The sequence below is a fragment of the Emydura macquarii genome, unplaced genomic scaffold, assembly GCF_026122565.2.
Source record: "Emydura macquarii macquarii isolate MOO-44397 ecotype Brisbane River unplaced genomic scaffold, CSIRO-AGI_Emac_v2 contig_2406, whole genome shotgun sequence".
NCBI lineage: Eukaryota > Metazoa > Chordata > Testudines > Chelidae > Emydura > Emydura macquarii.
In genome coordinates, this window is record NW_027132543.1 from 1,678,876 (window position 1) to 1,750,964 (window position 72,089).

The following is a 72,089-nucleotide window of genomic DNA, read 5'->3' on the forward strand; positions in this document are numbered from 1 at the left end:
TAGAAATTTGAAGTAAAACTCTTTTCTCCTTCTCTTCTTGCATTCTAAAGAAGCAATTGTTTTTGCCTGTGAAACAGCAGGTACATGAAGAGATATGGAGCCTGTGCTTGAATCAAAACCAGAAGATTAAATTTAAAAATTTCTAATTAAGCTCCAAGCCTACAAGGAAAGAATCTTTTAACTAGTTTTGAAAGAGGCTTTGAGATACCAAAAAGATCTCTGGAAGTAGGATAATGAGCTCTCTGAATTTGAGTAGGCACTTTTATAAATAAACTTTTCAGTTTTGAAGAATATTTTTTCAGACACATTTCAATGTAGGAGATATTTTAATAAACACTCTTCTTTTGGAAGAGAGACAGATTTACAAGCAACCTGTCACATAGGGGTATAATAGTGAGGAAAGAGATCAAAAGTGAATTGCTAAAGACAGAGAATTTTAATTAAAACTAAAAATTATATATTAAATATTAAAATTATTAAGTTATTAGTATTAAAGCTAGAATTTAAAATGATATAAATATATAATAAATAGTTCTTGCTTCAAATGTAATATGAACAAAGGAGTCTACCCACTCTCCAATGAACTGATCACAATTTTTTACATATATATACAGTAAAATATGGCTGACTTTTTGGCAATGCTAATGGTGTCTTGTACTTTTTCTCCCTCATCTTTGGGAGATGTTTAAATTTTGGCCCAGTTAGTTTTACTGCTTTTGAATGAAGTATCACAGTTGCTGCACAGGATGTTAATGAAGTCGTTGTTTCTTCACCCTCATTAAAGTCTAGATTGTGGCCCTGATATGACTGCCAAAAAGAATAAGACACCACACACACACTCCTCACGTACATGCTGCATCCATCTCAGTTCCAGGCATGAAGATGAAAAGCAAGCTCCCTACAGGCACTATTTCTCTTCAGAAGCAAGTGGATGGGGAGACAGTGAATGACGTTGTAGAGGATTGTAGAATGAGAAGAGCTTGACTTCTCCGTCCTTTTCAACAATGCAATAGCCAGTGGGTCTGATGGTGCATAAGGGGTAAAGTAATCTTTTCACGTTCGTTTGCTCTCCCTGGAACAAGATTAGAGAAGGGAAGGAATTGCAGCTTTCTGAATCCTAATTTCTTCCTTGGGCTCTTCTGTAAGTGGTGCAATTACAAATTGTCCATTATGCAGAACTGGACTGAAAGACTCAGTTAGCCCTAAACATGATGAATATAAATATTAAGACAAAATATTAACAAAAGGAACATTAATTTAATAGTAGTAATAATTACTATATACATTACCACTACAATCAATAGTAATTTAAGAGTTAGTTTTAAAACAGTCAGCATTCTGAAAGTCCAACAACTTCAGCACACAGGACCAAATCCTAAAATCCTTTCTTAATCAGTGGAAGCTTTGCTTGAGTTATGACTGAAGAAAAATTTCAGGATTTTGCTACCTATGCATAGTTCCTCTAGCAAGCCAATATATCAGAAGATGATTTCTTCCTTCCCATGGAATCCCATGCCAAACTGTATATGAAATGTCAATCCAGGAGTCCTTGTGTGCATTTCATTAAAGGAAAACTGGACAGACTGTTGAATGTGGCTCTCCGAACTTTGTCAATGACTGGACGAAATTTTAAGGCTTCAACCAATTTAATCCAATACTAAAGTAGATATTTTCATGCTGTTGCCTGTCAACAGCAACATGTTACATTCTATATTAGACAAAAGGCTTCTTTTCTTTGGACAAAAATAATCTAAATAAATATTTTGATTTATTTTATTTAAGGGGAGAAAATCTCTCTGCAAAATACAGAACTCTAACAGAAATTAGTAACTTGTTGGTTCTTTGGAGGGAAAATAAATCCCTACCTCCAGCTAGGAAAAAAAAATATAGATAAAATATTCTTGTATTTTTCATATTTTTCAAGAAAACTGTGAGCAGAAGGACTTTGACTGGGACTTTCAAAGTGTCTAACTCCATTATATTATAGAAGAGTGGCAGTTCTGCTAGATTTGAGGCTGAGAGTTGCTTATTATTTATTAGAGAGACAAGGTGGGTGAGGTAATATCTTTTTTTGGACACACATCTGTTGGTGAGAAAGACAAGCTTTCAAGCTTATACAGAGCTCTTCTTCAGCTCTGGGAAATGTACTCATTGTCACAGCTAAACACAAGGTGGAACAGATTGTTTAGCGTAAATATTTAACACATATTTCAAGGGATCAGTCAAAATGAAATGTTCTGTTAATACCCTTGCAGTAATAGGGGAAAAGGAAAGGAGAATGAGAGAAAAAAACAGGCAGATTGGTGTAGAGGTGGAGTTTGTATGCAAGTTATAGATTGTTTTAAACTGCCCTTTCACACTGACATAAGTGAGGATGGAATTTGACCAGTGGCTTATCAAATGACTATTACCCCATTACTTTCCAAGAGTTGGGACATGATTATTATTGTTTCTGTACTGATGACTACAAGTGTCTGCATGGATCATAGAGGGCTAATAACCAAAGATCATTTGGTATCATCCATTTTTAAGCAAGCTTCTTTGATGTCAGTGAGGGAGTTCTGTTTTAAAAAACAAACAAATCACAAACTCACAGTATGGCTCAAGGGTTTTTGTTGTTGTTTTTTATTGCTTATTTGTTTTCTAATTATTTCTTATGACTTTCTGAAAGATGCTGCCTTTACTTGCTTACAGCTGTATCAGTGCTTTAATGCCTCAAAACACATTGTTAATGTGAGGAAGTTGACATAGCTACCTAAAAAAAAGTTTTTCAGTTAAACATACCAACCAAATTATAAATAAATCTGGGCACCACATAAGCCCCATACTGAAATCAAGAAGGACGTCAGAATATCAGAATCAGCTGGAAATGCATTAGGGTTATGGATAGTAGAACACCATGTTGCTAGTGGCATCATGACAAATCCTTCATTAATCCAGTCTGTACTGATCACCTCACTATTTAAAAATTAATCTATTAAATATTCTAAATGAATCATCTCTTCATCTAATTTTCATTTCAAAGAGAATTTGGATGAACAGGGATTAAATATATGTGTACTAGGTGTGTACAGTGATGTGTGTCACTAACAATCCATCAAAGCAGAACATTCCTCATTGCAGTTAAGAGAAGGCATCTATATAATAAGATTCCAGGACTGTCACCTGTCTCAGTGTCATTCAGAAACCTGGAATATCTGTTTAGTCAGTGCGAAGCAATGGAAACAGCTACAAGCATAGTGGAGAACATTTTTTGTTTAGAACATCAACTGGTTGAATCATTAATCAGAGGTTCAGCTACTGAAAGGAGCATTTCTGCTTATACCCTCACACTTGTTCATTTGTTTCAGCTACAAATCATCATTTTAATGCTTATTAGCAGAAATGAAATCCACTACATCATTACAGTCAACCAGCGCACTAAATTGAATAGAATATAAGCCCTGATCCCAAAGACAGTTATCCATGTGAATAGTACCACTGAGTACAAGATATTAAAATCCCAATTCGTTCCTTATATAAGAAATGCACACCCATTCATGCTAAGCAATATAAGCAATAGTAGATTCAGGACCTTATATTTTATGAATTATATTCAAACTCACAGAATTCACATGTATACAAAATTCAAAGCTCGGATACACCCTCCATGACAAGTCTATATCGTGGAAATTCTACAAGAAAGGAAACTACTTTTTAGCACAGTAAATACCTATGATTCTAATGAAAGCTTGTAGTACCCCAGGGAAGATGTGTTAGAATTCTCTGTTGCTTATTTTCACCTTCCAAAGTGCAGTTTTCTTGAAACCGCCTACACATTTAAGAAATTATTTCATAGAAATAAATTTTCCCCAGACATTAATATTTTCATATCAGTCTGAAACCTTTCTACTGAATTGGAAAATCGAACACATTCAACCCCATTCTGCCAGAAGCGTGTTAACTCAGACTTTATTAAGTGATGATGCAGATATTCACATTCACTATCAGTGATAATCACTACAGCCATTGCAGTGGTTGTGCTTATCTACTTGATCTCTCCAGCCTGTGGAAATTGTGCTGCAGCATTTATGACATATCAATTTTTAAAACAAGTTACTCCTTATCGTATTTCCCTATTAAGCAGCAGAACCATTCTAAGAAACAGCCACACGTTTATTAAGCCTAACACTTAAAGATGACAGATTGCTGCCGTGAAGAGTGTACAATCTATGTAAAACATTGTACAAAGAGTGATGGCAACAGACAATGGTATAATTGCATAAAATTAAGTGGGATACAACAAATAAATATCATGTAATATGTATTGTGAAGTGACATTTGCATTTTGTTCTAATTGTTTTTCTCTGTTTCCTTTTTCCATTTTGGCTCAAGGGCAGGAATAGATCGAATGGAGATCAGTGGTAGAATTCAAACCAACGGAGGTATCATTGTCTTTCTGATAAACTCTATTCTTCAATATTTAAGAGTCTGATCCTGCATTTCATGCATGGGAGTAAATTAACTCATGTGAATAGTTCCACTGAAGTAAATTTAGATACTAGGATGGTTGTATAGGGTTCAAAGTAGGAACCATTTTATTCCTATGACTTACTGTGTGCAGCTAATAATAATAAGTCATTAGGACCAGATTTTCAAAAAGTAGAAGTTCAATTCTTAGCAGTTATAGCACTTAACACATTCTAAAGCATTTTCAAATATTAACTGATGTTCACAATACATTTATAAAGTATTAAAATCTGGCCTTTGAACTCTCTGTATCTGAGCTCTCTTGTCTATACAACATGTATAATAATACTTAATTCACAGCAATGTGATGAGAATTCATGGAACTGATTCTCCTGTCACACAAGAGAAAGTTAGAATAACTCCACTGAGGTCCATGGCCTAAATTCTTCCTTACAATGAGCTTCCCCACACCATCTGAAGAAGGGCCTCCCCGTTAGTTATCTGATTGGCACAGAACCAGTTAAGTGGCAATTGCCCACCCCTTTTCGATGCCTATGGCAGGTTGAGAAAAGGAGGGACATGGACAAAGGGAGCTGCATTCTGGCTGTCCTGTGCAGAGGCAACAGACTGCTCCAAGCTGTACTAGCACCCAAAATTAGCCATGTGCAAAGGCAACCATGCCCCCACCCCCTTTTTCCTGCATGCAGGAGAGGAGGAATGGAGAATCTCACTGACTGAGAGATGTGAACTAGGCTTTAGCATGCTTTGAAGCACTTTGAGATCCTGGGATAAAATTACCAAGTATTAATAATAAATATTTATTTGTATTAATTAATATATGAATACATAATTATGATAATAAATTACAAACCACACATTTTATTTTCTTATTTGCAACTACTTACTTATATTAAACAACAGTCATTGGGCCAAATCATGGCATGCCTTCCACTGTGGCACAAAGAGGGTGGGACTCATAAGGACTCCCCATTATTCACTTGTGCCAGTAACCTGCATCACTGGTCTCAGTGTGGGAAAGGAAGCAGGCTCTGCATATATCTTACATGCCTCTCCACATACACCATGGATGAGTGGATGAGAAGGGAGTGGGGGTACTTGCACTTGTACATTGAGAAGCAGAGAGACCAGGAGGGGACTGTGACAGCTATAGTCACAACCTTCCTTCTGACTGCTCCAAGAGCAGCACATCAATATGTCACCCCAACTGTATGTGGATTTTTAAATCACAATGCAGCCTTTTGTTTGGAAAGCATAATTATTTTGTAGCTGATTCAGAAAACAATTTGCATGAGAGTAGCCTTACTCATGGGAGTACCACCATTGAAGTCAAGTATTTCAAAGTGCTTTACTTAGGCCCTGATTCTGATCTCACATTGGTTTTGCCCCTATATAACTCCACTGAAATCAATGGAGTTACTCTTCCTTTTTATACTTCCAAGAGTAGTTGGGAGAATTATTAAATAATAGTCATGAAGCATTTTGAACATGTAAAGTATTGGGCTTCTACTCTTTGAAAATAATTTACTGTGTGTAACTTACCATAGGTAACAAACAGTAAATTACAGGAATAAAAACCGAGTCCCAGTCTTTGCTCAAAACACAAGACAGCATTCAAGATATTGAAGATCTGAAGATTTAAGGTATTAAGAGTCAGGTAAATCAAAACAAAAGCAAAAAAATTGTTCTTCAAAATATGCATCCTTGGAGAAAATGTATAAAATATGTATTGTGTAGATGGTAGATATTTATGAAAGTATGTGGTAATAATATCTGCTGCCTTCAATCATGGCTTTGTTGTTGCCAGCATCATATCCAGGAAGGCAAAGGTAGGGTGGGCAAATGGACATGGCCTATCAATACTTTTCTGAGGATGGCTGAATGTTTTTTTTTTTTTTGTTTTTTTGTTTTTTTGTTTTTTGTCTTAAATGCTTTTAATTATGTAAGTGAACCCAGAGGCTTGGACATAAATTTGTTATGTCTAAAATGGAGACAGGTTTTGGGAAAATGACACAGCTGGACAGTCAACACTAGACACTTGTTCCTTTATCTACATAACTACAGGCCTCTGCTACTTGTGTATCCCCTTAGCTGGTGGTAGTATTATTCAGTTTCTATTTATTTCTGCAAATTTATCTAATAATCTATATCTGCTTACCCTGTGCTCTGGTCACTTAACTCATATATTAAAAGACATAATATAAACAATTTCTCCATGCCTCAACTTTAGCCCTTGACACAACCTTTCAACGACCTTCCCTCAGTATTCAATATTCTTTCCTTCAGTATTGGATTTAGTATTGCCAACTTCAAGCATTTAAAAATCATGAGTTTGGCTTAAAGATAATGAGTTTAAAAAAAAAAAAAAGCTAACACATTTGGGGTTCTTTGTATGTGCCTTCTAGCTTTTGAGCTTGTTGGTTGCACTCGGGTCATGTTATCAAGCTGTGCTCTGCAGCCATCAGGGATAGAAACATATTTTTTAAAATGAAAGTGTAGATTCTAGTCGATCATAGAGCCCTAGGAACTGGAGCTTTAAGATAAACACCAGATTTCACAAGATGCACAATAAAATTACAAGGGTTGGCAGCACTACAGACTGTCAGCATTCAAACATGATTCTCTGAACACTGGTCTCACAAAGGATTCTTTAAGAACTATTGGAATCTTTCATTTCTTCCCCTGTTGCGAAAGGCTGTCATTCTCAAACTGTGGATCCAGTAGTTTCCCATTGACCTTCATAAACCAAGTATGTCCATGGTCCAACTGACAGGTTGTAGTGTAAAGCATCTCCTTATCCTCTTTGTGAAGTAAACAGCACATATAAAAAAGCACAGACAATTCACTACATGGGCATAAGTTTATAAACAGATATTTTGAATAATATAAAATATAGGAAATGTAATCGACTGTATTTTTGGTATGTTTTCGTAAAGTGGCTAGCACAGCTATGCCCTGTATCATGACAATGGTTCCAGGACACCACCACAATATACATGAACATAATAACTGCAATGTAGAAGAAAGAAGTCAAATCTACAATGAAGAAAGAGGAACAAAAATAAGATGCATTCCAGGAAAAAAATTGCAACTCTGTGTGTCAAAGATACAAAACACAAGAAAAGTATAAAATGGAAAAGATGAAGCCAAAGTGAAAGCAAAGTCATAAAAATGGGAAATATTTGAAGAAAGTAAAGCAGTGATATATAGGTCAAAACAGATGCAACACAGTACCCAGAGGCTACATAATAAATGATTTATATCTTACAATTTGAAAACAACCACACCAACTTTTTCAATAATTTGGTTAAAAGAATGTCTTCCTATACTATAAGTCCTTGAACACTGCCAAATTTCAGTGGAGCAAGTTTTACTGTCAAGTTATAAACCTCTGAAGATGGACGTTTATAACAAAAAAGGCTGACATAATCCTTAACTACAGAAGCATGAATGTGCTGCTAGAATGTTTTCTTAAAGCTATTTTTGTGTTGTAACAGAATGTTCTTTCTGAAATGGCCAAATTGCTTAATCTGTTTTGAAATAGTATCACCATATACAATGGCATTGAGGACTGCAAATGGGCCAGAATACCAAATCTCTTAAAGAATTCTGATAGGTTTATATTTACTTAATTTCTACTGTTAAATAAACATAACAAGCTTAAATAGACTCATTTCCTTCTCTCACTCCTTTTTCATGCTTTTTTCCATGTACTGACTTTCCTATACCAGTTCGCCAGCCTCCTGCCTTCTTCTCCTCATTCAATTCTGTCCTATAGACTCACTTCATAGAGGGTCACAAACATAAAATATTTATTAAAAATAGATATTAAACGATATAAATTGACTCCTTCCTCTAGGTCTACTCTGGTTTCCGAAGAGGAAAAGAATTACATTATGCTGATGTTAGTCTATCAGCAGCCTCAAATATTCCATTACTCCAGACATAGTCATTGATTCAATGGGGGGAGTGAGGAGTGAGATATGTCACCTATATTTACCTGTTATATTTCCCCGTCTAGGATGAAATTTCTCAGGAGGACAGGACCTATCTCCTCCACAGGCCTACCAATTTCCCACTTCTCTGCATCTGCCAACTCCTAAGGGCACACAGGAGACAAGTTTCTTCTCAATAAATGTATTCAGGATGATCCTTCCATGGAGTATTACAGGGATGTTTGGCAGATTCGAGCAAGTCTGAAAGATGATCATTCTAATGGGCCCAGGACCATCTAGCATTCTCTTTGTCAGGTATCTGGGCTACAGCCAAGCAAGTCTCCAGGCAATCTAATGAGTGCAGCTTGCCTATGGTAGGCTGCCTGATTGGTTGGACGAGTCAGAAGACCAGCTCTTAAGTCCAACAGCAGCAACAGTTCATTGGCTGCTTAAAACAGTCATCCATGGCTGCAATAGCTCCTGTTACCAACTTCTTCCTAGCCTTGATTTTGCCTTGTCCAGAGCATTGCCCCTGCCTGGCCTCCCTCCAGGTAACCCAGTTCTGACCCTCAGCTCTGTTTCCTAACCTCTGACATCAGGTACTACCCTTGGCCTAAGCAAGGTCCCATGGAAAGACCAATTAGGGAGAAAAGGAGTCAAAGGGGGCTTGCAGTTCCTAAAAAAAATATGATACTAGAGGCTTAGTATCATGGTACTCCAATGCAGAGGAAAAGAAGAGTCATGGGAGGCCAGTATGGCTGCACAAGAAGCTTTTTAGTTATCTAAAACCCTGAAGGGATACATACAGGAAATGGAAGGAGGGCATGTCACCAAGAAAGTATACATTTGTATAGCGTGAGTGTGTAGGGACAAAAATCAGAAAAGCCAAGGCAAAGAATGAGTTGCAGCTACAAGGACTGTTACAGACAACAAGAAGGGGTTCTTCAAATATGTCAGGCAAAAAAGAAAGATCAGGGATGGTGTGGATCCTCTGTTCCATGGAGAAGGTGAGCTGGTAACAGAAGATGATAGGAAGGCAGCACTGCTCAATGCCTACTTCAGTCTTCTCGTGAAAAAAAACATGTGACCAGATGACCTAGCATAGACAATAAAGGGATAAGAACACATTGGATCTTATCACCAATTTGAATGAAGTCACGTCAGTGGGGCCTGATGCTATTCACCTGAGAATACTGAAGGAACTAGCTGAAGAAATCCTGTAGCCTTGGCAATAATATTTGCAAATTCATGAATGACAGGAGAGGTCCCAGAAGACTGAAGAAAGGATAACAGTGTCCATCTTTAAAAGGGTGGGGCAGGAGGAGCTTGGGAACTATAGACAGTCAGCCTGACTTCAATGCCTGGAGCACTGTATAAAACATTCAAAATGTGAGGATGAAGGGATAATCACTAACAAACAACATGGATTTACCAAGAACAAATCATGCCAAACGAGCTTGATTTCCTTCTTTCACAGGATAAATGGTTTGGTGGATAGGGGGAATGTGGTGGACATAATATACCTGGACTTCACCAAGGCTTTCAACACAGTCCCATATGACATTCTGATAAGTAAGCTAGAGAAATGTGGGCTCAGCGGAACTACCATTAAGTGGATACATAACTGGTTAAACAACCAGAAACAAAGAGTAACTATTAAAGGAATTATGTCAGATTGGAGAGAGATCTCAAGTGTGGTATCATAAGGATCTGTTCTGTGTCCAGTGATGTTTAACATCTTTATTAATAACCTGGATGTAGAAGTAAAAGAGCATACTGATCAAGATTCCAGATGACACAAAGCTGGGAGGGTTGCCAACACTTTGGAGGATAGTGCTAAAAAGCAAAGGGATTTTGATAAATTGGAGAAGTGGGCTGTAGACAACAAAATAAAATTCAACAAAGATAAATGTAAGGTGTTACACTCAGGGAAATGCACAAATACAGAAGGGGGGATAACTGGCTTGGCAGCAGCACTGCGGTGGATCACAACCTCAATATGAGTCAGTAGTGTAAAGCTCTTGCAAAAAAAGCAATTGCAATTTTAGGTTGCATTAACAGAGATATAGCATACAGATCGCTGGAGGTGATAGCACTACTCGGCAGTGGTTAGGCTCAGCTATGGTATTTTGTCCTGTTTTAATCACCAACATATAGAAAGGATGTAGAAGAACTGAAAAGGATCTGGAGGTGAGCGACAAAGATGATGAAAGGGATGGAACTCAAGTTATATGAACAAAGCCTGAAGGAACTGGGTATGTTTAGTTTGGAAAAGATTAAGGGGGTGGAGCATAATAGAGATCTTCAAATACTTCAAAGGCTTCTTTAAAAAAGATGGAGGGAAGTTGCTCTCTTACGTGAGGCAATGCGTTCAAACTACATCTTAGCAGATTTAAATTAAATCTCAGGAAAAACTTTGTAACTATAAGAGCAGTAGAACAATGGAACAGACTGCCTAGGGAGGTTGTGGAAGCTCCTTCAGAAAAGGTTTTCAAAAGGAGGCTGCATAGACATCTGACCTGGGTGGTTTAGACACAACATATCGTGCATCTTGGTAGGCGGTTAGACTAGATGACCCTTGAGATCCTTTCTATCCCTATGTTTCTATGACTCTATCTAGCATCTAACTCCAGTTATGATCCTTGGCTCTGGCTTGTGACTCTGTCTGTGACCCTTGGCTCTAGTAGCTGGGCTCTGATTCCCAGCTACTGACTCCTGTTCTATGCACTAGGTTTGACTCCTGCTCTGACCATTGGGCCTGACTCCTGCTCTAGCCATGATGCATAAACCATGTCTCAGTCATGTGACACTCTTGGTTTAACTGGGAGTGGCTTCCTCTTAGTTGGCTGGGTAGTATGAGGAAATGGGACCCTGTGAAGGATGTGCCATGCATTCTGTTTTATGGCTATGTATTAAAGGATGGCTTCAGATTCTTCAGTATCCATTCTGGATATTACAAGACAGCTGCTAAATCAGACACTTTCATAACCTTCAATCACCCATAACGTGCCACACCTTCCACGCTGTAGCACACAGATTTTCTCCTCCACTACTTAGTGTTCCCGGCTACTGAGTGAGGCTGAAATCCAAAATATTCTCTTAATTTCCACATCCAAAATAGTTGCACACAACCCCTCCTTTGGCACCTACTCTTAACACTGACTCTCCATATTCTGTCTGGAATCCCGGCTCTCTGTAGCCACATCCTCAAGCACTACCACTATTACTAGCATCAGATTGATTTAGGAGTAGAAAAGTAAGAGTAGCTAATAATAAAAGTAATTAACCTCATGGATACATTAGAGTGTGCTCCAGGGCACTTGTTCCAGTACAGGCTTTTGGAAAATTTTGCCACAGTATATTGAGGCTTTATATGAAATTTTCCACAGTATCTTCAAACTATTTATTTGCAAATTTGCACCATAGTGGATTTAGCTTTTATGGAGTAGGGTGAGATTTTCACTTAACTGGAACGTGGTTCTTTGTCAGAAGGAGAACCCATAGAGTCCTTCTATTTGTCTGTGTTAGGTTAACTAAAAAGACTCCCAGCATGGATTAACAGGGTCTTCTGGGAGCAGGAAATCTGAGATCAATTGTACTCAAATACAGGTGTTTTCCCAGAATGAATATTCAAAGTAGGAGAGTCCCACAGTGTGTGTAAAAATTCTCAGAGTATGTTTGCAGTGACAGCAAACATTACTCTCAATAATTACACTAGAATACACTACGTATGTGCTGGAGTTCAGAATGCATGACAATATTTTATTGTTAGAATAATTTACTTTGAAGGTCTATAAAGAATTCCTTTATATTTGAATATATATTGTCCCAATTCTATTCGCTATCATTCCAAATATATCTCTCTGCTCCAAAGTTTCCTTGAAGCTGTTAGATAGGCAATAGTTTTAGTTTGTGGTGCAATAAATGGAATATTCATGGTATGATGGAATTACTAAGATTTAGATTGTTGTAGCCCTGATGGAAATTTGATGGGTGCTTATCTCAGTTTTACAGCTGTATCTGCTGGTATTTTTGGAAGAAGGATGGATATAGGTGGCGGAAAACTAGAAAGTCACATTCATATGGACAAGGTAAACACAATTCATAGTTCCACCAACACCTATATTTATTCTTTTTTAAAAAGAAAAAGAAAAAAGTCATGTTTTCATTAATAACTTTGCAATAAATCTCTTCTAAATTAAACAGAAAACTCTGCTTTATTTACTTTCACCATACACCTTTACATTACTGACAATGTTTTTTTCCTTAGCCTTGGACTGGAACATCACCTTACACATTTCAGTTGTTTTTGATCCCTCTATCACAGGTGCAGATTGTGTCTGGCCCATATGTAAATGAGCAAGGGGGAGGACTCCTTTGATGGTCTGCACAAGAACCAGGCACAGATTTAGCCCCTATGCTTAGGGGATTCATATGCACTAGTCTCTTACCACTCCACGGGTGGCACACAACAGAACAAAAGATTTAGGAGGAGATGAAGACATGGCTTTGTTATCTACTCTGCACTAGACTGCAGAGCAGGAGTAGTGTAATAAGGAGTCAGATGCTTAAGATGTCCTTAAGACATGTGACAGAAAACATGTTATAATTGTGCCCTGCAGTCAATTTCAGGAAGAATTCCTCCCAGATCTCATCCAGAGGCAGTGTGTGTGACTCCACACAAACTTTAAAAAGCCTAAACAGCACAAGGTAACCCAAATAATATTTTGCTCCTAGCTCATGTCAAAGTTAGATTGATGGATGAGATAAAGATGAAAACACCAGAAATCTTGCTTTACCTCAGTGTCAAAGGAAATGATCATGTACCAGAAATGAAGTTTTGACCTAAACCTTTGCCCTTCCAGGGTCTGGCCTAATCTCTTCTGGCTCTTGAACCTCAAAAGGAAGCATCACCTTATCTAAGGAGGGAAATCATAGCATTTAATGTCAGGCCCAGAACTCCTAAACCAGTGACTGATAAGTAGCACTACCTCTAGATATGATAAAGAACTACTGGTAAATGCATGAATAAAGATAAAATGTAAAAAGCGAGGTGTTTTGAAATATTTTCACTCAGATTGAAAATATTTATTATGTTCTGCAGTCCATTCTCAGACTGCCAGTGTAGAGTTATTCCCCTACAATCTCTGGTCTAGAGCTTTGCCCAGTCTAGTTTTAAATGTCTCATAAAATGGATCTTATAACATCTCCTCAGCTGTTACAGTTACCCGAGAGTTCACAAACTATTTGTTCCTGTTTTATTTATTCAGTTCAATATTCTCAACATGGTTTTGGGTCTTCACAGGAAATCTTCAATCAAAATAAGTTAATTAAAACCTACCATTTTGTGGCCACATTAAAATTTATATCATACTTATAATCATTAGTTTAAAGATGGTGATTGTTGTGGAAATGGTAGTTCCAAGGGACAGGTGGACAATTCATGAAATTATTTTGCTTTCATGACTTAATAAGCTTAATTTATTAAACATGTATCCAAACTTACTTCTCTTATTGCTATTGTATACATATAATTTCATAAGTATCTTCTTCTGTATCCTGTAGCATAATACTGAACATTATTAGAATAAGGAAAACCTGTATTATTCTTATAACACGCTCTGTCTCTCCCTCTCTCTTTCACAGTGGAGTTTCTGTCCAGAACTTTCCCTAGTTCCTCCAATCAGGTTTCCTGATACAAGAAACAGATCACTCTTTCTCACAGCCTTTCCTCACATGAAGCAATAGGTATATAGGGCCAAACCACACCTCTTCTGCTGTTCATTGTAAATGGCTGAAATGTCAGAGTTTCTAATTTTAACACCGGACTTGGGTAGCATGGATGGTCCAACACAAGTATCTTAGTGTTTTAGTGGGAAGTCAATTCTCACAGGGGCAGTACTCAAAAGCAAGTACAACTCTATTGCAGCAATATTCACTCAGAAAAAAAGACAGCTGGGTGAAAGTTGCAGGGATGGAGGAAGCAGGAGAAAGTAGGGAAGGAAGCAATGTGTTCTAGTGACAGCCGTTTTTCAACTATCTGTTCTCATTGGAGGGTTCTCATTGGAGGGTGCAAGGTGTTTAATTAACAGTTTGAGTAACTATTCCATACATCACTTATATATTTTTCTATGATTAATAAGAATTTACTTATTTTGAAATAAAGCCTTAATCGTTCATTCAGTATTTGCTACATTATATACACCCCCATCCTAAAATAGTCTCCATCAGAAATTCAGTACTTGTCATAGAATGACCTTTCTTGTAGGTTAAAACTTGACTATGAGAGAAATTTCTTAAGGTTAAGGCTAGCTGATTCTCATGGGAATCTCTTCTGAGAGGAACTGCTTTCTTTCCTGGATGTCTGAGAAAGAAACTTAGAGACAAGGTGTGTGAGATAATACATACTGGGACTGCCTTGACTACAACTACCCTGCATATCAGAAAGGAACTGTCATCTTTCCCCCCTATTTTGGAGAGAAAAGTTTGACTATTTCTCACAATAGAAAATAATAAAAAAAAAACCTAACAGGTTGTCCCAGGAGCAGACTGGGGAGACAGAACCCTTTATTGCCTGCTCGTTCCACTTCCACGCTGGGAGTGAGCAACGAGGGGGTTACTTTACAATTCTTTTATCCATAACAGTATGTAAATGTATACATTTCCAGCAACTCCCCATAGACCCTTATTTGGTTACACTGACCCCTATAAAATGAATATTAACAACTACATAATGAATATAATTATACCCGCATCTGTTTGTTGTTTACAGGATTACCATACAGATCACCTTAAAACCTATACATTTTACACTAACATTCTTTAAAGTAAAGGCATGCCAGGGGGGAAGGAAGATAACGCTTTCTTCCCACAATAAAACCTTGCACAGAAATAGCAATAGGCTCATCCCCTACACAGATGGCCAGAAAGGGAGGAGAAGAAAAGAGATAACAGACTCTAATTAAAATTTAGACCAATTAACAGAAGTTTGCCCTTATCCTGTTCCCTGCAATTTAGGCCTGACTACTTGTCCAGCTTTTAACTCTTTACTCACCTACATCTCTATAAAAACAACTCATGAAAAATAGTCAATGAACAAAAGGATTTAGGAAAACTAATTGGGAGAGATCATAAGATACCATGGGGAACAGCACATTGTCTACTTGAGCATAAGGCTTGGAAGGAGGAAGCCTTATGTCTGATCCTAGCATAACCTGTGTTTGCCTTGGACAAATCACTTAACATTTAAACCTCAGTTTCCCTTATCTGTAAAATGGAGCAACACTGTATACTGCATAGGTCTAGGAGTTTTGTCAGGATTAATATTTGTACAATACTTTGAAAATGTACAGCATTATGTAATTCATTATTATACCAGCCATCTATTGTTCAAAGTATATGTATATCTAGGAAAGTTAAACTATTAAGTGTTTACCTTTTATCACAAAAGACAGCAGAACAGCTGAGCTTAAGAGAAATAACAAGATCCATTGATGACAATAAATCAGCAACTCCTCCAGCCATTTTGTGAATAATATCCAAGTCCATTTATGAATCCAGAAGCTATATAGCAAATTCGTTTCAAATTCCCAAATAGCTTTGAGATGACCAAAACTGCATTTTTCAGTGAACAATTTATTTCTCCGAAAAATTTCACCTAAATCTAGTGACCACAGGGTGTCTAAGTCCTTAACTGAAATAAGCAGTCATGGAATGGATTGCTGGCTGCATTGTATGTTGACATCCAAATGTCGGTCTAATGAGGATACTGGAAGGAACACAGAACAGAAAAAAATCAAATTGGTCCAGATGTGTAATTTTTGTGGAACTTCTACTTTGCTTAAATGTTTCAGTTAAAAAAATGTTTTTATTTTTCAGGCAAGGAGAGAATGGTTGATATGCCAATTATTGTTACAGTTAACAGAACCTGAATATATCAGTTTGTAGGATGGCGGATCCATCCAGCAGGGGCTTCACGGACCTTCCTCGGGCCCAGGCTCCAAGGAAGGCCGCACCTCCTTACTACAGAGGGAAGTTAGCAGGTTTGCTCATGGCCCAAGGCTGCACATGGCCCCCCAGGCTGGGTGGGACTGGCAATGGAGTCTGCAGTCCCCAGCCCCACAGGCAGGGCAGGGCTGGCAAAGGAGTCTGTCTCCTTGGCAATGGTGGGCCCGGAGGAGTCAAACATTCCAAGTGTGGCTAGGTGAGGGAGGGGGACGCAGGCTCACCTGACTCCACTGCATCCCAGCCCATGGCCCTACCAATGACAAAGAGTTCTGCCCTTGGGTCAGCAGGGCTCTAGCTGCAACACGCTGACACTGGTTCCAGTGAAAGCTCAGCCAAACCTTAGTCAGCTGCCCCTGGGCTACTTCTTCCCCCTCTGCCCCTGGGTACCTGGATCCTGGGGTCGCTCTCAGTTTCCCCGGGATATGTGGCTAGTGGAAGTCCCACCAGTCCCTTCCAATCATCTGGCGGCAGGTCCAGGAACACCTTTGGATCATCAGTGGATGTCAGTTCTTCCAGGTCACAAAGCCCTTGTAGTTCCTCCAGCCCCGAAGGCTCAGGCAGCTCCAGCAGGTCCTAGGTGATGGGCAGCTCCTCTGGGTTGTTCCTGGCATCCAGGAGCCTTCCTCAGTCAGCAATCTCCAGCCACCCTTCCCATTCACTAAGGCCTGGTAGCCCAGGCAGGCCCTCGAGGCTCCGGCCAGTGGAGGGCTTGCGCAGCCCTGCCGTGAGGCCTAGGTCAGGCTCAGGCCACTGCCCAGGAAAAAGAGTGTCCTTCTCTCGCAGCCCCTTTCCCCTGACTAAGCTTCTGGGCTGACCTTTTATACTCCTGCCTCCTGGCTTGGCCCCACCCCTCTGTTTCTGGGGTCTGAGCCCTGCAGTTCCCAGATCCGTCCAGTAGGGGTGTCGCGGCCCTTCCTCCGAGGCTCCGAGGAACGCCATACCTCCATGCTACAGATATACAAATGCCAGCTTTTAGAAAAATAGATGAACAAACCTAAAAAAGAGCCCAACTTCTCAGTTTCTTCAAGCCAGGCATCTGAGAACAAGCTGGATTTCAAGATGTTACCTCAGCAACAACCAGCTGCAACTTACTATTTTCACTGTGAAATCTACTGATGTAAATGTAATTGAATTGAATCTCTGGAGCTGTCAGCTCATCTTGAAGTATTTTGGGAATCCTTGCAGTGAGATAGCAGAAAGTAGGGAGGGAATATATTTGGCTTGAAAATTCAGCTTGATCTATAAGTCTTTCTGCCTTTCATTACACAACATAGAGTAATTAAAAGTGAATCAATTTGTTAGAGAACTGGAAATAGATTTTTTTCAGTTTTTCTTAGTTGACATGATATATATCCAGAAGATTGGAATTCCACACTATTCACTTCTCAACCCATTTAATTTCCACCAATCTGTTTCTACCATTCTTTATGCTATGCCAGTAAATGAAAGGAGATCTCTAAATAAACTGTTCTTTATCCATTTTGAGAAGTCAGATTTATTGTATTTTCTGATTTTGGGGAAAATAATTTGTTAGTAAAGTTATTTGAATTATTGAATATGCTGAGAATATTCACTTGATTCTGGGAAGATCAGATACAAAACAGCTATCTCAATTTATTAAATGTTTTTCCTCTATAGTTACATATAACATTGTTACATATAACATTGTTAGAAAAATATTCATCACCATTCAACATAGTGATTGATACTTCGTTATTAACCTCTTCATCTCCTTTGTTGGCACCTACATCCAAAGAGTTTTGAAATCAGGGTTACTAAGATCTTACCTAAAAGCTTTCAATAACACTTTTTTAAAATTTTCCTTTCCAGTTTTATATGGGATATTTTGAATTAATTCCTATCATAATCCATACTGCTAAAAAAAGGATCTTTACTTAATTGGATTGTTCAGGGGGGCAGGTTTGCAGAAAAATAATCAGTTTGCAATGCCTTGTCTATTACTGAGATTCCCAGACATCTTTTCTGAGTTAATTGCCTGCATTGTCAGTCAGCAGTACTTAGAGTAGTATTCCCTTTGTACAAAATATGGAGTTTAGATTCCCCCCCATAGAATTGAGAACTGATTTTCCTTCCATGAAGTAATGGTCCCCATTAGCAGAGTCTCATTTTTGGCATTGTCAAAAAGGCAAAGGATGTCAACCAAAATAACTAAAAGTTTTGTGTCATGCTACAGGGACATTCCTTTCTTTTTCTATCCCAAAGTTAAGTAACCCACTCACTTTTATATCCTATCCCAGGAACTACCTCCTTTTTTCACTGAACAAGCCCCTGCCTCTCTCTCACTCTCTGGTTTTGTCCCCGTTGCTGCATCTTTTGCACTTGAATTTAGTTGTGACAATTGATCTATAACTTTTGCCTGCTTAGGAATTTACCATTGAAAATAGGCCGTTATTTTCAATAAAGAATACTTATATAGAGGTGCAAGAAAACCAGACAGCTAGATTAAATTAGTCCAAACATAATAGGCCATGTTGATATAATTCAATAAAATCATGCTTGGTAAAAACAGAAGAAGTGGAACTGGAAATTAATGTACCAGAACTGAAGTGTCAGATACTAGGCCCAACTGTTGGACAAAATAATGAGGCAATGGACTATTACACCCACAATCCCTTTTTGGGTATTTAAAAAAAGATTTTGGGAGCAAAAGAAAAAAAGAACAGACAGAGGCTACTGGAGCAAGTGTCACCATCATGGCTGCCACCCCTACTATCACCAGGGACTTTGGACTTCCATCATCCTGATCCTGAGAGATGACCTGACTATACTAAGTCAGAGAGAAGGACCCAGATGATATTGCCACCTGTACCAGCTGAATCCCAAACACCACCTGAGCTAAACAGCATAGGATTTTAGTTGATATGGGTTGGAGCTGCTGTTAATTAATTTTCCCTCCCCAAAAAAGGACAGTTACCATGTTTCATATCGTCTAAGTGACTGTCAAGCAAGGATTTTTTATTTATTTTTTCCTTCTAAAAAGTCTCTCTAGCTAAAAGTCAAGAGAACAAGTGATGTTGAAATTAAAGCCATATTTAATGCTTTACATTTCACATGCTTTAATTGATTTTCCGCCTTTTTCTTTAATAAAAGGTTAAAATGACTTTTTAATGATATATTTGCCTATCAGGCTAAGGTCTCTATATATCAAACCCTGGACCTTGTTTAACACTGTTTAATATTGGACACTGACTGGCCAATTTATTCCATGTAAATTAATACAAAAGCATCAGACTCATCCATCAGTGAGGAGTTGATTCTGACTGAGAATGCACCTGCCCTTGACTCTGTGAAATAGACATGGCCAGTCCATTGCTAACTTTCACACACTTCTAAACTTTTGGCAATGCTCACAACAACTCAAAATTAGACGTCTGGACAAATCAGAGGTCTTGTGTTCTGAGCATCTCTTTTTGAAATTTGTTTGTGCACCACAATGGAAATAAGGCACTGGATCTTCACATACATGACCATTTAGATATTTAAATAACTGAAAATTCTAGCCTCAGTAACTAAAATAATTTTCATGCTTACAATCTCCCTTTTATGACTGAGTTACAAAACTCTTTTAAAGTGAAAAAAATAAAATGTGTGAAATCATATTAAACATGATTAGAATATCAGTTTGCAAAAAAATACTAAATTCATTCCTGACACAGCTCCAGTTAAATCAATGGAGTCACACCAGGGATACATTTGGTTCATTAACTATTTTTTCCCATGCCACTTAGTATGTAAACTAATCTATTCAGTTTAAAAGGTATTTGATGGCATAGGGGACATTTGTCCATTAAAAAATTATTACACACACATACCCTTCCAACTTCTATCTTTAGGGAAGAATTCTGTTTCACTGACCTGAAACAAGTCACCACCCTAAGTTAATATGTTTTTCCTTTATGCACTTCTTCACTCACATTAAAAATTAAACTGTTGGATAAAAATTGAGAGAGAGATTGAAACAAAGTTTATCCACTGCCTGACAATATTTACTTTATGCACCATTAGCAAATCTACCTCTATTTAACAAAAAAAGTTTGGGTAGAAGTTCTGTCTATTCTGTATCAGTTAGCTAAGTACTTTCTCCACTTATTATAAATATGCTTGAAGAAAAACCTACATTGGATTATTCAAATTTTCAAAACTGTGTCACATTCTCAACTTGATATCACATTGGAGCAGACCACATTTAGTTTCACATCACATCCTCGTTTATATGACTAAACGGGACACTGCATGTTGCAACCCGACACACTGCTATGCAGTTAATTGAAAATGTGAAAGTGAGTTTGAGGAGTGTGAACTACATACTTTCTCATAAGATTCATATTACAGAGGGGATGCTCCAGGTGAACTGAAGTAGTGCTTAGAGTCAAAATCTAGCACAGTATGACTTCTCCAATCCAAATAATGGGCTATTTCATACAGACGAAGAAAAAGGAAAGTCAGAAAAATGGGGTATTTTGTATTAAGAAAAATGAAAAAAGTCATTCTGAGCTAGTAAAGTGATAAGGGTATTGGTAGGCAAAGGGGACTTGTAATGGCATGAAGATCCTTTCTCCTCTCAGTGGTTATTTGAATACAATTATATCATGATCACTGGAACTGGCGTCAGAGGGCCCATGTGTCCTGCAGAGGCTGTTATTGATGGGACACCAGGGAAATGGGTAACAGGTAGAGTTAGGCTAGAAGCAATGAAGCCACCAGGACAGACCAGAGCACAGGGTTTAATTAAACTTCACTTCTTCAACCTGCATTCAGCTTCACTCTTTACTAATGAATAAGGTTAAGATTCTGTCAGATATTTTGAGAAAAAGTCAGGGACAGGTCAGGGACAATAAACAAAAAATTAATGGAAGCCCATGACCTATCTCTTACTTTTACTAAAAGTACCCTGGGGGAGGGAGGACAAACAGAGCGCTATTGGGCTTGCAGCTGCTCCAACGCCACTGCAGCTCCTGTGGCAGGGGCTGACCTCTGCTGATCCAGCCCCAAAGGGGATAACCCTGAGTGTTGCTTCGGGGGACCCGGGGCCAGCTGCCAGTTAGCTGTTCGGGGCTGGCCACCAGTCAGATGTTCAGTGGCCATGGCTCTGGCAGTCCCCAGTCTGACAGCAGCTCCCCCCTTCCCCTGAAGTGGTCCCGGAGGTCCTGGAAAATCACAGAACCTGTGACCTCTGTAACAGAATTGTATTCTTACTAATAAAACATTGTGGCAGCGTCTGAGCTGTGAGTTCTCTTAAGGGCAACAGCTGGTTAGCATGAGCCATGGAATTTGGTCTGATGCCCCTTGGAGGCCAGGATTTTGATGGCACAAACCTAGCCCAGAGATGGATGCAGTGGAAGGAGGAGCTTAATCAGTACACAGACCAAGCCATCCAGGAAGACGACAACAGCAGGAAAGTAAAAGTGTTATTTTACCTTATTGGGGAACAAGGCAGAGGCATCTGCACCAGTCTAAATTTTGCCACTGGCTAAAACTTCACAGCACTCCTAGAAGCCTTGTGGATAAATTATTCCCCAAAGCAGAACAAAATTGTGGAATGACAGGTTTTTCTCTGCTGACCAATCTGAAAGAAAGGGATAGACCCCTATGTTACTGCCTTACACACAGTGCTTGCTACATGAAGTTTTGGGGACTTTGCAGACTCTTATTCAGGACAGGAGAGTCTGCAGCACATGGGATAACTGACTGCTCGAGGAAAGTGATCTCACATTAGACAGATGCTTAGACATGGAGCGTGCAACGGAAGCCTCAAGCGAGAGGATGAAAGCCTTAGGAGGCACAGCACCCCCAGAAGTACATGCAGTGAGACATAGAAAAGGATAGCAGGTGCCAGGGATCCATACTGCATTTATTGCGGGAGACAACATCAGTGGGTAGAGGAGAAGTGCCCACATTAGGACAGCATTGCAAGAAATATGGCAAGTTGAACCATTTTAGTAGTTTGTGCAAAGTAGAGGAAGGTCTCAGAAACATTGAGTCAGCTTTGTACAAGAGAACAATGGCACATCAGACATAACTACCTTCTTGAATCCAACAGCATATCACATTCAGGCTTTGGGGACCCAAAGCAACAAGGAGTAATACCAGCCTCCATGCATGCAACAATGTTGGTAGGAAAATGCTCTGTGCAACTTCAGTTCGATAGCAGAGACCTCCTGTGAATTGGGACCCAGACATCCATTACAAAAAGGAGGCACACTCGAATAATGTACAATGAGAACATAATGCGTTGCATATGAAAATGTGACTTCATAATAAACTAACCCAAAATATAACAGACAATCAACTGAAATTTGTCGTAGTGGTGGTGGTGGTGGTGATTGGTAATTACCACAGACCCCTCTTGGTGAATACAGTCATCCCAGCTATGGTTCTGATTAGGGTGAAGCATCTTAATTTCATAGTTACAGTGCAAGAAGCAAAAGGGGGAGAGACATCTCATGGACAATGGAGACAATTTTAAAAACAAAGGGGTATCTTCAAAAGCAACAGGTGCCTCGAAAAAAAAGCTTCCCCTAGAAGTACAGTCTACATTGGAACCCATGTGTATACTATGAAGAAAGCTTGTTACAGATCTTGAAAGTCTGCAAAGAAAGAGTATCTATATAGGCCAGTACAGTTCTGGGTAAGCAGCATGGTACTAGTAAAGAAGCCATCAAGAATTATGCAACTGCCTATAACCAAAGCCACTGGACTAGGCATTGAAAAGATGTCATTATCCACTCCCCACAATTAACATCTTGGTAGAATTCTCCAAAGCTGTAATCATTACAGTCTGAGATGTGATGAACTAGTTTTGGCACATACATCTGGCTGAAGAGTCCACCATGCTGGCGACTTTTGCAACACCATTTGGTTGTTTCAGATGGCTGAACATGCCAATGGGCATAGGCCCACTACTATAGGCATTCCAGAAAAGACTCATCCAAGTGCTGGAAGGATTGCCAGGGGTGAAAATAAATGAAGATGATATCCTTATTGTAGGTGAAGGGAGTGATGATACAGAAGCTGAACTAATTCATGACAAAAGACTGCATTTCTACAGTGTTTCAGGGACAAGAACATAAAATGAACCCAGAAAAATGAGACAAATTGCATGAGAAGACACACATTGGACATCCACTTATAGCAGAATAATTGAAAGAAGATCCCAAAGAGATCAAGAAGTCAGAGACATGCCAGCTTCAGGGGACGTGAAAGGAGTACAGTGCTTCAGAGGAATGATAAATTTTCTGTCCGTGTTCTGTCCAGAGTAATGGAATTGATATGTCAGCTCACAAGGCAGGATGATGAGTGGGACTGGGCAGGTCCCCAACAGCAAGCATTTGACATGTTGAAACAAATGATAATGGATGCCTTCTCCTGAAGAAATACCAGCTAAAAGAGCCACTGACACTCCAGTGTGATGCATCAGAGAAAGAATTCAGTCTAGCTCTTTTGCAAGAGCAGCCGGATACTTATGCCAGCAGATGCTGAACAGGGGTACACCCAAATAGAAAAGCTTCTGGTATTTTGAGTCGAGCAATTCCATCAGTACACCTATGACCACCCAATAATTATGCAATCAGAGCAAAAATCCCTAGACACAATTGAGGCAAAGCACCTTCTTACTGCTCCAAAGAGATTGCAGCACATGTTGATAAGCCTCCTCTGCCATCAAGTAGAGATCAGGTTTTTGTCTGGAAAGCTTAGTGGTGTTAGCAAACACCCTGAACATGTCATCTATACCCAGAATGAGCGAGTTGGGGGAAAGGGATAAGGACATGGAATCCATTAACACTCCTGCACTATCTCCCAGTTTCAACAGCAAAGTTGATGGAAATCAAAGAGGCTAAAGAAAAGGATGTCCAGTGACAAGCAGGCAAAAGAGTGAAACTAGTAGGATGGCCAAAAGACAAAAGCTAAATTAATGTAGGAGCAGAACCATATTTTCAAATTAAAGATGAGCTGAATCTGCAGAACAGAATCATATTTTGAAGACAGAAAGCTGTTGTCCCCACCTCATTACATAAGGATGTTATGCAAAAAAATATATGCAATCAGAAATATAGGGCTGGAAGCAGAGATGACACATGGTTGCTGATAGTGGGGGAGCACAACCCTGGAAAAACTAAGTCACATCCCCCCCATACAACACCTCCCATCCTGGAAAGCAGCTGCCTTTCTCTCTCTCCAGAGCAGTTTGCAGATCACTAGCTCAGCTGTTCTGCAGGGAGGGGCCCAGCCACACTATGTGACTGAGCAATCTGGGGGGCACATGACCTCCCACACATCACCTCTGGCTGGAACAAAACTCAAGAAGTTATCCAGTCTAGCTCACTGTGCTGAGGCAGGACCAAGTAAACCTAGACTACACCGACACGTTTGTCCAACCTGTTTTTGAAACCTTCCAATGATGGAGATTCCACAGCCTCCCTTGGAGCTTATTCCAGAGCTTAACTACCTTTTGGTTAGAACTTTTTTTCTAATATCTAACCTAAATCTCCCTTGCTGCACGTTAAAACCCATTACATCTTGTTCTATCTTCAATGGACAAGGAGAAGACCATTCTCTTTATAACAGCCCTTAACTATATGAACATTTTCAGATCTCCCTTTAGTCCTCTTTTCTCAAGACTAAACATGCCCAATTTTTTAAAACTTTCCTCACAGATCAGGTTTTCTAAACTCTTTTATCATTTTTGTTTCTCTACTCTGGATTCTCCAATTTGCCAATTTTTTCTAAATTGGGGTGCCCATAATTGGACACAGTACTTCAGTTCAAGCCTCATCAGTACTTAGTAGAGCATGACAACTACCTCCTGTCTTTTATATGTAATGCTGACTCACACAGAGATGTCGGCATTGGGGGTTAAACCTAGGCCCCCTTGAGCTTAATGCATGAGCCTTTACTACCTGACCTGAAAGTCTCTTAGCTAAAGCTGTAGCAGGTTCAGAAATCTCTAGCTGGCCCAGCCACCACTAGAGAGGAACAGAGTGCCACTCCAAATAAGCAGGGGTTGCACATACAACACTCCTGTTAATACACCCCAGAATGATATTAGCCTTTTTCAGAACTGCATCACATTATTGACTCATATGTAATTTGTGATCTACTATCTACAGATTCTTTTCAGCACCTTGGCTAGTCATTCCTTATTTTGTAATTGTGCATTTGATTTTTCCTTTCCCAGTGATGTACTTGCACTTCTCTTTATTGAAGTTCATTTTGTTCAATTCAAAACATTTCTCCAATTTGTCAAAGTTGTTTTGAATTCTAATATTTTCCTCCAATGTGCTAGGAACAACTCCCAGGTTGGTGTTATCTGCAAATTTTATAAACAGACTCTCCACTACATCTTCCAAGTCATTAATGAAAATATTGACTACCACAGAACCAGGACTGACCCCTGCAGCACCCAACTAGATATGCCCTCCCAGTTTGGCAGCAAACCATTGATAACTACTCTTTGATTATGGTCTTTCAACCAGTTGTGCACCCTCTATCACATTTTGGGGTGCAGTCCAGATCAGTAAGGGGTGTGTCACCCCCTGCCTTGAAACACTGGGTGCCTCACAATGCTTTGCTGTCTTAGCTCCCATTCTGGGCTGCTCACAACAGCCAATCTGTCTATAGGTCACACCCTGAGTGTTTATGTATAGCTGCAGTCCTGGTCCAGCAACTCTGATCCCAGTAGCCTTTCGGGCACACACCAGCCACACTCTGGCTTCCAGCAGCCTTGGTTACTCCTTGTAGGCTGAGCCTAATTCACGCCCAGTTCTGAATTTTCCACAAAACACTTTTTCTGTGCTGTCCAGCCCTCTCCTGGACAGTTCAGATATTATAGGTCTGTTTCCCCTGTAACGGGTCAATATCCAACAGCCTGCTACCAAATAGCTCAGTTTAAACACAACACTGGATTAGTTCTGATCACAAAATAAAACAAGTTTAACTGGAGAGCGAGAGAGATTTTAACTGAGTAGAAGAATATGGTATTAAATTAAAAAATGGTTACAAGAGAAATAGAGGTAAGTTTTAGCTACTAGAAAGCGGTTTAACAAATTAGATTTGGTTCCAAGCACCAGAGCTGACCAAATTCTCTGGTCAGAACCCCTCAAAGTTCAAAGGCTGGTTCCTTTGTCTTCTTAGGTGAAAGAGAGAGGAAGAGAAAGAAAGAGAGAGATCCTGGGGGTGTTTTTGCCTCTCACTTTTATAGCACAGTCACCCTTTGAAATCCATTTCTAGATAAAGTTCCTTCCCACTGTGAGGAAGGGGAATGAAGTCTCTTGCTGGAAGAGGTTCCACGTTATTTGCTAAACTACAAATCAATCTGCTCCTGCCCCTCTTTGTTGCCAAAGAATGGTCACTTGACAGTTGATTGCCAATTAACTTTGAAGACACCTGCCTAGAAGTGTTAGCTTATCCTTTGTCTTTGAGGAACCAGGTTTGCCCCCTCCCCAGACTTTTCTGCTAAACATTGTAAAATTTCAGCTTATGGTCATACTGTTACATCTAATGTTGCAACACACATATCATGATACTATTGACCATGGATTTATTAGGCTTCAGATGATACCTCACAAGGTATATTTTGTACAAAGAGTATTATAATAGTGTGTAGAGTGTGAATAGAGGGATGCTTTCAGTCACACCCTCCTCATAGTACATTCATCTAGACTGCATTTCCCTAGTTTGCTTATGAAAATGTCATGTGGGACAGTGTCAAAACCCTTACTAAAATCAAGCTATATCACATCTACTGTTTCCCTCCTACCCTGTGAAAGAAGGAAATTAGGTTGGTTTGGCATGAGTCATTCTTGTCAAATTCATGCTGTATATTCCTTATAATCCCATTATCCTCTAGGTGCTTACAACTGATTATTTAATAGTTTGTTTCAATATCTTTCCAGGTACCAAAGTTAGGCTGGGATCATCTTTGTTCCCCCTTTTAAGGAGAGGTACTATATTTGCCCTTCTCCTGTCCTCTGGGACATCATCCATAAGTTCTTCAAGATACTAGCTAACTTTTCTGAGATTGCTTCAGGTAGTTCTGTAAGTATCCTACGATGAGTTTCATCAGGCCCTGACGGTTTGAATACATCAAACTTATCTAAATATTCTGTGAGTTGTTCTTTCTCTATTTTGGATTGCATTCCTTCCCTCTTGTTTTTATTAACAGTGCTGAGTATCTGCTCACCCTTAAAAATTTTAGTGAAGACTGAAACAAAAATAGCCATTAAACACCTTAGCCTTTTTGATGCCATCAGTTATCACTCCTTTCCTATCTTTCTCTTATTTCTAATGTATTTAAAGAACCTCTTTATATCCCTTGCAAGGTGTTTCTGATTTTGTCCCTTCATACTTGATATTCTTTTTTTAAACTTTTTAACAATTTTTCCACATTTCCACTTTTTGTAGCATTCCTTTTTGATATCCAGGTCATTAAAGAATTCCTGATGGAGCCATATTGGCCTCTTACTATTCTTCATATCTTTCCTTTCCATGGGGATTATTTGCAGTTGTTCCTTTAATATTATCTCCTTGAGAAACTGCCAGTTCTCCTGAACTCCTTTTTCCCTTAGATTTTCTTCCCATGGGATCTTATCTGCTGTCTCTGAGTCTGTTAAAGTTTGCTTTTTGAAATCCCTGCTGCTCTCATGCCTCTCCCTTAGAATCATGAAATCTATCATTTCATTATCACTTTCACTCAAAATTGCCTTCCACCTTGAAATTTGCTACCAATTTCTCCCTGTTGGTCAGCATCGAGTCTAAAATGGCGGTCACCCTGGTTACTTTCTCTACTTTCTGAAAGTAGAGGTTGTCCCCAATACATTGCAAGAATTTATTGGAAATTTTATATTTTGCCATACTACTTTTCCAACAGATGCCGGGGTAGTTAAAGTCCCCCATAAAGTACTACCACATCTTATGTTTTGGATATTTCTATTATTTCTTCTAGAAATTTCTCATGCACCTCTTCTTGATTTTGTGGTTTATGCCTCACACCTAGGCATTGATGGCTATTTTAAATGGGCTTGAGAATGTGTTTATTAGCTTGGAATGAATGGTATGAGAGAAGGGTATGACATTTGCCTGTTGTGTGATAACAGCCAGCAGGGAGACTGTTACCACATGAGCTGCCCACCTAACCATAGGAAAAGGTGGGAGTGGACTTATTTACCTTTGAGGTAAAGCAGTACTTGATTACCATTGACTACTATTCAAACTTTCAGGAAGTCGATGCCCTGCCTGATACAAGAAGCAAGTCAGTGATTTACAAAGTGAAGGCTCACTTGGTGAGATATTGCATTCAGGACACTATTCACTGACAATGAACTCCAGTTAGCCTCAGAAAAATTCAGGGAATTTTCACACAAATAGGAGTTTGACCACCACATTCTTACCCCAGTATACCCAAAGAGTAATGATAAGGGTAAATTAGCTGTCACAATAGCTAAGAAACTATTACACAAGACTGTTTCTTGCACTTTAGGCTGCTTGGTAGCACTTTTGGCATACAGGAATTCCCCCTCATGAGGATGACAAAATAGTGTAGAGCAGGTTCTGATGGAACAAAGAAACAAAACCATGTTACTGATTAGGAGAGGCTTGGTGCAGCTTGAAAGATGGGTACACCACTGAAAGGAGAAGGCCAACAATCAAAGAAGGCAGGCACAAGAGTATGAAAGGTCAGCCAAGAATCTACCATCAGCCATCAAGACAGATACTCCCATGAGGCTCTTGCCATTAGAGGAAATACCAGAAGGAGTGGACTAAACAAGTCATAAGGGGGAAGTGACACCCAGGACATATGAGGTGACTAAAAAGGATGGACAAGTTATCTGAAGGGAGACACTTATGAGGGAGCAGATACAACACCCAGAGTGACTAAAAAGATACAGAGATCCACCGAGAACCGTCCAGAGACCAACCGTCCAGGGAGGAAGTAAACTCCATAGACAGATAGTTTGGTAGACTAAGAGACATGTGGCAGGGAGACAGATAGGTCATTCTCAGTATAGTGGCCTGTTGAGGAGACCAAACTATCTAAAAAACTCTAGCCAGCTGAGTCTGTGGTAAAGACAAGATACCAACTCAACTATGTGCTAGTAGCCTCTAGCCAAAAGGACATGAGGTGGGTCCTGGGCATCAATTTATTTTTCATTTATGTATATATATATATATATATATATTTAAATATGGAGCATGGTATCACTGTACTGAAGCCAGACGGTCCATATTTTCTTGTGGGACTTTTGTTGATGAGATACCTGGGGAATTGGTTGAGTTAGCCTGAAAGCAACTCAGACACATGAACAGAGTACAGGTGTGAATGGTGTTCCATGTGTTCAGGTTAGGCTGCATTTAGCTTCAATCTTTGCTAATGAAAGACCAGCTTAAATTGGTGGCTAACAAAGCTGACTGTTACCTAAAGCTGTGGTCCTTCCAGGCACATTGGAAGGACAGGGAAAAGCTGGGAAAGCTTGCATTATCACGGCTTGCACAGTACATGTTCTGTGGCTTTGTTCTCCAAGATGAATCTGGTATCTTTCACAAGTAAAAAATTAAAAGAAAAGTGATAAACAATTTATTCATTTAGGATAGACTCCAATTATTATGAGCATAAGTAAAAGTACCGCACTTGGCAAGTAGCTTAACTGAAATGAATGAAACTACATGAAAAGTGATGTACTATTCAGGGTGAGTAATTTACGGACAAAGACTGTCATTCTTATTCAGTTATTTCTCATATTCTACTCAGTCAAGCTCCCATTGTCAATGACAAAACTCTTGGAGTCCAATAAAATCAATATTTACCCCTTCAAGAATAAATATTGAAACAGTGGAGGACCAGGAAAACCTCATGATGTATAATTTAGTTTAACAGTTCCTGTGAAAGAATGGAAGCAATGAGCATTTGGGGCTAGAAATGATCAGAATATTTTTATTATAGTTGTATTTTCATTGAAATATGCTCTTTTGCTGAAGCTTAAATGTTTCATTGTTACTCTAAAACTCCAGGAGCCACAAGGCCCTATGCCGGGTTGGGTATACTAACAATATTGCTTCCAGCCCTACTTCTATAAGCAGGTAATTACTGTGGTCCGCCCTAGGAGATTTACAAGAGTTTACTGAGGGATTTATTTTTAAATCATAGAGAAACTCCCTAGATCTACGTGCCTCAGTTTAGTCTTGAGAGGACACAGACACAGCCCACCGCTCAAACACTTAGACAGCAAATTCTTTGAAAATAAATGTCTCTGTATTAACTACTAATTCTAATACAATTGGTTTTTAAATTGAAAGTCGTACAGTAAAACATCTAGAAATAAGCAGTTTAAGACAATACAAATCACTATAAACTATATATGGTACACCATTACATATAACATAAAAATTCTACGATTGCAATACAACATTCATAACACAATAGGTATTCCCTTAGCATAATCTACAGTGTTATAGATACTTAACTGCAGTATGGCATAACAGACATACAATGTAGCAGCATAGAACATAAGGAAATCCTGTATACTTATGTATACATCCCTACCACACTGCAATATGAAGCTTATTACAGTGTGGCAAGCCATACACATATGCAAACAGTAACATTACAATAATACAGTTAACAATACTACTAACACTATTATAAACTAGCTAATATTCTATGAGTGTTGATCGGGCAGTCAGAATGCATGGGGTGATCATTCAAGCTGTAGGCATCCATCTTTATTTACAGTCATTCCCATACACTCATTAGTAGGTAAAAATCATACTTACTCCTCCTTGATTTAATCCCTCTGAGTCATCTGAGGTCCTTCTGCTCTGTCCAAAAACGTTTTGTTGTTGTTGTTGTTGCTGCTGTTTAAGCTGCTCCAGAGTGCCCTCTTCTGCTGAAGCTGGAGCTGGAATTAGTATCTTCTGCCAGAGCTACTGCTATGTATTTCCTCCTTCTCTTCTCAATCACCCACCACACAAGCTTGACAGCTCTCCACCTTATGTACAGTTTTTCTGACCTTTACAGATCCTTCCTGATTAGTTGCTTTCTTAATATCAGTCAACTACTCCTCCCTACCCAGGGGTAAGATCATTTTGGACTATTCAATTACCCATTACGCTAATTAGTTTTACCTTGTTTCCTTACTACATCCTCCTGCTCTTCCTCCAAGATGATATCATTTTAGCCCATCAGCTATCTGATGTGTTAATGAGCTTTGCTTGTTTACTCCAAACTCGACTCCTCTCTAGCTCCACCTTCTCACTTAAAGACACCTCCCTTTAGGTGTTAGGAGTGACCTCTTTATTTCACCCCATCCTACCTTCCTGCTATTGGTCAGTTTCTTAATTTCATTTTGTTTCTCTTCCCTCTCTGACTGAGAATCATTGGACACCATTTTTGATTTCTAACTAAAACTTACTCTAAACTATTTTTAATTACTGACTATGAAAAACCTTAAACTTAAAATTAACTGTATTACTACTCATGGCTAACCATTATAATGATGATACTGCTACCATTTTTATTTTTCAGATTAAAGCAGATAAAATCTTTGCCAATTTTGCCCTTCTCCATCCACAATTTCAACTGTATGGCTGGATGCTGTTTCGGGTGCTGAGCATCTCATGTTCACGAGAGTAGCTTTAAGAATCTCTTGTATCATCGTAAACTTATGGATTTCAACAAAGTTTATGATGGCAAGGTTTCTGATATCCAGAGTGGACTTTCTGGCCATGTCTCACCAGAGAAAGAGAGATGAATTGAAAACCTGAACTTTTCAGTACAAAAACTGAAATTTCAACACAATTCAGATGTTTTTGCACAACAGAAAAGTTTTGGTTTTCTTACAATGTGTGATGAAAACAAATTTCATAACTCAAAAGTTGTCCTGGGACAGAATTGTTTTCCTCATGAGAGCTCTCTTTGGTACTCCTGAACTTCTTCTGCACAGTACATGTGGTGGAGATAGCCCAGATACCAAATAACTTTATACTTTTATCATATTGATATATTATGAGACTTTTTCCCCCCATGGCAAGAATTTTTTCTGAGCTTTGAATGACCAACTTTCTTTCCCATCTTTTAGTATAGGTCTTCCATTACACATTTGGGGACAGGGGGTTGGGGGGAGGGATTAGCAAAACATACTATATATTGGTGTTTGTGTACTTAGGATAGAATTGACTTCCTAGGTACATTGAGGTTGTAATGTCATGATAGGGTTTCTGTAAGTTTTCAAAAAAACCTGTCTCACTTCTACCTTAACAGTTCAGTAAGTTTAACTTGGACGTGTATACAAAGCAGCCAGTCAATGCTTCCCTATTAGACAAACACTAAGCAAAATCTGCATTGCCTTTCTTATTCCTAAATTGTGGGATTAGAATTATAACCTTTATAAATAACTTGGCACATCTCTCTAAAGGACATTAGCAAATTGGATCCCCAAATGTAATTTATTCTCTAGATATAATTTGGCATTTAGTTGCTGTGGAGAAGGGGGTAGCATTCTATTTTATTTTTAATGTTACTAGTAACATTCTATAAAGCACAATTCACTTACAAGTGCTCACTTTTCCGATGAGTCAACAGCCAATTTAGCTTTTTGTTTAATCTCACTGCACTGTTCTAAACAAATACATGAAAGTGGAATATAAATCACATCTCCCACTTGTGCAGACAGTGATTTATCTTCCAAAGGCTTCTACTTGACTAATATACTACAACTATGAAGAACCCAAAGTAATGATGAAGACACTTATGTCAAAATTGCATTCATTCTATCATAATATTGGGTTTCATAATAAGAAGAATGGCTGTCTTATGTTTTCCAATCAAAATGATATATCGGTAGTTTTAAAAGTGACTTTTGGGAAGGATGTTTCTCAAAACCTAGCCATTAACCATCTGCTGATCTATACCACAGAGCCAAAGAAGTAAACCATATGTTGTGTTTTATACTTGATCAGATTTTAAGTCAAACATTATAATTGTATAGACTCTTCTGCTGTGTTTTGATGGATAGAAGTGTGTTCAAATGAAGTGTACATTAGTATTGCAGAATCACTGTATAAGTTAGGTGGCTTACATTGTCTAGCTTTTCCATATCAAAACCACATGCATGTTTTATATTTAAAAAACTCCTATTCCCTAATTTTGTTTCTTCTTATTTTAGAGATCAGCTACCATAATGATATCCATTTGTAAAGGTAGGGCCTGATCCAAAGGCCATTGCTGTCAATGAAAAAATACCCCTTGACATCAGTGATTTGGAACAAGCCCTTAAGCAGTTCAGAACATAGTACTTTTTAATTTTCTTGATTTAGTTACCATTATGGAAGTTAATCAAAGATTCTGTTCCTTGAAATCTATTTTTCCAAAAGAAAAGGAGAAAACAACCCTGCTGTGAATATTTGGCAGTTTCTACCTTCCATTTTCCTTAGAATTTAAAGGAGTTTAATATCAATTACCCATTTCAATCTTGATCCACCCAACTTCCTGATCTCCTCATACCTAGTAATGGATCACTGCATTAAACAGTAAGCAACAATTATAATATTAACTATGCCTTTTTTCTGTCCGTTCTCTCCTATGAGATTATTTCTAGTCTGTAGTTTATAGGATTGCCATAATGTTAATCATATTGTGTTGCTATACTTGAAACTTGAGATGACCATGAGTGGGAACCACATAGCCTGTCTTCTGTTTTTATTTTTGTCAGTGCCACAACACAATCAGGAGTGTTTTTTTAGAAGATGGAACATTAGAACAAAAACACAAAAATAAACAAAAAACCCTCTCTGGTTTCCTCTCTGCCCATCAAAATATGTGATAGTCACATATCCAATTATTGAACAGTTGCAGGTAAGTCCTTTTTTGGCTGCTAGGATTTCTTTTAAAAGGAGTTCAATTTCTGTCTGTATTTCTTTGGGAGTCATTCTATTGAGATTCAATTTTTACCCTGTCATTATCTATGATTCTGCCATAGCATTGTCCTCTTGCAGAGTGCCTGAGGACAACAATTTCTTGCCTCATAGTTTTGGCAGTCCAGCTTGTTCAATAGGTTACTCACAGTCAGTTGAGCTACAATATCTATTGTTGGCAGCTAGAAATACTTTTAAAATGTAGATCCTCTCTTCCGGGTCTCTTTTTCTATTGTTCAAGAATTCATTTTGATATAAACTTTAAGCATCTATTTATGTAGTCAAATGTGTTGGGACAGAGCAAGGACTTCTTGCAAAGTGGCTCTTGCATTAATCTACAGTGGGTCCATCTAAAATCCAGTACCACAAGATATGAATGTAGCTAGTTTGTTACTCAACAAAATGCCAGTCTTAGAGAGAAGAAAATTAGTTTGGAAAGTGAACCAGTGACATAGAGTGTTTTCATAAAGTGTTTTTCAGTTGTTGAACATTAACGTTGAATGATTTTGGCACTGAATTCCCACCAAATCAAATGCAATGATTTACCATCAGCAAAGTATCTCCAAGAAAATTGAAATCTTCACCACCAGATTAATATTTTCATTTATATATGAAAGAAGGTATATTTTAAAATATGAATGTGAAAGGAGTATGTGAAGGGGAGAACTTCATACTGGAGTTTATGACCAGTTTTGGATTTTCACAGGAAGTGCCTAGGAAAAAGGTATATATAGATTCCTTGACTTAGGCTATGTGGAATTTTCATGAAGAACTCAGGATTTGCCAGCCAATCAGAAGGGAGAAGGAGTGAGACATTCAAAACATCTAAGGTAAAGTAAGGGGAACCTAAACTACAAATGGAAACCTGAAGGGTCTGGAGGACTGCCAATCCCCGTAAATGGACAAACGGAATTCAGTTTGTGTGGCCTATCTTTGACCCAGATGAATTGTCTGCATATAAGGGAAAGAGAGAGATACTTTTCCATGGATTTCATATATAGACTTTTTTCTGTTACTGAATTTCCCAGTCACTATTCTCTCTCTCTACAAACACAAAACTTTAGTTTCCAAACCATTTAATAACTGAGTCAGTCTGTTATGAGCTAGAAAAACTCGTGGCACTAAGCCGAGGCTGTAGTAGATTCATCAAGCTCTAGCTGGGCTAGGTGCCACTGGAGGGGGACAGAGGGGGACAGAGCACCACACCAAGCAGGCACCACACTAGCAATCATGATTTAAAATTACAATCTTTTCCCTTAGTATGTCTTCATAGTTACTCAGTGGTGAAGATATCTCCCTCTCACCTTACTTTCATTTTCCCTGTCATGGCAGGCCAGGAATCCTCTGTCAGATAAAATAAAAGTATGAAGTGATGAGACTGAATGACAGAAAACACTGAGGAAACCTAGAAAATTATGAAGCATGTATAATCAGCAGAAAGTAAAACCCAACAAAATCCTCTTACTATTTTTGTCTTGCAGCATCATCTTCCTCTCAGAGGATAAAAACTGCAAATATTCAAGAGATACCAGATCCTAGAGGTTAATTAGTCACAAGAGAAAGACACAGTTACAAAAAATCATGCAAAAAGTTGTACCTCCAAAGTGGATTATTTTACTATGCCCTAGCCACCTTACAGCAGATCCTGCAGGTATTTCCTTTATCAAAGACTCACTCTGGCAAAAATCCCTCATCCAACTATCTTTTTTTATACCCTGGTGTAGTTTCCCAGGCTGCCTTGTCTTAAAGGGATAGCATCATTTCACAATTATCATGGAAACAAAACAATTAGTGATACAAAGGACACATTAGGTCATTTAGTCCATGATACTGACAGGTCAGGATTGGTTCCTCCAGTATAAGTGTCAGTCCAAATCAGTTTTATTGATGGATTGATGGATTTTAAGGCCAGAAGGGATAATTTTGACAATCCAATCTGACCTCTTGCATAGCACAGGCCATAGATCAGTTATAAAGGTATCCAATATTGAACTGGAGACTTCAAGTGATGAAGAAACCATCACCCCCTTGGTAATCTGTTTCAGTGGTTAATTATACTCACTGTTAAAAATGTGAACCTTATTTCCAGTCTGAATTTGTCTAGCTCCAGCGTCCAGCCTTTGGATCATGCTATGCTTTGGCCAGCTAGGTTGAAGATTCAAGTGATGGAGCCTGTGCCATGAGGAGACTGAGCTCACCTTCATATTCAGTGATCTGCAAAATACTGCCCCTGCCTACAACTCACTTCTGAGATCCTCTACCGTGAGTGTTTTACTGACGAAAAGCACCCATAATCTCCAAAATCTGTGGGTACTAACAGATACTCTAGATTATCACCAATGACAATTTACTTGCATTTTCTTTAATTAATCTTTACACCTCATATTTGTCAGAACATAAACATTAATTAAATCTTTAATCTGAATGATTTATATAAAGTTATTGCATAGTTTTAAATCTAAAATTACTGATGTGCACTGCTGATGTTTCTTTTATTTTCCATTAAATTATAAATTGCTACCTTCTTGAATTTAACCAGTGCTTTCCAACTGAATGAATACTACCAAAACAGTTTTCTGATTACTAAAAATACCTTATGCAAGGATCATTGTAAAATAGACACAAGACATAATTGGAAACCTAGTAAAAGAGTCCTTCTTATAAACAGTTAGGCACAAAGAAACAGGTCAGTCTGGGGACCTTACTTTGAAAAAATTACAGTGCAGGTTTAATATTTGAGTACAAAATGTACAATAGACAGCTTGTAGGTTACTTAATAATTCTGTAAGTCTATCATGTGTCAGTTCTTATGTGGCAAATCTAACTTTGATTTAGCACTGCCACAGTTGCAGTTTCTTTTCTTTCTTCTTTCAAAGATTAAAAGGAATTTCTGATAACTTGCTTAGGTTCTCACTTATTCTGCACAAAGATTACGGCTGAGTAGGCAACACCAACCTGCCTCAATATCTATGGTCACCTTTCTCTTTCTGCACAATAAGATGGTGACAAGAAACTTAGGATGTAGCTCAAATTCCTGAGTGTTTAGTGGTCCAGAAAACAAAGTTTTGACAGAAATTAAATATTAAATTTTGTGATCTCTCTGAGGGCTTGATGTCATTCATTTGTGTCCTCTTTGGATGCATCAAACCATCTTTTCATCTTGCATAGTTAAAACACCCCAATTTACTTTCCTACATTTATTTTTAAAATCATTAATATGCATTAACAAATATTAATACTGCGGACAAGTTGAGCTTATTTGCGGATGTTTTTCCATCCAGTTTTGAACATGTACTGACCCTTCCTTCAGTCCGTGTTCTGTTATAAAGACTGTTTCCTTAAGGATGTTTAGGAGAGGGAAACATTTACAGTTTACAGATCTCCCAAAGCCAACTGAACAGTCTACATAAGAGAGATTATTGTAGCAAATGCAGGCATCCAGAAGAAAGGTAATTTAACCTTCAAATCTTTATGGTACATTCTTTTTCTTCTACTGGGTTAGCACCGGTTACTGTGACAACTGATGTGAATTAAGTGGCCCTAAATTCCAAATGTTCAAAATATCCTCCAGTATGATCTTCCAGTCATAAATGTTTTTTTTCCATTGTCACCCACTGATGTATCCTCCGCTCTCATCAGACTTCCTGACTGGAATACCCTGCCCAGATTCAATATTTAAAGGAGATTAATAAAGCATTTATATTAATCCCTGAATCAGTTTCAGCCTCCTGGCTTGATGCATGCTCAGCCATGGACTTGTCTGGATCTCTTCCCAGTCATCTTCCCAGACACTGTCTTCTAGTTACAGTCTGAGTAGGTCATTTCCAGAGAGAGGCAGGACTCTGAGGGTTAAAGCAGCTACAGGAAAAGCATAAGAGAGGGGCAGCGAGGCCAAATTTGAGTGGAGTTGCAACCCTGTGCAGCAGGTCATAATGCTTCTCACTCTACTTTGGTTTGGACAGACATCCATCATGATGGAGGGGCAGCCATGCCAAATATGGCACTCTGGGCTTCTGAGGAGGGGGTCAGCACAATGAAGTTTTGCCTATATTAGCAGATTGTCTTGAATGGCATTTGGGCTGAAGCCTGCATTGATACAAGCCCTTCCATCATTCTACCTTCCCTGTCTATCACACTAACCCAGGCTGTCTTTCCTGGATGTCCTCATATGGTAGTAGCCGTAGTAGATTTTTTTAAACTTTAAGTATGAGGGACTTTTAGTCCTCCTTTGATATAACCTTTAATGCACATATCCTTCTCCAGGAATAAAAAGATGCTGCTGTTATTCTACTCCACTAATCAGAATTCCATGTTCTTCCAATCAAAGACTGACGACCTACAGGAAGTAAGAAAGTAAAAGAAACAGAAATACCATGGGAATCACTAAAGCTAAGGCTGAGAGAGGAGGGAGAAGCCTTGGAAGCCTTGGGGAGCTAGGAAGAGAGAGAAACACATTATGATATAGATACAGGACTAGGGCAAGAAAACAAAAACAAGAACTAGCACAAAAACAAAAAGGTGGTGCTAATAGAATTCTGGATGACATGGAGAGAAATACAGTATTCTCATAAAAGGCTTAAAAATCAATACTGCAACTTCTCTTGTGATATAATTACTCAAACTGCATGGTTAAACAGTGTTGGGTATACTATAGAATAATTATTACTGTTTGTATTATTCAAATGGCACAGCTACGATGGGGGCACTGTACAAACACTAGGAAAAACACACTTCTTGCCCCCAAAAAGATTTCAGTCTTTTTTAAGATAGGACAAAACAAGGGATATAACAAACAAGGAGTTAGATGGGGAAAGGAAGACAAAGATAACAGTAAGTGGATCATGAAGCTGCTTAGTTTGATGGATGGTTCTGAATAATGCCCAGTGTCTCATGTGAATGGGGTGTATTCTTTGTCAATAAGAAAGTATATAGACATCAACACTCCACAGGCCACCCACCATGTGCCCAGGCCCCAGGGACTTGTGATTCCCACACACTCACTCTCAAACCATCTGTCACCAGAAGATGATCTCAGCAGAATGCTGTCAGGGAAGTGCATGTATGTTTTTTGTGTGAGGGAAGCAATATCAACAAGAACAAAAAGCACCTATAACTTGACTGATATGCTGTGGGAGACATTTTGTTTTCACAGTTTCAAATATCATAATTAGTTTTATTTTGAATATGTGAGTATCAAACTGAAAGCAATTGTGTAATTAATGCCTACAAAAACTTAACATAGGAATCACATCCCTTCACACTCAACCAAAAGAAGGGCAAAGAGGGAGCACTTAAGATTGTCAGCAAGGGCACAAGAATGCTTCTGCTCCCTGGATTCTCCTTTTAACTCCTATTATTGTGTAAAAGAGTCATAGTAGCTGTTTGCAATGTTCTTCTGCTGGGTTTCACCCAATATTTTTTGCATCATTCCCATAAATTCTCCTTGAGCTAGAAAGATACCCAGTCTTGATTTAAAGACTGAGTGAAGAAGAATATATCATGTTCCCAGGTAAGTTGTTCCAAAGGTTAATTACCCTCACTGTTAGAAAATTTAAGAGTTATTTCTAGTGTGGGTTTGTCAAGCTTCAGTTGTGATCCGCAAGATCTTGTCATGCCCTTTTCTGCTAGATGAAAGAGCCATGTATTGTCAGAAATCTTTTTCCCAGGTAGTCACTTGTAGATCATGATTAGGTTATCTCTTAATTCTAGCTTGGATGACCTAAATAGACTGAGTTTCTTAAATTTCTTATTATAAAGGTATTTTTTCCAGAGCTTGAATCATTTCTGCATCTCTTTTCTGAACACTTTCCAATTTTTCAACATTGTTTTTGAAGTGTTGACACAATATGCCAGTAATGGTCTCACTAGTGCTTTATACACAGGTAATATCACCTCCCTATGTCTACTTGATAGTCTCCTGGTTATGCATCCCAGGATTACATTTGCTCCCTTACGTGTGGTATTGCACTCATGTTATCTGCTATTACTCTCAAGTCCTTTTCTGCATTTCAGAATACAGTCTCCCATCCTGTAAGTGTGACTTATATTCTTTGTTCCTAGATGCATGATCTAACATTTGGCCATATAAAAACATATTTAAAAATTATGAAGTGTAAAATTTTGGGTAGTCAATAAATATTTTTTATTAAACTGTTTCAAAGTATTTTGAAGAATATGATTCTGAAATTACATTATATAAGGATCTCCATCCCAAGTTAACACTTCCCTCATGCTTGATGCTCTGTGTCAGTCCAAAGTATTATTAGATTCTTGGGATTTCTCTATCTTGAATATGTAACCATATTAGCACCCAGAAGGAAAGTATTTTTAGTTTCAATACTTCCAATTCCTAATAGTGAGTTAGGTCATTACTGTCTTTTATGCTATCTCTCATTAATATTAAGTGGCATTCGTTAAGTCATGCCAAGTTGGGTTTTGGTTTTTCTACCAGATTATGCAGATTTTAAATTCTGAAAGTAATTATTGCCATACAGGTACTCACTTGCTTAATTATACACACACATATACACACACATATACACACACAAATTGTCAGATTACAAGATTTTTCTTTTTAGCTGTCTTCACAAAGATGAAAGTCAAGGTAAAAAAATAATTTAGTTAGGGGACGGAATCTTTTTAGACTTTGAATACATAAAATCCAAGATATGCAATGATCAGCTTTTAAATAGAGGTGAGAAAAAATCTGCTGTAGTTGTACTTTTGCCTTAAAAAGCTTTCAGCACTAGTAAAGTGAAATGTTAACTATACTGTACATTTGATATTGACAGCATTCTAAAACTGACTAAGGTTAGTCTTCATTTTTCTTTTGGGTATATCACTGAATTTTAGTTCAGTTTTTTTAACCACTTGCACTGTTCAGCAATTCAAAGAGCTACAGCAATGATTGGAAAAGGTCATTACACCCATTATATACACATGAAAAAGATTTTGTTGCCACTCTTCTAAGTAAAGAATTACTTGATGGACTATTGTTTTATTTAAATAACAAAATTAAATGCTTTAAATATTTCATTAGTGAATTGAAGCTTGAAAGATAAGAGAATAATACTTTCAAGAATAATTGTTGAATATGGTAAATAAAACAGAGAATTCATCCTTAATTAGGTCCTCTTATTTCCCATTGTATCCCCTTATTTCCATTTGTATCCTTCTATCTTTACGTTTCTTCCCATGAACAGGGAAAACTTTTCCTCTTCTGTTCATAAACCAAATATCTTTCCTTCCCATCCTGAAAACACAATTCTTCTGTAAATCCTTTCAACAATGATCTCTATAAGTTTTAACACTTTCTCAAACTTGTAATTTCACCTCAGATATTGGCACTTAGATATTATTTGATGGGCACCCTAAAAGGCATAGGGCAGGATCCTGACCCTCTTAAAGTGAATGGCAAAACTCCAATTGACTTCAGTGGGGCCAGGGTTTCACCTGAAAAGATTAGGTTGGTCTGATATTTTAATATGAACAAACCCAAACCTGTTCTGTTGAAGTTCATGGAAGTTTTGTAACTAAGTTCCACAAGAAGAGGCTTTATATGTCTAAACTGCTTTGTCTCATCAAGTCTAGATTGCAAACTCTTGGAATTATGTTTCCTTATTTGCTAATCCAATGCTGAGCATACTATTAGTATTTAATAAATAATCATAACAATAACAGTTCCAATATTTTTTCTCTGCCACTAATATCCAATAAGGTCAATGTTATTGTTTATACATTATTTACAAAAGCAATCAATTTCTTTTTCTTCTCAGAAATAGAGATGGGCCTGAACTAAACCCAGGGATCTAAACAGGCGACAACTTTGGGGAAATTCATATATGCACCAAGACCTCAGTCTGAACTTGGATGCATCTCTGCTCCACGGGATAAAGGTCCCTTTCTTTTAATAACTTATGTACAAATTCATTGATATTACTCTGTCCAATGAGTCATCTTCATGACAAAAAGAAAACAAATTTGTTTGAAGGAAATATAATATAATTAACAGGCCCAAGGATTGCTTGATAGTTAGTCTCATTGAATAATTGGACTTCTTTTACAGAAGCAGTTCAGTCAGTAAATTATATATGAAGATTTTTCTGGCAATAGCCTGGGGTTAAGATCTTTTAAAATTCTCAATTAGTGATGAAATTGGTTTATAACTATTAAATGAGATAAAAGTTATTTGCCCGCACTGGCTGTAAAATTACTACTTTCACTAGCTGACATTGTGCCATGTTCAAAATAATGAGAAAAATCTCTTCAGCAATACAGAATGTATTACTGGGCAACAATAACTTGCAAAATTCAAATGTATAGTCATTATAAAATGGTCACATGTTCATTATCTTATTATATCAATTACACTAGGGCTGTCAGCCTATTTTCAGCAAGTAGGATAGAGCTTCTACTAAGAACCCAAACATATTCAACACATTAAATGAATCATAAATACAGTGCAGCTGTTTAGAAGTGAAGCCATCCTACAGACTGGATAGCATGAAATATGTGAGTTATTCCAATCGAGATCATTTGCAAATACTCCTGAGATTGTTTAGAGTGCAGACGCACGGTATATGTCCTTTACTTGAAAGCAGGATTTTTTGTTTTTGTATTTTTAAATACTTACTAAACAGAAATGACTAGGATGGATGATACTCACAAACTAATGATACATGTGGGTCCTTACACCATTCTAGTTCTATTTCTCAGCATCCTTGTTTTTGGAGGTGTTGGGTGGTTGTTGTTGATAGCTTCACTATATTCCTAATAAACCACTAGCTTCATGAAAGTTTGTTATTCCTTAAATCTTCTGATACCATAGCAGACAATATATCCAAATGATTTAACGAAATAAGAGACAAGGTATGTGAGGTGTCAGTGATCAACTGGAATATAATACAGTCAATCATTGTGTGAAATCAATAATCTTGCTATCTGTAACATTTTATTAGACTAGATAATAGCCTCTGTTTCTAACCCCAAAAGTGCCCATATTTGTATGAAAAAATTCCTACATGATCTATTACATATAAAAACAAATTTAATTTTATTGTTTTAATCCTGAATTAGTTAAAATATGTTTCAGAGCGAGAATGAAGTTGATAAAAGAATTTGCTTCTAGCAAGCTGAAATTCAAATTTATCTTTGAATTCTTCCGTAAAATAAACTTTGGTTCTCTGAGTTATGTTCCTGGTAAATGAGAAATAGCCTATAACACCTATCACTGTTGTATCTAAGCTCCGTTTGTTGTGCGAGACAGAGAATTCTCAAACATGCACATTGCTTTACATGACTTGAACCTTCTTTTGTTTTTACTTATAAGTGTAATAAGTTTTAAACCAACATAAATGTCTATCTAAACCAAGGTCATCAGAACTTGTCTTGTGGTCCTTACTTATACCAACTTCCCACTGACATCATTAGTTCAGTCTGTGGGCCATGAGGCCTCTTTCTCCACCATCTGCCCCTATGTAATAAAGATAAAGTGAATTCACATTGCCCACCAAATATCAGCCAAAAACTTTGCGGGAAGATGGTGAGGGCCTGTGGAACAGGGCATGGAATTGGGCGACTGTGTTATTGTTACGTTGCCAGTCTTGATAAGTGATTTCCCCACACTGGATGAAGGAAGCACTATATTACCACAGAGACATAAGAGGCTATAAAGCTCTGGTCAGTTCCAAGCCATGGAGAATGATTAGGATCCTTCTCTAAATAAACAATAATCACAACAGAAAGAAAACAAATGCAACCATTTTTAATATGTTATCTGCACAGCCCATAGTTTATGACCCTGAGGGCAAGAAGGGCAAAACTTCTAGAAATTACAACTTAACTATTATAATTTATGGCCAAGATTCTTTGTTGGCCAAATTTCTGCTCAGCACACCAGACAGAGGGAGCTGTCAGGAAGATGATTATTGTTTCCTTATTCACAGGATGGATTTGTGCCATTTTGATCCTCAGCTTATGTTAGAGCAGCCAGGGCCCCTATGAGATCACACAGCAGCTAAGCATAGCAAGCATGCACCACAAGGTGGCCACACCCTCAGCATACTCTATGTGCCATTACTAGATGGGAAAGGAAGTTGCACAGAGCAGCGCTACCTCACCAGCTACCAAGGGAATTCTCAGCTGGCCAGATCCAGTTGTTTTGTGGCCTCTTTGTATCTGGTGCAAAGTGGCCAGAATTTAAACAAAATTCTGGACTTGTGTGTAACTTTTCAATAAACCATTTGCATTGTTATAATCTCTATTCACAGGGCTACCATATAAAATTCTCCTCAAGCAGATCACAGAAAATAGAAAGCATGAAGAAAACAACAACAATCTAATAAAATGTCAACAGTAAATACCTATTACAATTCTAGAACTCTGGAATTTTTAATAATTCATTCTTATGAAAGATATCCAATTTCTTTTTAATCTACCTGTTCCTTGTAAGATTCATTCATATCCAAAAACCTCTTGGTTTCCTAGGTAAAAGATCTTTGCTCAGCTAAGTTTGAAATTACTTTATTGGAATTTCTGTCCTAATTTAGAAAAAAAAAGTCTGCCTTTAACATATAAAGCTCTAGTCTGCTATGTTAATTCTATGGAACTGGTTTGGTTGCATGGAAGGAAAAACATATACAAATGAAACATTATAATGTATTCTAAGTCATGACTATGTTAAAGTCTCGGTAGGCCTGACTTCTTCGGACACCCCCAGACGGGTGCTGTATCTCATCCTGGTTCCCCCAGATAACGCCATCTTCTCTTGGGAGAGTATTCCTTTACAAACCTGCCATGGTTCTTTTGATCTCTTGTGTTCCCAAGCCTTTTCATGTCCCAGCATTTTCTCTTAAGAACTCTAAGATATTTGCTAAGAAGTGGCTTATCTTCAGCCCTTATTTACTTTCTTGCTTGTTTTTTTTTTCCCCAACAGCCCTATTAAACTAAACTGATACATTATTACAGTAAACACCCTAGGCATTAAGACATCATACAATATTCATAAATTATTATAAAGCAGCTCCAAATCTGTCACCCCTGCATTTTGAGTTTTCCTTGAACAATTTAATAGAGCTTCCAGTTTCCAATGACCTCAAAGCAGAAAAGGCAGCCCTGTCTTCCTGTCTTTTATCCAGAGACTTTATGGTAGAAAGAATTGTCTCAGCACAGAGGTAGACCCTTGAATAACTCAAATGGTTTGAAAGGCAAAGCTGAGCTGCATCTGACAAACCAAACCATGACTTACAACTTCCTTCCCATACCTAAGTACATTTTAAGTGGGACTGTGCTAAAATACCACATGATTCTATTGTAAGAATATATTTGAATTATCTGTCTAACCTGTGATAATTCTATGAAGCCCAACACCTTAGTATAAGGCCCTAATCCTACAAAGTCTTATGCATATGATTAACTTTAAGTATATGAATAGTCCCACTGAAAGTGGATACTGATATCAATCTATATCTCTAAGTACTTATATAACTCCCACCACAGTCATTGTTAAACACATCACAAATATATATGCATTGTTCATCACTACATTTTTGTGGGGTAGGTGAGTATTTTCATTCCCATTTTACAGATGGAGAACTGAAGCCCAGAGTAATTCACACAAAGTTCTGTGGCAGAGTTGTGATTTGAATTCAAATCTCCTGAATTTCAAATCATGGCCTTAATCATGATACCAACTTTCATCTGCTTCCTACTGTGTCCTTCTTAAGGAAAGATAGTTTTTTTCTAGATAAATCCTTGTCAGTAAGGCTATCTAGAAAAACAACGCTTCCAGCAGCACATTGCTCCCTATATATGCTCGAGTAATAACTCAAAGGAAAAAGTATACCCCATAGTGCTATCTACACAACATTCTGGAATGCCCACTGTAGGCGGTCTTTAGACGTTTCCCAGCAACATCCTGATATGGCGCACCCCCAGTTAGCTTGTATGCTCTGACTTGATCAAAATACAAGATATCAGGGCTCCAAATAAGCCAATGTGTTCTCTCACAGTTCTTTCGCAGTTCTCTCACACAGTACTCTGTTCTCTGTAGCAGTATTTTCTAATGTTATTTTGTATCTGTGGACATCTGCCTTTGTTGACCTGCCCTTTGCATGTAATCCCTTCTTTGTTTAAATTAATTATTGCCCATGAACAGTTCTGCATATTTAACAAAATTGTGCATTGCCTATCTGAATAGAAATTAATCACAGAATAGATAGCTCCCTCACCCTTCAAGTGAGTAGAGAGTAACTCCACAGCATTGCAGGAAAGATGCCATCTGCCTTGATGTTCATTCCTCCTCCTCACCCTACCGCCCCCCCCAAAAAAAAAAAAAAAAAAAAAAAGAAGAGCACATATCTAAGACAATCAGTCATACTGGGAACATTAAATTCAGTGGCTTGCCCTGGATAAAGTTAATTTTTATTCCACGATATAGAGCAGGCTATATGGCAACTGGGAGTATGTATTTCTAGGACTAAAGCCAGCTGTCTTCTAAAATGGCTTAATAGACCTTACTATAAATAGCACATGTATAGACATATTTGAAGGGTATTTGTAAATCTGATTTCCACATGAAACCTCCTCAAAATGTAATTAAACCATTTTTCCTTTCCTGGCAGAAATTTCCTCAATTTTTAACATGGATTTTGAAAAAATACTTTCAGCATATTGATCTTTAATTTCTATTTGTATCTCAGGGTATTCTCTTTGATTCTTGATAGAAATGAGATGGGAAATTTAAGTTTTCCATAAATATTTGATAATATTTTGTCTTCCAAGATGGCAGCCAGGGTGTGCATGAAACACACTGACCAATAAGTTACAATATTAAATGTGAAAAGAAGCACATTAAGGTTATATATTTAAACACAAGCAAGTCATGAAATGCAAAAAGTTCCAATATTCATAGCAATATTAACTCACCTTATCACACATACCATATTAACTCACCTTATCACACTTACCAAGCCATTACTCCAGTTTTACATCTGTTAATATATGAAGTCAATGGGGCCTATCTGGTGACAGGGATGTGGATCAGTCTGCAGAATCAGGTTCTTCTATAATGAAACAATTTCCATACATAAAAATGCAGTTTATTTTTATAAATTTGCATTTGACTTATTATGTCAACATGTTTGGATAGCAATTTGAGCACTGACAAAAAATGATCCATTTGCACAATTGCAAATGAAGTGGCTTTCTTCATGTCCATCTTTGCCTTATTTGCAAACAGTTGAATACATCAGTATTATCTTTTCTATTTAAATCATGATCAATATTACTTTTCTTTCCTAACAAAAACTGGAGCTTCACATTTAACATTTAGCTGGAGTATTTGTCTCACTTTTACAATGCTTTTTAACAGAATTATTACTTTGCATAACTTTTATAGCAAAACTGCTTCTCCTTACAGCACACTGAATTGTGGTGATTCATAATAGTTTCTGAGTTGCTGTGTGAGATTTTGAGCTGCATCTCACACTAAATTTTGCAATTATTCAGTCATGTCTATGCTCTCCACTCTATTATCACAGGGGAAAGCTGATATCAATCCATGCAGCACCATTTCCAGCTAGAATTAAATTATGAACTCCCTCATCTCTCTCAAATCTGCTAAAATTCAAATGTGGGACACAGTACGGGACAAAGACAAATAAAAGAGGACAAATAGAACAAGAAATCCTTAGTTACAATATGATCAATTGCTGTAACATGCAGAACATTGGAACAGATTCACCAGTTTGCTCTGGCTCTTTTGTGACAACTCAGAGTACTGCTAATCCCAGTTCAGGTCAAGTTAAATAGAGTTTGTTAGAGTGCATCACTTGTTTAGTGTAAAACAGCTAGAATATACTGGTGAAACTAGGCCCTCGTGTATAACCTTGATTTTGGACTAATAAAGGCAAATTTCAATCTTTTGAGACAGCTATAAATGTAACTTTATTTTAACTGACATCTTTTGTAAAGAGATACAGTTGAGAAGCAATGTGTGAGATTTGAATTCAGTCTATAACAGTTTGGCGAAGACATACTGATGTATTATTTGTATTGTACTAAGTCGTCATGATAAATAAATGCACATGAAATTGGAAAGCATGTAACAAGAATAAAAAGGTTACACCAAAGAAAGAGTTAATTCCCAGTTTTTAGAAGTTGCTAGAAGCAATGTAATGTTCTCAGAATATGATTAATCAAAGAGCTTTTGATCTGGTGATGTAGTTTTTAACTTGCATTTCACTGTCTGAGTTACTTGATTTCTTGTTAGTAAGCTTTTCAGGGGAAACTGTGGGCCATGCCTGGACTTTCTTTCCAAGTGTGATGTTCTTGAGATCTTTTTAAACTCATTTAAAATTTTTCTAGCACGTCTAAGCTATTAATTATAATTGCCCCAAATCCAACAGCAATCATTATGAAATCTAGATCCCTTCTAGACTCTGTGGAATGTTTTTCCCCCTTATGTTTATCAAAGAACTCCTAAAATAAAGAAAGAAAATGTTCAGTAGTAAATCCATTAGGACTAGGGGTTGTCATTGATTTAGGATTAGTGTAAAGCTCTGCAAATGGAGAGGGAGTGGAAGCCCATAGAAAAGTTCCTCCTCCCATCCCCATGTAAATTTGCTTTTTTCTACATTTGAAATAAATTGAAGTTTGACTGAAATGAAGTTTGAAATGAGTGTAGGGAAGATTACCTTTGCAGAAGAATTAGCAGATGTGCATCCATCTGAAACAGAGAAAATACTTCCTTTTAATGACTTCAAAAGACAGGGGAAAAATAAAGTTTAAAAGGATGCATTAAGTCAGTTGTTAAAAAACCTGAATTAAACTGAATCTGACCTTTTCAAAGTCAATTACATTTCTATTTTCTGTTTGTTACAATAATGCACTGTGTTACTTTTATTCTCTGTCAACCTTCTTTTATATTTCTAGATGTAAGGTATTCCTTCTGAGTGGGTGCATAACTTGAAATCACACTCCCTTTATTCTGGAGAGAATTTTTAGATCAACTTCTAATTTGATTTAAAACTTTACAACATTTTTTATTAACAGTCATTCAACCAATGAGTTTACATGAAATAGTTATCTATCTCTAAAGTTTCTTATGTTTTACTTCTTAAGAGTCTTTGGATGCAAAACATATTATAGTGACACTATTTGAGAAGCTACAGCTGAAGGTGTGTCAACCATTAAATTACTTATAGCGGAAAATGTATTTTGTTATGTGTATTTTGTATTTGTATTTTGTAATAACTTGCTGTAGAATTTAGATTTTTCATACACTGTAAATAATTCTTAGCAGGAATAAAGGAAAAAGGATTGAAAAATTTGATTTAATTGTTCATATAGTATAGTTTTATTTATAGTCTGCAGTGTTGTTGTAGCCATGTTGGTCCCAAGAGCTGAGGCAGAGCTACCAGAAGGCCAGCAAGGCAAACCGTCACTCTGGTGCAGAGCTAAAGAGCTGCCACTTTTATAAGGAACTGGAAGCCATCCTTGGCAGCAACCCCACCTCCACTCTCAAGACACTCGTGGATACCTCTGCAGCCACGGGGCCAGCGGACACCAGAATCAATCACAATGAAGAAGTCATTGATGAAGAGATGGAGTTGGAGGAATGTCCGGAGTCAGGGACCGGTGAGGTGGGGAGTCAGGAGCTCTTCTTGACACCAGAAAGTCACCATGCCCTGCTTCACTGTGGAGCTATGCACTTGTCAGGGGACAATGAGTGACAGATATATTTAACAGTAATGCATCAATGCTGTTATTGCACTCACAATAATGCTACTCATCATTGTTTATCGTGCTTCTACAGATCTGGCCTTGGCAGTCAAACATCTAATACCCACCAAATGGCTGTGGCTGATAAGAAAAAGACCTCAGAAGAGCGAAGAGGAGATGTTCCAAGAACTCCTCCACTCCTCTGAGAAAGAAAAAAGAAAGAAAAAAGGGCATGAAGACATACGGATTGCCAGGACAGAAAGAAAACCAGGAGTGAATGAGCGCATGATAAAATCCATGAAGTCGATAATCATGCTGCAGACTGAAATCATGCATGCTCACTCCCCCTTGAAGCCAATACATAACGGCTACATAACTGCTATTTGTGCCCTCCACAGAATCTGCAAACACACCTAGCAAACATGCCTAGCAAAGTCCTGGCCCATCTCAACACCCCCTTCACTCCACCCCTTCAGACCAGAACGATACCTGGACTTACACCCATCTATGATAACTCACACTGCCCCTCACCGCTTTCTCCCCTCCAGCCCTGTTTTTGTGTTTGTTGTCAGTTGCCGTTATTTAATAAAGATACAATTTTTGAAGAATAAGCACTCTTTATATGTCTCTTGCACACGCTGGCACACTTTCATTGATGCACAATGCAAGCTGGATAGCAGTCAGCATGACACATTGATGTTTACAAAGACATCTTGTTAGGATTCATTGTCAAAATAGTGCCTCAAGGCTTCCCTGATTCGAATTACCCCCTGTTGTGCCCCTCTAACAACCCTGCTATTAGGCTGCTCATAGTCACCCTCAAGGCAATTCTCTTCTGCACTCCAGCTAGCTCCACCCTTAGCTTCACATAAATTATGAAGCAGACAGTAGGTAGCAATAACCATAGGAATATTGTCCTCACTGAGGTCTAGCCTACCATAAAGGTACCTCCAGTGAGCCTTTAATCTGCCAAATGCACATTCAATGATCATTTGGCACCTTCTCAGCCTGATATTGAAATGCTCCTTGCTGCTATCCAGGTTGTTCATATAAGGCTTCATGAGCCATGGCATTAAGGGGTAGGCTTGATCTCCCAGGATCAGTATGCACATTTCAACATTCCTCATTGGAATCTTTTGGTATGGAAAGAAATTTCCTGCTTGCAGCTTTCTGTGCAGGCAAATGTTCCTGAAGATGTGTGCGTCATGCACCATCCCTGGCCAAACTGCTTTCATGTTGGTGAAACACCCATGGTGAGTCACAAGCACCTGCAGTACCATAGAGAAGTACCCCCTTTCTGTTTATGTACTCTGTCACAAGATGGTTTGGGACCAAAATTGGGATATGTGTACCATCAATCACCCTGCCACATTTAAGGAAGCCTATCTCTGCGAAGCCATCCACTATTTCGGAAACATTGCCCAGAGTCACTGTCCTCTGTAGCAGGATGCAATTAATGGCTCTGTACACTTGCAAAAAACCAGTGGTGGACTTTCCAACTCCAAACTGATTAGCGAACGATCGATAGCAGTCTGGAGTTGCCAGCTTGTACACAGTGATCTCTCACACAGCCAAAATCAGCAGTTCACCATATGCAGATGCTCCATGAATGCAAACATGAATGCAAACAGTAATGCAGTGCTGTTCTTTGGATGGCACACAACAGGTCAGGCTCCTCAGATTCTAGTTCCGATCGGTCAGTCATGATATTCTGCACGACCAGCTGAGATGTGTTCACAACACTTACAGCAACAATGCAAACCACTACAGGATACATCCTTTCAGATACAGATAGCAGGTGCTCAGGAAAAAGGGCCGTTGAAAAATGTCGCGAAAAGCAGTCGGAAACCTACGGAATAATGGGACAGAAATCAATGTATCATGTGCTGTAAAGCCTGCGCACATGATGCATTTCTGCCCAAAAGCCTTCCCACAACTCCTAGCGGCACAGACTGGTGAGTTGTACAGTGGGATAGCTGCCCACAGTGTACTGCTCTAATTTAAATGCTAGAGCACCAAATGTGGACGTGTTTCAGTGACACAGTGAGTGCTGTGTATATGGGTGTGTGGACGTGCCCCTGGAACCAGGGAGCAGTGTCCGGGGTTTCCCCTCTCTGGGCCCTCCTCAGAGGGGGACCACCCCTCCTGGCTACCTCCCACCGGGAGCAGTCTTGTGCCTCTTTGCAGGGCAAGCAGTCTTAAGGCCAGGCCCTCGGGCAGGGCTGGCCGGGCAAGCAGTCTTAAGGCCAGGCCCTTGGGCAGGGCTGGCAGGTGAGCACGCCGCTCTCGGGAACGGCACGGCGGGGAAGGCTTCCTCACGGAGGATAGGGAAGGGGGAGGGGGATGCAGGCCCGCCCGTCTCCACTGCGTCCCAGCCCAGGGCCCTGGCAGTGGCAACAGCATTTGCCACTGGGGTGGCGGGGCTCCTGCCACAACACACCACCCAGGTTGCCCCTGACTCAGCCACTAACGTGTGGTGATCCCTGGGCTTCTTCCTCCCCGAAACTCCCAGTACCTGCCTCCTCTGGGTCGCTGGGGTTCGGTAGAACTGCTAGGCCCTCCTCGTCCATGGGTGGCAGCTCCGGGAGCTCCATGGGCTCATCCTCGAAGGGTAGCTCCTCCAGGTCCTGCGGTCCCCAGGCCTCGGGCAGGGCCGGTAGGTCCTCGGGGTCCCAGGCTCGGCACTGCTCTGGCAGATCCACCTCCGGCTCTGGCTCCCAGGCCCCGGGTGTTTCCGGGGGGTTCTCCTTAGGCTCATAGTCCTCAGGGAGCCCCGACAGGCCTTCTTCCAGCTCCCAGGCTGTGGGGGTCTCTGGTGGTCCCTCCAACTCCCAGGCTGCAGGGTACCTGAGGGAGGCCTCGGCCGATCCCCAGCCTGGGTTTAAGGCCGGCCACGCCCTCTCAGGCTGGCTCCCCAGCCCGGCCTTGGCTAGGCGCTCCAGAGGAGACACATCCTTCCCCTTCAGCCGCCTCCCTCCAACTGAGCTTGCCGGCCTGACTCTTAAAGGCCTAGCTACGCCCCCTGCTTCCGGTCAGGTGGGGCCCCTGGGGCCTTTAAAGGCCTAGTCCCGCGCCCTGGCTTCCGGTCAGGTGTTTCCCTGGGGCAGGCTTCTGTCAGCCAGGGTGGGTCTGGCTCCCTCTCTGGGTCCTCCTCAGAGGGGGACCACCCCTCCCGGCTACAGGGTGCAAGTGCTGTAATTGCAGTGGTTTTTGATCACCGCTGTAACTTATGTTGTCAAAACTTTATATTGTAGCAAAGAAGTTCCCAGGATTCTTTTTTGATAGTGTTGTGTAGGTTTCTTTTGACGATGAGGAATGAGCAGTCAGATATGGTATGATCACTTTGTAAAAAGTGTTTGCCCATGTGTGATAGGATGTTTTTGTTTTTTATTGGGTTTTTTTGTGTGAGTTCATCTGAGGGCACAGTGATAATAATAATTATTTATTATAACATTTTTATTCAGTAGCATTGAGGATCTGGATCCCATAGCTCTACATACTGGACAAATATGCAGTGAAAAATCACTGCCTCAGAGAGCATGACAATTAAACTGGTTAGAAGATTCCCCATCCTTTGTAGCACATTTTTCCTTCTTCTTTCTAATCACATGAGAGGATAGTCTTCAGATCACAAGACAAAGGATTAGAAAAGGAAGTTGTCTCAAAGGAATGGAGCTACTAGACTTAGACCAAATTTGGGGATTTTTCCCACTTTAAATTATTGCCCAGTTAATTTTCAATCTGCCTTGTAAAAATCCATCTCTGCATGGATCATCACAGAATAAATGCCACCCAACACAACAAGTGGAGGAAATTAAGGGGACAGTGGTGAATGGGGAGAATCCCGGCAGCAAGGAAGGAGACACTCACAGAGGAAAAAAAGGTAGCTCCTCCCCACCAAGGAGACTCTGGCACCCATTAGCCATCTGGGGAGGATGGTTGCCAATTGGCCAGCGTTCTTCAGCTCCCAGAATTTAACCTGGAGTGGGGAGTACGTGGAGCCTCTTTTGGCTCCGTTCCAGTAGCCCCACTCTACCCACCTCAAACTAGGAATGGAAACCTGGACTTACAGTTTCTGTGGGTCTAGCCAATTGCCTTATTAGGGTCAGAAAGAATTTTTTCCTCCCATGCACAAACTGGCAGAGGAACAGGGAGTTCTTTGGTTTCCTTGCAACACCTTCAAGACATAGTGGGTTAAGTAGGAATGTGCTCAGTACCTACCTGCGGTACTTGGATTGAGTTGATAATTCATCACAACTTGTGGCTGATTTCCCATGTGGTTAAAAGGATACAATGGACAGTTCCCAGAGGTAAAAGCCCTTAGATTTGGTGATAGGACTTGGGCACATGGGATAGAGTGAAAGCTTGTGGGCTCTGTGGGTCAAGGTCCCCACTATTCTGCTCTCTCTCTCCGCTCTCGTGGGAGGAGGATGGTAGTACTCAGAGAGAGCTGAGTACTGGTAATAGGCTGAGGTGAGCCTACTGCGATTTATGGGTTATATGGTAACTCCCCAACTGGAACCAAATCAATGCCTGATATAGGAGAGTATGGGTAGGGAGCACTCCTCACCTGTGCTAAAGTTTAATAAAAGGTATAGGCTGCCACTTAATTCCATGAATGTGCCTGTCCTCATTTCACCCCTGCGTCCACATCAGTGTGACTGTATTGGGCAGAGTCTCTGCTTCTGACCCTCAGAAGCTGTGACATGCATAACAAGGGACTTTATAACATCTAAAGATGGCAACTTCCCCCTTTTAAGAGGAAGAAGTTTCTGTGACTGTGAGCCAACTGCCTCACTAACATTATTTTCTGGAAAGGATCCTAATTAAAAATGTCTTAATTAAATTTAGAAAAGTGTATAGTAACTATTTTGTACCCAAAAAAAATTTATCTATTTATTTAATTATTTTTATCCTGAGGACTTACTGCCTCACATGATAAATCCTAAGCATTTATTTTGTCTGGGACCAACAGACTAATACATCTATTTAAACACAGTAAGGAGTGGTTGAGCAGGCATCAGTGTCATTATTTTTAAAATAAAGATGTTAATGTGGATTTTTGTACAATACCTTTGGTGAAGAAAGGTATTGGCAACAAGTAAATACAGATCATTGTGCTGGAAATTCTAAAATACTAGCTGTTTCAGAAATGGACAATGTGGGGTTTTAAATTTTGTTTAATAGTGATTATACTGTTGTCTGTAATTTAGTTAAATTAAAGTATCGTTGCTCACTTCAGGAAAATATCCCTTTTCAGCAAAGTATGGAAGCATATGCTGAAGTATTTTCCTGAACCATGGCCTACCATATGAAGTTAGGGCTTGATCCAGCTGCCATTGAAGTCAATGGGTCAAATTCTTTGCTGGTGTAAAAGTGCAAAACTTCACTGAAGTCAATAGAGCTGTGCCATTTTATTCCAGCAGAGAATCTGACTTAATGACAATAATGTTCGGCTGTTAGAGAAAAAGGTAGGTCATGACCGGTGAAGAGGAATCACAGATCTAAACTAATTTGGGGTTAAATTTCCAGACAAGCATGCATTTTCAATGTTCAGCAAAAAAAAAAACAAAAAAAAAAAACAATATCTCTCACTCTTGCTTGCCTAATTAATACTTCATAATAACAATATATGGTATTATTTCTGTTGCAATTACATTTCACCTATCTGTTATCTGAGCTGATTTTTAAATGTTCACAGGTCAATCAGCCACTTCAAAGAGAAACTTTCTTTTAATTCTTCTTCAACTATTTACTTGAAGAAAATACCCTTCTGTGTTCTTCAAAAGTAATAATTTTTTTGTAATTGAAGTCACTCAAACTGTCAATACTGTAATTCTCATGAAGACCAGAAGAAGTGCTAACTATGGCTGTGCCCACACTGCCACAGGGAAGTGTAATTGCCAGCTTGAATACATATACAAGGGACATTTACTCTGCGATAAAAGACCTGCAGTATGGCCACAGGTGGCTTGAGTCAGCTGATTCGGGCTCTCGTGGGTCAGGCTGCAGGGCCATAAAATTGCCGTGTAGACATTTGGGCTCAGGCTGCAGTCCAGACTCTGAGACTTGCTTTCCCCCCCTCCCCCCGCAGTTTTGTTGCTCTGCAGCCTGAGGCCCTGGGGCCCAGAGCTGTAGATTTTTTAATTGCAGTTTATATGTACCCACAGGGAGTAGCTCTGTTGGATTAGCACGCTAATTATAGCAATGTGGCTGCACTAGCCCCAGCAATGGCTCAGTCTAGCTGGTCAAGTACAGCCCTGTCCAAGATCTCGTTACATACTTAAAACAGCCACCCTGCTATTGTTTAGCATGCTAGCTCAAGTTAGCGTGTGTACATCCACTCAAGCTAGGAACACCGCTCAGTCGCTGTGTAGACATAGCCTATCTGTGTCACTCTGGGGTTATTTCTAAAGCATTTAGCTCATCTATAAGCACAAGGTTCTCTGTGTGCACTGTGGTCTTTCCTGCACCACAACAGGACAGTTTTATACAGCGAAAGAGCCCTAATCACCCAACCTCATCTCACGTTAGTCTCAAAGTAGCCAAAATGTATTTAATATTATTCTGCCCCAACTCAGGTGAAGACAGTTTCCATCAAGCATCTTATTCTTGCTAGTCATTTGAGTGCTCTTTTAGGACAGGCTTATGCTGTACTCTTTTAGCTGAGCATGTTTGGTTCCTTTATGATTTGCTAATATAATTATCTTACGCATATTAATAATCTTTGACACAATGTAAAACTCAATGGCTTCTCTTTGCAGATGGTCACACAGTTCTTCAGTTAAGATCCATATGGGGGTCACACCAATCAAGTTTCTGTTGGAGTTTGAGTGACGCTAAAACTCAAAACAAAATTCAGTTAAAAGAACAATCCAAAAGCCACTTAGTTTTATATAAAAACAATGCAAAGCCACAAATTCCATGTGATTTCCATGCAAAAGCATGGATCAACTAGCAGGGAGCAAATATTTTGAACTTCAAATATGAAGTAATCCACTGAACTTGCACTGAACTTTTTAGACAGTACCAATCTTTTTTGCCAGGGCAAGTTTGCTCCCAAAGCCCCCAAAGCGTGCAGAGATGCAGCACACAGCTGCTTGAGAAATGAGCACATGCTGTTTTGTTTTTATCTGAATTTTTTTTTTAGAAAGAGAGCAGTATGAAGGAGGAAAAAAAAAGAGTCTCTTTTCTGAATTTCAATCTTAAAAGAAGACTATTTGTCCAAAGAATTTCAAATATCCACTTTTACATTTTTGACCAGGTAGAGAAAACCCTTTTGTATTTGTTCATTCATTCATGCCTTGCTGATATGGTGGTATTATTAACAAAAATAAAGAGAATAGATAAGAGCCACAAATGCAATTTGCTATTTAAAGTTGTGGAAAGTGCATGTTTGTTCTGCCACATAGCAATCCAGATGTTGAACATTCATTTCATACTTCCAGTAAAACAAAGACTGTATTTTACAGCTTCCTTATCAGATTGTCTTCAGGTTTTAAATGCAACATGAGTTATTTTTATCAGGTTCCTGGACAAGTTTACTACTTTAAAATCTTTGAACTTTACTAGAAAGGGTACAGACTGCCACCAAAAATTAAAATATCTGATATTTGTGGGTTGTTATTTGGGAATAGGCTGTCAGTCTGAAATATATCTATTAGGGACTGAATAGTCATCTCACAAAACATTTTTTATATTTTATAATATGAGCCTATTTTCCCCCATCAGAGGAGAGAATTAGCTATAATGATTTTAACAATTTTTACACGTTAAAAGTTTAGTAAGTGAGAGTAATATATTAGAAATAATGATTTATCGTTTGAAGTGAGATCACCAATTAACCCTACCTTTTCACAAATAAATAAATAAATAAATAAATAAATAAAAATGCATGAGATTTAGTCACAGTTCCCATCGAAATCAGCTTTGCACACCTCTAAAAGTGTATGGGTGAAGATATAAAGTCATGGGCCTTTCCTGGAATTTAAGCTTTGGGAAGAGAGATGACATTCAATTTGTAGTTTCTTGGCACAACTCAACACTTCTTCTGATATAAGGTCTTGCATTCCTCAATAATAATTCCAAATGAGGGGGAAAATCCTGGCCCTATTGAAGTCAATAGAAGTTTTACCCAAGGTGTCTCCCATTGCCTGGTCTGGCACTAGCGATTTATACTATTATGAACCTGTGAGCACTGACTCCTCTCCTGGGTCAAGACCTATATTAGTCTGACCCACTGATGGTGAGCTATTGTACTGGTGGCAACTGTGACATTTGGGCTGGCCTCACCTCTATGAAACTCCACAATATCTGAGTTTCATGACCATTCCCTGACTCATGGGCAGGAATGTATTAACCAATGTGCACTTGCAGAGGCACCTGATGCCAGGGGAACCCATGACCACCAGAGAAAAAACAAAACTGAGTGGTGTAACCTAGTGCACCAGGTTGCAAGACCACAAACTCAGATTTGGCCTGGTCACCCCTCTGTCATGTCAGAGATTTGGCCACCAAACTGAGCAGCACAGGGTCATGTGAGTGTAGAACAGGTGATAGGAGTGAACAGAGTGCAGAACCTGTAATAGGAAAGAGCCACCTTAGCCCCAGATGGAAACGCGGCACTGAGCTAGTCTGGTGAGTGGCCAGGAAGGTCCTTGGAGCTGAATTGTTGGTGGGCTATAGGGTGAGTGGGAGATGTTGGAGACCAGGATGTTGGGGTCTGACGTGTTGGGGATTGCATGTCAGGGCTGATGGAATATGTGAGAAGGCTGTCAGGATATATGTGAACTACTGGAGGGTTTTTGGGATGTATGTAGGTGTAACGTGGTGCACTCACCTCTCATGAATGCCCCCTTGGCAGAGTTCGTGTGCCTGCACTTTCTCTCTTCTTTGTGGTGGGATTTTGGCTGAGTCACACACAGTCAGTATGTGAAATAAAAAACAAACCCCTTCTAGGATACAAGTGCAACAGGGGCCTCAGTGCCCTCTGTAATATCTTTTTATTTGCAGCCCTATCTCAGGGCTCACTCCTCAATGAGTCCAACAGGGCCTGCCATAGTACTCTGGTTCAAACTGTCTCTCAACCCCTTCTGGGCTCTCTCAAATCATACCTGCTCTGGTATAAAGCAGTGCTCCAGGGCTCTCTCTCTGGAGGCATTGTCTTTGCCCTCTTAGGACTTTCTGGCCCCAGCTTTCCAGCTGGGCCATTAAATGGTTCAGTTCCCCTCTCCAGTGGCTAATGGGGGAGGGACTTTGGCCCACCCACTACTCCGGGTCTCAGCATAGGGACCCTAGAGATAGCAGCTGTCCACCACGTCCATTTATCTAAGCTGCATCGCTGCTGTGGTTCCCTGGGCCACTTCCCCACGTCCCCACATTCTTCACCCTCACCATGGTCGCTCCCAGCAACTGCTCTGTCTGAGGTCCTGGAGGTCCTTCAGCCAGCCAGGAGTAACATTTTAACTCCTCTGGCTCCAGACAGCAACTAAACTGTCCTCTGCACTGCAGTACCTTTTATATGGGCCTGTTGGGCCCGGATTGGCTGCTCCCTGCAGCTCCTCTGACTGGCTGTGTCCCACACCATTGCTTTAGGCAGCCTGGAGGACTCTCTCCACTGTCCTTTTCTGGGGATGTGTGTGGCACGGTCACAAGGCCTCAGCAGGAGGCCTCAGGGTTTAATCCACCCCATCACAGTAGGTCTGAGAGTTATGTCAGGTCTGTGTGGGGTATGTATGGGGCTATGTAGCTTTTAGGAAGGTCACGCTCCAATTTCCACAGTGCCCAGAGTCCCAAAATTCTTTAATGTGGTGTTGCAAATGGGGGCATATGTGTCTCAGTGAAGTTCAGTACAATATAAACACCTTCCATTGCTTCTTTAGTATTTGAACACTTCCACTTTTATAGGCTTAGGTGTTATGACTATTGATGTTTCCAGATATCTCCTTTATCCCAGTAGTCATCAGAATTTGTAGAGGATCTTGTTTGCCCTTCTCGTCACTTGCCATCTGTGCTTCAAAAGTATTGCATTATGGCTAGCCTCTACAAAAATTTCCTACAAAAATATCAGATCATATGAACTTCACTAGATGTGATTGATTTTTGATGCCTTCTAAAGCCTCATCAGCTCTCAAATGGCAACAGGCATTGTGATGGCACTTAACACAATTCTTACTGGTACACCCTAATGCCTCATTTATCACACCAACTGTTCAAGCATAAATGTGTCTCAGAGCACTAAATGTTGAGGCACACTGTAATGAATTTACTCTCTAAGATAAGGGTTAGAAATAAGGGTGTTTTTTCTTGGAATGTATATTTCAAATGGAATTATTCCCATCCTGATGCACTTCAGATTGATGTAATTCTCAGCAGATTTTAAAAAGATGGGATTCTGCTATTAAGGTTTCTAGACTCACAATGATCCTACAAATGTGTGTACTATACCAGAGCCTTTATCAGTGCATTGTGATTTTTGACAGTTCTTTAAATGGTATATTATCATGGTGTGCATGATCTCAAATTGGACCCTCCAAAGAGATATGAAAAACTATATAGTACATGAGCAAACCAACGTTTGTGTTATACTCACCAGTGTCCTCACAACATTAAAGAAGAATACAGTACCTGTAAATACTTATATTCATTTTTTTCTTGAACAAAATATAGAATTTGTTTCACCTGTGTTCATGTCTTTTCCTTGACTATTTTAGTTGACAGGTCTACTAGAAAGAATATTCATGCAAAAAGTAAATTTTAAGCAAATACTAGAAATCAGCCACAGATGTCAACAATGAGTATTGAGTATTGACACCAGAAATACTAGAAATCAGCCACAGATGTCAACAATGAGTATTGAGTATTGACACCAGAAATCTGATTCTAAGGGTGAAATCATGCCTCCACTGAAGTCGATGGCAAAATTCATATTAACCACAAGGAGGCCAGGATTTCATCCTCAGTAATGCACTCATACGATTAAGGAACTAAATAAGTGCCATAAATTTGTGTGTCCAATCAAAATTAGACAATGCAGAACACATTTCATGATATTAAATACTTGTAACTAACCCACTTATACAATCTACAGATGAAGATTTAACAAATCAATACATCTGAGAAAATTATAAATTGGCAAATTGCAAACAGATGAAGAGTATAAAGATGAAGAGAATAAATTAAATTTATTAAATAAATTATTTGCTGATAATCATTGTGATGGAATACACCCCTGTATGTCACAGTTACTCAGACCTATTGATTATTCTATGCACTTTGTTTTATGCCTATAACAGATGCAAATACTGAATGACAGTTTTGCAAATATTAATAACTGGATTCAAAGCTTTCTATGATTTGATTTCATTGAAGAACTCATCCTCCAGTTATTTTCATTGCAATTACATTCCTTTATCAGCAGTTGTGTAAAGTTACAAGGTCTCACTCAACTGATTGCCTTTTTATGTGGTACTCTGACCTAAATCCATTTACTAAAAATGAGAATCTCATGGAAATCAGGGGCCACACTGTCAGCTTCCACTTATCAGATAATAAATAATAATCATATTTCTAAGTCTATAAATGCTTGGCCTTCTCACAAATACAGGTTCCTTCATAGAGGAAGATGAGAGCAGTCTCATCAAAATCCAGAAGTGTCAGGAATTAGCTGTTTTCCAGATTTACAATGATCCATAGTCAAAAGTTTGGAGAATGCTGGAACTTTTGTCCTTGATTTACCGCAGTATTCCAGTGGAGATAGACACAGGTAAAACTCGAATAACACAATGGTGAATCAGTCTCCTTAGCTATGCAATGAATAGTATTTAGGCATTCACATCAGCTAACTATTTCCTGATTAAATATGACAGCTTGGTTGCTGGTACTCCTAATTAACCTGTGTGATAAAATATTTCCCCTAGGGAATAAGAAACAATTTAATAGTCCTAGATTAAATTTTATCTGAGACCTTACCCTCTCTTATTTGAAAGTGAATAGGAAGACACAAAACTAGAGGTAGTTTTTACCTTTACTGATTTGAATTACCATCATCACAGATGAGTCAGATGTGGTCCCAAAGCCATAAGGGGACTTCAATCTGCATCTCAGTGGAGTTGGAAATGGCTGATCCCAACAGGTGAGAAGCACATGGGAGGACTGTAATGGGTCAATACTGAATTCTCCTCCGTGAGAGATTTTTTAACAGCTAGATATTAACTCTTTTGTTCCATTCTGCCTCATCTGAACCCCTCTATCTTCTTGGTAGAACAACAGTGGGCATCTTTAAAAAGTTCCACTGGTTGGAAAGACCATTTCTAGAGATATTTCCTATCTTCAAAATGGGGAACGCTGCTGGTAACTGTTAAATCTTTCAATTCACTTTAATATTTTAAGAGAGACCACTAGAGGTGAAATGCAGACTGGGGATTTATGTACATTGCTTATCATCATCACACCATTCATCTTCCTGTTTACCTTTTACATGTGTGTCAGAGAAGCTGCAAATTCGCTTTAGCAATAATTTTAAAGTCCTTGAGATATAGAAAGTATATTGATTCTGGTCACTAATGTTTTTTTCCAGTTTACATTTCATACACTACAAACATATAAGCATGTCTTTTGTGGTCAGTAATATATAAGAAAACCTTGCCCTTCTGTAGGGACTTTCAAACAAAGACCAGAAGATAATTTAAAACACTGATGAATTATGTCTCACAATATCCATCTTAGATAAAGTAGTATTATTATCCCAAGTTTCTGATTGAGAAACTGAATCACAAAGATTAAGGCTACACATTTTCAAGTGACTTTTGATTGTGGATGCTTCAGTTTTTGGGTGCTTAACCCAAGTCCCACTGATTGATACTGATGAACAGATAATTAGGAGGACCCATTTAGAAAATTTAGCCCTAAGTGACTTGCCAACATCGCTCAGTTTTCGTAAGAACAATATTCTGTTATTTCCACTCCACTTTTAAAGAGCTAGACAAGTTATGTATTTAAAACCAGTGTACTTCTGTGTGTGTGTGTGGGGGGGAACGGGGGGGGGGGGACAAATTTATACCACATAGAGTAGCACTCCATCAATCCAATCATGTGGAGTTCTGTTTTACCTTCTGTTTCCCCCACAATTTCCTGGTAGGTTTGGGTTATCCAAGTGCATTTTTTCTGGTTCATGTTACCCCCTGTAGTATCACATGTACAGATCCTGGGATGCCTTTAGCCTCAAATAACTTTATTTAAACATAGCCCTAAAACCTTCTTCTATGCCCTTCAGAAGACCTCAAAGCATTATCAATGTCTTCTATCTTAGCTATCACCATCAAGCAAAAGAGCAGTGGCTAGGATTCATTTCAACATTCTGTTAATACACTTTTATAAGCACTTGGCATTTAAATAGTGGTTCTGCACTCTTCCCTGTCCCTGGAATGACAGACTGAGGGCTGGATTCTCATTTACATTAAGGCATCTTTACACCAACATGACACAGTTGGGGGCGGGGGGGGGGGGGGTAAATATGGGTATAAATATAATTTACACCCATTTTAAGGCCCTTTTACAATGTTAGAGCTGCATAAAGGTGTACTGGTGTGTATGAGAATCAGGCCCACAATTTCTAACTCAAGCCAAATATTTCCTGTTAAGCAGCTAAAAATTAAAATCCCCTCCCTCCCCCACTTACTTTGGTAGACTAATGACAGGCAGCTGAAGTGAGTCCATCACTATATACAAATGTTTTTACTACCTCATAATATAACACAGCCAATCAGCTCATGATTTATTTTATTCCAGTCACCAAAATTCACATTAATAACACCATTTCCATTGATCATATAAGTGCAAATTCATGTTTAGAATTGATCAAATATGGCTAAACCCATTTAAGGCCTCTTTAATAGTGTTAAATGGATTTGGCAATTTTGATCAAATCATTGCTATCTTCTAAAGTGCTGCTTTCTTTTTTAAATGTCTCAGATTTTCCTTTAATTGCCTATAAGAAACCCTCTTTCCGGAATTGCAATTCATGATTATTCTTTAATTAAAACTAAATGCAGAAGTTGAAGCCAATCCCTGCAGAAAAATGTTCAGACCTCAAATCTTCTAACCATCTTTGTCATTTTCAGTGTCTATAAGAACCAATGTCTCTTTAAACATAGGCTATTGCTATTGGTTGCATGCCAGTTTTTCTGGGGTGACTCTGGTACTTTCATGTTAAATCTGGATCTTGTATTTTTAAGTAGTAATTAATCCTTTTTCTCTTTTGAACCAAAAATAACTAAACTTATGCATATATGTAGTTTCCCTGTGGGCTACTTATTTATTGATATTATTTAATAACATTCTTACAGATATAAGGCATTTTTGGCAGTGGTGTTACATCATTCAAACAGACAGAATTTGAAAGAAAAGGTAAAACAACCCCCCAAAACATATCTGAAATAATTTCCAAAACAATGAAAGAAATGGCTTAAACATGCTGGAACCACAAGTACTTCTGCAAAGTAAGGCCAAAATGTCACTATTCAAAATGACGTGCTATCATTATCATCTACATGCAAATGAATCATTGCCTGCCATATCTTTGCATACAGGTATAAATCAATGGCAAAGTTATTCATGAGTTCAAACATTTTTCATCTAGTTAAATCAATTCATATAACAATGGGCCAGATCATCAGCTGGTGTAATTTGGCAAAAATCCATTGACTTCAACTGAGCTTTGTCAATTTACACCAGCTGCGGCTTTAGCCCAGTAACTTTTTCTTTTACACATCACCAGGTCTATACAGCAAGAATATAGAGTTGAAGTAGGTTGACCTGGCTACGCTACATCAGTGAAATAGCTAAGTAATTGTTATTTCATCAACAGAGATTTGTGTTTGTCTTTGCATCAAATTACAGCTAAAGCAGTGGAGACGTGTATTCTCAGAACCTTTTCTAATGGTTTCAGCTCATAGGAGGGTTGTGGACCCACAAGTTTCATTGAGATTGAGGTTTGAATAAACCTGAAAAAAACTCAAAGCAAATTGAAGAAGGAATTGAGAGGACGCTCATCCCATCCTTCACATTTTGGGACTTTTAATGCCAATGCTTGTAGCAGTCTTTAGGCTTCCTGGCTGAAAGAACAAGTATAATGCCTGGCTCCTGGACACGGGTACAGGATAGACAAAGATCTGTGTGTCCCCTCCATCATAAGAGCTTAAGATTGGCCATAGCAGGTTAGACCAATGGTCCATCTAGCCCAGTATCCTGTCTTCCAACATCGGCCAATGCCAGATGCTTCAAAGAAAATGAACAGAACCAAGAAAGTGTCTCGTGATCTATCCCATTTTCCAGTCCTAGCACCTGGGAGTCAGAGGCTAAGGGAAACAGAACATAGGGTTACACCCCTGACCATCTTGGCTGATAGCCATTAATGGACCTATCTTCCATTATGTAATTCTTTTTTGAACCCAGTAATGCTTTTGGTCTTTACAACATACCCTGCTGCCTACTAATTTCATTGAGGGACCCCAGTTCTTTTGTTATGTGAAGGGATAACATTTCCTTTTTCACTTTCACCACCCCATTCACGATTTTATAGATCTCTATCATACTGCTTAAGTCATCTCTTTTCTAAAATGAACAGTCTCAGTCTTTTTAATCTCTCATTTGGAAGCTGCTCCATACCTCTAATCATTTTTGTTGACCTTTTCTGCACCTTTTCCATTTCTAATATATCTTTTTTAAGAACTGCATGCAGTATTCAAGATGTGGGTGTGCCATAGAGTGATATAGTGGCATTATGATATTTATTCTCTTATAATTTATCTCTTTCCTAATGGTTCATAACATTCTGCTAATTTTTTTGATTGCCACTGCACAATGAGCAGATATTTTCAGAAAAACTATCCACGACTCCAAGATCTCCTTTTTGAGTGCTATCAGCTAATTTACACTCTATAACGTTGTATGTATAGTTCGGATTATATTTTCCAGTGTCCATTGCTTTCCATTTATCAACACTGAATTTCATCTGTCATTTTGTTGTCCAGTTACCCAGTTTTGTAAAATTCCTTTGTAAATCCAAAGCAGACTGTGAAGAGTTATCTTGAGTAATTTTGTATCATCTGTAAATTTGCCACATCACCTTTTTCCAGATCAATTTTGCATATGTTGAAAAGCACTGCTCCCAGCACAGATCCCTGGAGGACTGCAATATTTACCTCTCTCCACTGTGAAAATTGACCATTTATTCCTATCTATTGTTTCCTGTATTTTAACCAGTTAATGATCCATGAGATGACCTTCCTTCTTATCCCATGACTGCTTAATTTGCTTAAGATCATTTGGTGAGGGACTTTGTCACAGCCTTTCTGAAACTCTAAGTACACTATGTACACTGGATCTCCTTTGTCCACATACTTGTTGACCCCCCTACCCCCGAAAGAATTCTAACAGGTTGGTAGGGCATAGTTTCCCTTTATAAAAACCATGTGTACTCTTCCCTAACAAACTATGTTCATGTATGTAGCTGATACCTTTTATTTACCACAATTTCAATAAATTTGCCAAGTACTGAAATTAGGCATATGGGTCTGTAATGAAAAGGATCGCCTCTGGAGCCTTTTCTAAAAATTGGCATCACATTAGCCATTCTTCAGTCATCTGGTACAGAAGCTGATTTAAGCGATAGGTTACATACCACAGCTAATAGTGCTGCAATTTCATATCTGAATTCTTTCAGAACTCTTGGGTGAATACCATCTGGTCCTGGTGACTTATTATGGTTTAAATTATCAGTTTGTTCTAAAATCTCCTTTATCGACACTTCAGTCTAGAACAGTTCCTCAGAATTATCATGTAAAAAGAATGGCTCGGGGGAAATCTCCCTGACATTCTCTGCAGTGAAGACCAATGGAAAGAATACATTTAGCTTCTCTGCAATGACCTTGTCTTCCTTGAGTGCTCCTTTAGCACCTAGATCATCTAGTGGCCCGATTGATTGTTTGGCAGGCTTCCTGCTTCTAATGTATTAAAATATATAGTCTCTTAGTTTTTGTGTCTTTTGCTAGTTGCTCTTTGAGTTTTCCTTTGTCCTGCCTCTTTATATTTTTACACTTGATTTCCCAGAGTTTATGCTATTTTCCTCAGTGAGATTTGACTTCCAATTTTTAAAGATGCCTTTTTGCCTCTAACCGACCACTTTTACTCTGTCTTTCAGGCATGGTGGCATTTTTTTGGTCCTCTTACGATTTTTTTTATTGGATATACATTTAACATGAACCTCTAGTATAGTGTTTTTTTTAAAGTTTCCATGCAGCTTGCAGGCATTTCACTATTGTGATGGTTTCTTTTAATTTCCATTTAACTAGCTGCTTCATTTTTTGTAGTTCCCCTTTTTTATGTTAAATGCTACAATGTTATGCTTCTTTGGTATTTCCTTCTCTCTCTCCCATCCCTGACAAGGATGTTAAAATGAGTTACATTATGGTCATTATTACCTAGCAGTTCAGCTATATTCACCTCTTGGATCACATCCTGTGCTTCATTAAGGACTAAATCAAGAATTGCCTCTCCCCTTGTGGGTTCCAGGACTAGCTGCTCCAAGAAGCATTCATTAATTGTGTTTAGAATTTTATCTCTGCATCCTGTCCTGTGGTGACATATACCCAGTCAACATGGGGGCAGTTGAAATCCTCCATTATTACTGAGTTTTTGGTTTTTATGCCATCTCTAATCTACCTGAGTATTTTACAGTCACTATCACCATCCTGGTCAGGTGGTTCATAGTGCATTGCTACTGAAATACTGTTATTATTCAAGCATAGAATTTCTATCCATAGAGATTCACAGAGATTTTATGATAAAGTTTTATTCATTTAACATTTTTACTATATTTGACTGTATGTTTTCTTTCACATATAATTCCACTCTCCCACCAGCACGACCTATTTGGTCATTCTTATATATTTTGTACCCTGGTATTACCATGTCCTATTGATTTTCATCATTCCACCAAGTTTCTGTGATGTTTATTATACCAATATCCTCATTTAATACCTGGCACTCAAATTTATACATCTTAGCATTTAGACTTCTTTCATTTGTATTTAAGCACTTATAAAATGTATCAATATTTAGTTGTCCGCCTTCATGTGAGGTAATTGAATGCGACTCTTATTCATTTGACTGTTTGTCTTCAGCGCCTACTTGTACTTTATCAACTTTTATCATCTCCTCTTTACTAGAATATAGAGGATCTACATTAAGAAGGGATGTCTCTGTCCAAACCATGTGCTCATCTGCACCTGTTAGCTTTCCGTCAACTTTTAGTTTAAAAACTCATTTATGACCTTTTTAATTTTATATGCCAACAATCTAGTTCTGTTTTAGTTAAGGTGGAGCCAATCCTTCTTATATAAGCTTCTCCTTTCCCAAAAGGTTTCTCAGTTCCTAATAAACCTGAAACCCTCCTTCCTTACACCATCAATTAATCCACATATTAAGAACTTGCATTTCTGCCTGTGTACCAGGCCCTGCATAGGGAACTGGAAGCATTTCAAAGAATATGATCATGGAGGTCCTGGCCTTTAATCTCTTACTTAGAAACCTAAATTTGACTTCTAAGACCACTATCCTATCTTTCCCTATGTCATTGGTACCTATATATACCACAACCACTGGCTCCTCCCAGTACTGCACATAAGACATCTTGAGACAGATGAAGCCTTCATACCAGCAGGTAATTTACTATGTGGTTCTCCCAGTCATCACAAATTGAACTACCTATATTGCTTAAATCAAATGTCCCCCTACTATTACCCATCTCTTCATAATAACTGGGGTTCACTCCCCTGGAAGGGTAACCTCAGTGGAGAGGATACCATGACATCACCTGAAAGGAGAATCCCAACTATGGAATAGTTTCCCTCTTCTTCAGTTTGATGTTTTCCTTTCAAGACTTCTATCCTCCTCAACAGCACAGATGCTGCCAGACTGAGGGTGCGACTGCTCTACTGTATCCTGGAAAGTCTAATTTATGTAACTTTCCTTTAGCTCCTCCAGTTCAGCCATTCTGTCTTCAAAAGCCTGTACTCAGTCTCTGAGGGCTATGAGCTGCTTGCATCAATTGCATACATAAACCACTTGACCTCAAGGCAGGTAATCTTAGATGCTGCACTTAGTGCAATAAACTGGATAGCCCCCACTTTGCTGCTGGATTTCTACCTGCATTATTTGTACTCCTGCAGTTTTTGTTTGTTTGTTTGATTTTGTTTTTGTTCAGTCTTTTGTTTTTGTTTCATTTTCTTCGAGAGTAGGAAGTAGGGTGGTGCTTACTGGTTTAGAAAATGTTAAGTGTGTCTGGCTCTCATGCTCCCTCTCTAAAGTCCTTCACAAAACTTCCCTGTTTGCTAGGTCATCTGGTCATTTAAGAACTGGCTTTTTAAACCCCCGTTTGCATTGAGTAGCACCCCCTCTCCTACCTTGCTACCTATTTAGTCCAGACACAATCTGTTCCTACCTGTCAAAATAGTGTTGATTTTGCTTTATTCATTTAAGTGTTTCAGTATAAGCAACCAGTGATCACAGGAACATGGAAAGAGAAATATTGTATATAGATATCCAAAAAGAATATCTCATACAATGAAATATATCACTAAATGGACACCATGGTGGCTATCTTTGATTTGTTTGATAATGAGGACAGCAGAAAGATTGAATCCTCATCTAAATCAAGTTTAAATATGGTACTTTCATATTAGACCAGCTATCATTACACCTACCTGTTATGTTTTTGCTGGACATATATCATCAAGCAAATCATGATACATTTTTATGAAAAAAATTATTATATATTAATAATGGAAACCAATCAAATGAAATTAAGACAAATAAATAGAGATGTGCCAATACTGCAAAATTTGAATCTAAATCTGGAGATGGATTTTGAAGCTTTCCAAAATTCTAGGATTTCTGGACATGAAGCATGAAGTTTTGGTTCAGGTCCAGGTCCATCTCTGGCAGTTGCCATTTTCAACCTAACATTTAATATGGATACTCGCTCATCCACAGCAGGAGTGGTGTTAATGGCCTATCTACAGACAGCCAAAAGTGAATTTTCAATTTCCATGTTAAACACCTACGGTAGATACTACAGATTATAAATATTTAATAAAATTTAATTTAATGTGGACTAAATAGGTCTATAGCCTGCCACAAGCAGAAAGTCACAGTTTCCACCTATTAAGTAGCTTTCATATAACAGCAGAGAGCAAGTTGTTTTCTACAGTAATTGGTAGTAGGTTATAAATACTATATTTCATGTTTTTCAGCTTCTTTATTTGTTCTAAGTTTTCAGAATGCCACTTGGTGCGTTGAGATACCCAGTCCCACCTTTATCTTTAGAATTGGCTTGATCTAATTTTTCAGAAAGCTTCTGCTAATTAACCAAGAAGAGATTTAGAAGACATATGCATGTAGAATAAATAAATGTGCAATCACTGACAATGTAAAATAGAAATGAAAGAGACCACTTAGGTCATTTAATCCATCTCTCTGCCAGATTTCTTAGTTTATTGCACAAACAAAACACTTGAAGGCAGAATAGAATCAAGTAAAATGTTCAAATAAACCCCTTCACAGAAATTGTTAATAAGAGTTAGCTGAATCTACAATCAAATATTCTGGAAATAGATGAAGCAAAGCATCTGGTGGCACAGTTGGAGGACAGGGAGAAAAAAGCAGCCCAAATATCAAATAGAACGGCCTAAGAAATGTAATCCCGCAAATATTAGAATAGAACAAATCTGTTCCATGTTCATTCCAGGATGGATTTGAGCTCTCATATGAAGGTTTAATCTGAATCAGTCCAAACTTTGGCAGTCTAGATAAAAGTTTTGCAATCTGAACATATTTTAGTAGTTTTTTCTATTTCTGGGTTCAAAACAACTGGGGCCAGAATTCTCCAACTTTCCTCACCATCAGACCCTCAAATCCCAACTTGCATAGTCTTCACCACCATTACCCCCACAAGTCTATCACTTGCCACTTAGAGTATTTTTGTTGTCTTTGAGAAGGAAGACACAGTGCTTTCAGTACATCTTCTTGGTGACTTCAGATCGGTACTGGTGTCACAGTTCCTACTCTGTCAGACAAAAGCTCTACTCCCACTACAGCCACCAGTTGTCTAAGCTTTGATACAGATTTATACCACAGAGATCATTCTGGCTGACTGCTAGGAACCATCTTCTGCAAGGTACCATTGTTATGCCTAGCACAACAAATCATATTGAGAGGTCTTTAGAAGAAAGGATCATGAGGGTTCAATCCTGGAGAAGACGTACGTGAGGAAGGTTGATCCCAGGCAACTGTTCTCAGGAAAACTGTATCTGAGGAGGTCCTTGCGATAAGGATAATGTCAGGAAGCCTAGAAATAGGAATGTGGGGAAAGAGAGGAAGTCTGGGGGAATGGAAAATACCAGAGAAGGACTTCTATCCACTCAAAAATGCTTCATGCTACTGGTTTCCTTGAAGAAAGCAAAACATCTAAAAGCTGTGATTGCAGCACAGTTACTTCACAACACCTCTGTATAATCTATCTTTTTTTCATACGATTTGGCAACAGTATACTAAAATAAAAACAAAGATTTCATGCTAAATTGCAACTGCTGGTGTCAGTGACTGGGATATCAGCCCAGTAGTTGGAGTCACTAGTCAAGGGACAGCGACAAGGTGCCAGATCCAAGGGCCAGAGCCAAAGTAACAAAACAAGGAATTGGAGCCAAGGGTCAATATCATGTCACCTGGAGTGAGGTAGGGCAGAGGCAGGCATAATCACAGTCATGAATGAATGCTTTGAACAGGCACTGAATTGCTGATGCTGGCCTTAAGAGCCCGTCTGCTGACTCTTCCAACCAATCAGGCAACATAACCAATCAGGCAGCCTACTACAGGTTTCATTAGGTTTCCCAGAGACTGGCTCTACTAATTGCAGATCTATAAATGCAGGAGTAGGAACAGTTACAATTGCAAATTAAAATTCCCTGGGGAAGGAGC